Raw genomic sequence first — 63642 nt, forward strand, 5'->3', positions numbered from 1 at the left:
GAAGATCTATAGCTATAACAATGAGAAAACATAATTCTCGATCATTGTTATACAGTGTCATAGTATTATTACACATTGTCAAAGTTCAATTGTATTACAACTTCAACAATAATACTATGGTGATATGTATCATTCCCCCTTAGTCAATACTCCATCTCACATGGAAACCACTCCCCCTTACACAATGATTTGAAAACCAAATGTATTTGTAGTGTGAACTACATATTAATTCTCCCCTTTTTTGTCAATAAAATTGGCAAAGGTATAAGAACGGGATCATAATGAAATTTTCGTAAGAGGCATTTCATGACTAAAAGAAAAAAAATACATACCAATTAATTTAGATGCAATCATAAATCCGAAGTTCAATGCATTCATCAAGGAGTTTAAAGATACAAGATAACCCCTCTAAAATTCCACAGCCGCACACCCATCAAGATATGACCATTAAGCACAAGTGAACTCTCCCCCATTTGATGTCATTCCCGAAAAAACAACAAGAGCGACCTTAATTTCGAAAGAAAAGAAGGATTTCTTTGGACATAACAAATCACATACAAGTATGTATTTGAATCCAAAATATTCAATTAAACTAACCACAAGAGAAGCCATGATTAATTTAATCGACAAGTGTTCAACATAAGTGAACTTATGGAGACACAAAATTTACAATTAGATTAATCACAAGAGAACCCATAATTAATCTAATCGAAATACACAATCAAACTAATCACAAAAGTAATCAATTTACTTAGTCATGCTCGGCATAAGAAAACTTACGGAGCAACAACTAAATAACCAAACAAGATGATCAATTTAGTTGAATATGCTCGACATAAAGTACCTTACGGAACAACAACATAGCTAATCATGAAAATAATCAACTTGGACGTTCAATGCTCAACATAAGACACTTCACGGAGCCTCACAGTAATACATAAAATATGGACTAGGGAAGATCAATTACTGCGGAATACACAAGGATTCATTATATTTTCCATCACTATTCGCATAATCGACATTCAATAGACATAATCCTTGAAACAAAAGATTTTAACCTATCTTCCATCAAAAATTGACAATATAGGCTTAACTTTTGTATTTGTCAAAATTCCATTCATTCTTTTATCAACATATGAATATCGACATACGAAAGACTTTACTTTTGAAAAGGTAATTTGTACTTCTTGTGGATTCAACACAAATGGCGTTTTTGATTGAAAGACATAATCATCCTAACAATTGTGCCGTAAAGAGTTATTACATCACAAAGACATAAACTGTAAATCCAATAGGAGAAGTTTAAACAGATGATACCGAAACAGAAATAGAGATACTAGATATCAGTCACTCCATCCATAGTGATCTCTTTCAATCTCATAGAATTTATCCAGCAAAGTCTACTTGCTCTCTAAGAACCACATTTTCCTCCCGCAGTTCTGCAAGTTCCTCTCGAAGGCGAGTCAGTTCTTCAACGGCTGGAGTCCTAGGAGCTCTTGAGTCTACCCTGACTGTAGAGGGCCTCATTTTCTCAATGCTTGACATACATAACACAGCTAGTCCTCCAAGGTCGGAACCAAAAACAGGAACATTAAAGTTAGCACAAATTCTAGAAATGAGACAAGGGAAACTTGGTGTCTTTCCTGTGTTTTGTCTGACACTTATCATCTGATCAATGATGATTCCACAGAAGTCAATATTTCTCTCTTCAAAAATGTAGTAGATGAACTCAGTAAGTCCCCTGGCCACAATAAGTTTAGCTGCAACTTTGAGAAACAATCTGGCTCCTCCCACATAAACCTTACCATCATTCCGTGAGAGGTCATTATCAAACAACCTGTTTGACAAAACTTCTAGAGGAAGTCTACCAAACTCATGAGGGGGATATCTATCACCACCAGGAGGCACATTAAGCAGGTAGGAGATAACAACACGATTCACAGTAAAAATGGTGCCTCCTACCATGGTTTTGAAGGAGCAGAGAGCAGTGTCTTCATCATGAATATTAGCATAAAATTGAGAAACCATATCAACACGAATACTCCCTAAAGGCTTATGAATAATTCCCCAATTATGCTTATTGAAGAACCCATCCAAACCCGGAACATCTATTTTAGATGCATCATAGTACCTTTCACAAATGGGTGTTTTATTTTTTAACACTTGGTACAGTTCGCGAGCAGTAGGGTTAATGAAACCAGCACCGATACTCGGGTCAAAGAATCATTCATCTCTAGTTTGTTGGCTTGATCTTCCTACATGCCTAGTTCTTCTTCTACTCATGATTGCAAAAACTTACAGGATTGAGTTTAGGAAACTTACTTGGTTCGCGAACTGTTTTTAATGGTAAAGAAGCAAACTGTTGGCCACCATGAAAACCAATCGTAACCCAAGGTTCGCGAGCTTCTCCTGAGTTCAAAGACGCAAACCAACATCAATTTGGTTAAGGATTGAAGAATCGATGAAGTTTGGAAGTGAGAACAAGTTAGTTTCTTCTCCGTTTGCGAACTGAAGAGGAGAGGAAGAAGGGTGAAAGAATCGAAGTGATTTTTTTTCTATTTTATGTGTCGAGAGAGTAAATTTGACACGTTCACAAACAGAATTCGTTCGTGAGACGGATAAGGTCCAACGAGTGCGAACCGCTCGTGTGCAAGAAGAGCTCGTTTGTTACAACGGAGTAAAATCTCAACATATGTTAGGAATTGAGAGATTTTTGTAAAGATAAAAATTAATTTTGCACAGTATGACACCATGAGAGAGTCTCTTTCCAACAGCTCTTACATCTCAAAAGAGTGAGATCATTTTGGAACATGAAATTTATAGACTAACAAAGAGCATACTCAGAATCAAGGATTTTGAATTCTGATTTCTCTTTTTTCGTCTTTTATAGTTTGTTATGTTGCACAGGGAAACTCTCTTTGAAAAAGAAGACATCCTGGATTCGACAACACCATTACTATAATAAGAGATGTCAGGAATTAATTCATGAAACAATTCATGCAATGTGGTTGATTTCTCAATTACTTTAGATCTAGACTCTTCATGTAGCTGGTCAGTTGTATTATCACTAACGGAATACAGAAGAGGAGGATACGTCTTACTGACTTAAAAATCAATATCAACATGAACACTATTCATTATAACTTGATTTACCCTGTCAAAGGAAACTTGTTCTTTCTGGAGAAATAAATCAACATCAGAAGCTAAGTTTTCAAGTTCCTTTCCAATTCCTGAAAGAACTTCAGGGGAATTTAAACCTGGTGGAGGTTTAAACAGAATTTCTTCTACAAATTTAATTAAATCAGCCATAGAGGAGAATCCTAGAATCCCTGGATTTTGTGGTGCATTTATTGAGATAGCACTTATGTCCATAGAGTCAGATTGCTACAAACACAGACTTGTAAGGTCTTGAACGTGTTTGCCTGCTCTGATACCAAATGAAAAAGCGGGGGTCTAATAACACCACCCAATATTTCTCTTAGCAATCTGTATGGACTAACTCCGAAATACTTTCTAGAGAACCAACTAGCCAGTCAGACTCAATCTAGGTAAAAGTATCTCAATGAGTTAATATCTCTCTCTTGTTTTGATTTACTCAAGCTAATAGAAATCAGCGAGTCCTAATCAAATACAAGGAATAACTCGGATGGTACCAAAGACCAATATCTGAGGATCAATCAATGACAATCAACAACCAAAGGTTGGATTACTCTAATTGATGATCTAACACACAACCTGTATTATTTCAATTATGAAGATAAAACAATATATTGCGGAAACTGAAATAACACACATGCCAGAAATTTTGTTAACGAGGAAACCGCAAATGCAGAAAAACCTCGAGACCTAGTCTAGATTGAACACACACTGTATTAATCCGCTAAAGACACTAGCCTGCTCCAATCTAACTTTGGACTGGACTGTAGTTGAACCCCAATCAGTCTCCCACTGATTCAAGGTACATTTGTACTCCCTACTCCTATGATCCCAGCAGGATACTGCGCACTTGATTCCCTTAGCTGATCTCACCCACAACTAAGAGTTGCTACGATCCAAAGTCGAAGACTTGATGACAAACAAATCTGTCTCACACGGACAAGTCTATCGAAGGATTAATCTATCTCCCACAGAAAAACCCTAAAAGGTTTTGTTCCGTCTTTTGATCGTAATCAAGGTGAACATGAACCAATTGATAATCCGATCTTATATTCCCGACGAACAGCCTAGAGTTATCAATCACCTCACAACAATCTTAATCGTATGGTAGCGAAACAAGATGTTGCGGAATCACAAACGATGAGACGAAGATATTTGTGATTACTTTTTATATCTTTCCTATCAGAGATATCAATCTCAAGCCAATCAATATGATTGTACTCGTACGATAGAAGATGCAAGATCAGATCACACAACTACGATAAAGTAGTATCGGTCTGGCTTCAAAATAGCAATGAAGTCTTTAAGTAGTTGACCTGGTTTTAGAAGAAGAAAACCAAAGGTTAAAGGGAAAACGAATCTCGCACGCAAACTAGTATCACACGTAAGGTGTGGCTATTAGTTTTGCATTGATGCTAGATGTCCCCTTATATAGTCTTTCAAATCAGGGTTTGCCATTTAGTTACCTTGGTAACAAAGCAATCAATATCCACCGTTAGATGAAAACCTGACTTAGATTCAAGCTAATATTTCTCAACCGTTAGATCAAAAACTTAGCTTGTTACACACAATTGAAATGCACGCTTCTAGGTTTGTTAACCGTACACAAACGTATGCACTTGTTGGTTCAATAATAGTTAACCAAAAGGTTAGCCATATGAGCATTTCATATCAACCATGTTTTTCTTCACCATAACTAGTTCACATGACTCAAATGAACTAGTTAGAGAGTTGTTCAATTGTAACGAATTCTTATGTAACTACACAAGACACAATTGAAGCAAAGATGATTTGATTCACTCGAATCGGTTCATGAACTTTTATAGCCATGGTTTGCAATCTGAATTCCTTAGTATTTTTAAGTTTAAGTTCAGAAATTATCTTCAGATATATAACCTTCTTAAGTTCGCAGACTTGGTTCGCGGACTTAAGTTACCGGGCAGAGTTTACAAACTCCAGCAGAAATTCTCGAGATGAGAACTTCGCCGGTTCGCGGAATGGGTTCATGGACTTAGGTTCACGCACTAGTTTGTCAACTCTAGCAGAAATTCTCGGGTTTGAGAACTTCGGCAGTTCACGGACTTGGCTCACGCCATTCTTCCGGTTCTCTTGATCAACAAAGTTCGCAAACTTTGGTTCAAGGAATATGAGTTATACATAAATGTGTTTCCACAATAATCCTTTTGTCCACCATTGGTTATGTAATCTAAACTCTCATTCCAATCATTGAAACATTCTTCGTCAAAGGAATTTTCAAAGTGATTGAAACATATCATGACTTTCGTCACTAGGTAAAGATAAACTTGGTCGAAGCGAAAAGCTTACCAACACATATTTCGAGATATAGATAGGCTAGGTATACTCGGATCGAAATAACAACTATGTATAATCAAAGTCTATATATAGCATACGACTTTTTGTCTCAAGATGTAGGAGATAGAATAGATAGACTTTTGAGTGATAGATAAGTTCAAGTCTTCACATACCTTTTTGTCAAGAAATTCCACTGGTTCCTTGAGTAGTTCTTCTTCTTGTATGATGAATCGCCATGAAGTCCTTGAGCTCAACTACACTTTCTATCCTAGTCCGAGACTTAGCTATAATAGACTAGAAATCAAGACTTATAGTTTTGATCACTAACATTGACAAACGTGCTTGAGATAGCAACGCATGCGAGTTCGACCGAGCAATGATCTAACAAAAAAGATATGCAATGAATAACAATACCAATAAGCCTATCGATTTCCCTTTCGATTCACAAAACAAGTTCATGAATTTACTTCCTTTAAACGAATGTAAAACATTGTTTCCAAGGATGAAATCCTCACATCATACCCATACATAATCACGATAGCATTCAAATGATTATGTCGATGTCTTATATACGAATTTCAAAAGATAAGCGTTATACTTCGTATTGTATTCCTTAACACTACTTCTAACTAGAGTATAATCATTTATGCTTCGCAGTTATGTTTTCAATATGCACGACTTGAACGATACGTTAGGGAATGAAACAGTTCAAGTCAAATATCACTAACCTCAAGTGGAAGGATGATGTCGTCGTTGTAGCTCTTTACTTCTTCCCTTCTTCAAGTCTTCACGTAATACTTGTAATGTCTCATATCCTAATACTTTCAAGCTAACCTATACGAAGTTGACTCTAGTACATAATCAAGTGAATCTTTAAATGAGTTTTGGTTCACTAAAATATGACAACCAAACTTGACATACCAACGCTTGGTGGGTTCAACCGAGCTATGCTCTAACAAATACTTACTGTAATCATCAATGATATTGCAGTAGTATGTGAAACCATTACAAGAAGAGATGTTTTGTAAAAGGGTTGTAAGTTTATTATGTAATTAGGGTTTGGGTCGTAAAGATGCAGTTGATGCATTTGGGTCGTCGACTAACCGAAGACCGTTAGGAAAATGTTATTTGACTTTTTTATTTCCCCAAATACATTGTCTGTTAATTGACCGCATTGACTGGTTTAACATCATCAAAACATATACTTTTGTGGTCTTTTTCTATCTTCTTCCCTTCTGATTCTGTTTCATTTACTTTTTGTTCTAGCATCTATCGAATCTCTATTAATATTCTTGTTCTTCTTCCAATAAACTTCTGCTTCTCTATTTCTCATAAGGAGATCACGTAAATCCAAAATGGGTTAATTGTTGTTTTCTTATGGGTGCTATCATTGGAGTTGGAGATGAGGTATTCCAAAATTGGTTCAACTTCAAAACCATCTTTTTAACATTTCAAAGCAAGTTATATTCGTCACCCAATTCACCCAATTGTCACGGAGAAAGTCAGTGACGCAACAATATGATACAGAGAAGACAAAGAGGTTAATATTACTAAACCGAATTTCAGGGCAATATTACGGCTAACTCTATGTAAGTAACGGGATCAAAACTTGTTTTATTTGATCATTTTACTTCTTAAAATTCCATCAGGTCACTCAATCTAATTACTAATACGATAATGTTCAAACAGGATGTATCAAACAAAAGAAATTTTGAATTTATACTAACATGTCAATACATATGCAGAAATTTTGAATTCTTTTTTACAAGTACGTACAATATCCATAATGCCAATTTTGTGACCAATTTTGTATTTGGATATATGTAAATAACTTGTCGGGGATGTAGAAGGTGTAAAATTTTCACTTCTCTATTCCTTAAGATTCAGTAAAAAAAGAATTTGCATACGCTTTGAAGTTGTTCGATGAAATGCCTCTATAAGTTCTAAACTAGAGTTGGAAGAAATTGTCATTTTACTGTTTCATAAGGGTGTTTTGATAATAAAGTAAATGATCAAAGTTAGTCTTCGACCCTATCGCACCAACTGCATCTTCTACGACCCAAACCCTAATTAGGCACAAAACATACGACCCTTTTACAAAATATCTCTTACAAGAAGTAACAAAACCTTGTCCCCATAAGTCCATATGCAAAATTTGCAAATGTTTATTAGACACATGACTACAAATAGAAAATGGAAGCTTATGAGCTCTCCCCAACTGACATTCCCTACATGTAAAAGATTGATGTGAAGACATATTTTGAAATGACTCCAAATGATTTAATCTTTGGATTGATTGATAAGATGGATGACCAAGTCTTTTATGAAGGATAAGTGGAGTGATGTTTATGGATGATAAAGCAGTAGAATTGGATGATTGATCTCTGAAGTAGTTGTTGGTGAAGAGATGTAAAGGATATAAACCATGATCACTCTCCCCTTGGAAAATGTTCTTCCTAGATTTGAGATCCTTCACAAAGTAATTGTCACCCTCAAATTTTATACTGAGATTATTATATCTAGCAAACTTGTGAAACTGATAACAATTTATGAGAAACACTTGGAACATGTAAAATTTTAGGCAAACTAACAACATTAGGAAGCAAGAATTTAGAAGATGTACCTATGTCAGAGATTAGCATACCTTCACCATTAACTGTAGAAATCTGTTCAATGCATGTGTATGAATGAAAATCTTGAAGATCAGATCAGAAGGATCTGAAGTAATATGAGTTGTTGCTCCTGAGTCACAGTACCATGGATTCTCTCCAAGAACATCAGTTGAAGCCAACATAACATGAACATTGGCAGGTATTGGTCGGCCTTGATAAACAAAGTTCATGCGTTGATTACAGTCGATAGCTGAATGACCAAATTTGAAGAAGATTTGACAAGTTGGTCGGTTAGGCCTCATGTTAAAAGTACCACTAGCAGAGGTGTGTGAAGTTGAAATTGGTGGTTGAGTAAAAGGATTTGTGGCAAAAGATTTGGTGAGAAAAGTAGATTCATATGATGTAGAAGGAAAGTGAGGTTGGTAGTATGAACGAGTTTGTGGTCTTGAAGAGTAATGCGATTTAGCTCTAGGATTATTATTATGATAGAAAGATCTATTTGATCTAAATGCTGCAAAAGCTTTTGCTTCTTCGGAGTTTACAATGTGTTTAGCTCTTTTAGATAGAACAATATCTTCACTTAAAAAGAGATTGTGTAATTCTCTTAGAGTAACTGGTGGATTTCGAATCCTAATGGATGTAGAAAAAAAATTAAAAGCTAAGCCAAGACCATTGAGAACAGTCGCAATCATCTCAGATTTACATATAGGAGAACCAGCAGCAGATAAAGAATCATATATTTTCTTGATTTCATTGAGATAGTTAATCATAATAGAGTTACCTTGTTTGATTGAGAAAATTTTTGTTCTGAGTTGTATAACATGATTTGAAGAGATTGCTGCAAATCTTTTTTCAATAAGTCTCCACAATTCATAAGAAGTAGTCGGACCAGCAACATAAGAAATGACATTACTTGAAATAGTTGATCGAATCCACAAGATTAGAGTTTGATCTTCTTCATTCTATTTGATCCACTCAGTATTGATGGTTTCTTCAGGATCTGCACCTCTTTGTACATATAGATACTTGTGTGGACATCTCTTTGAACCATCTATGTAACCAAGAACATTATACCATTTGAAAAGTGGAAGAAGTAAAGATTTCCAAGTGAGATTGTTGTGATCGTGGAGTTTAGAAGGTACTATACTAGAAATTGTATGTAGAGGAACTTTTGTTATACTTGATTCCATATTGAATCAAAAGAAAAATCAGTAATCTGAAGCTTAGAGTTGCAGGTATAATTGAGGAAGCTTAGAAAGAAAAGAAAAAGGTGATCATGCCCTGATTGGTTCTGATACCATGGAAAAATTTAAAAATTAATGTTTCATATTTACCAAGAAAATTATAAAGATTTTTCTTTTGCTAATCTTAGAAATTTTGGTATTACTTTTGGCTGTCATACCTTAATTGTTGTACTCCATATTGTTCTTGACTAAAAGGTTAGGGAGAAAAACATCTCCCCTCTCAATTTCTTTCCAATTTTACAAAAGCATTATTTTAAAAACGTTCTTCTAGATCTTAAAATTTCCTAAATCAGGGTTATTTCATAGTTATAAATAGATGTGTAAATTGGACCAGGCCAGCACATTTATGACACAACACAACACGTTGAAATTAGAGAACATCACATGCACAACATATTAGCTTAGTGTGTTGTGTTGTGGAAGACAAATAGGCACATCAGCACGGCACAACATCCGAAACTTGTAAGCACACGTGGCACAACATGTGAAGAAAGCACACCAAATCATGCATAAAATACAAAGCAATACATCACATTTCATGCATATATATTTCACAAAAAAAGTTTTTATTTTAACCATTTTTTGACATTTTATTTTCTTTATGCTTATTAATTTCTATAATAATATATATACTAATTAAAATATCACAAAAATATTTACTTTGGAAAACATAAAATTAACGGGCTAGCACGTCACAGCACAAAACACACAATTATTTTCTGGCACAGCATCGCCCATCACGCCATTTAGCACGACACAACATAACATGTCTGAATCTCTGGCACGACACAACCCAGCCCGTAGCAAGACAAGCACGTGATTTCATGAGCTGGGATGTGCCGGGATGGCACATTTTACACCTCTAGTCATAAACTTATGAACACATTTAAAATTATTGGTTCATCACTCTTCACATGTAAAGCAAATACCTAATTGGGCCGATCGACCAAAAGACCCAAAAGACCTGAAGGGAGGGAGTCCCTTTTATGTCCATTTTTTTGTTAAATGGAACCTAACGAAAATTGCAAATTTGACAAAATGATTTTGAACTTTTCCATGTGCAATTTGGATATTGTTCGTTGGATCAAATGACATAAAAACATGGAACTCAATGTAAGCCGTTCATCTAATTAGGATTTCGAATATGTTTTATGTATGTAGATTCGATCTAGTTTGTTGGATAAGATGACTTAGTTTGTTGGATAAGATGAATTTAAGGATTTCCATCTAGTACCACCACCGACGACATCACCACCAACAACATAATCACTGCAACAACCACCTCCACCACCACCGCCATCATCAGATCCACAATAACACAATCACCCTAACCATCACAACCACAACATTACTACCTCCGCGTCATCACCGCACGACCACCATAGCACACAACGAAACCACCTCTACGGATAGCACCTCCACCACTACCTCTTTCAGCACCAGCCCCATCACCAATTTATACAGTACTTCTTGATCAGCTATTTCTGATTCTGTCACAACCAACACCCTCCACCACCACTATCATCACCACCAACACCAACAACCAATTTCGATTACAGTTTTCAGTTACACTAATTTTGAATTTCAATTCACACTCACTGCCACCATCATCCTCCTCCACCTCCTTTAGTTTCATACACAAAACACTTTAATTCAACACCAATTCTGATTTTTGAGATCAAATTAAAGTTAATTGAATAATCCAATTCAAATTCGATAAAACTAGCAGATAAAATAGACATTGTTTGTCTACAAAATCAAAGAATAATACAGTCAATTCTTATAAATCACGGTTGAAGACGACGGGAAACGGTCTGCTTATCAGACCCTTTATTTACACCCGACCCAAACCACATTCACAAGATGAAACCCTTTTTCTTAAGATGAAACCCTTCTCAGCAGTAGATTAACCCTTCTTGCCAACATGGAGAACCCTTTTGGAATGAATTTAAATCTGTAGATCAACTATGCAAACAATGGTATATCTTGCTATTTGAATTTCGATAATTAATTTCTTTGACCAAACCCTCTAATATTCCAACAATACTAGAACACCAAATGCTTAATTTTGGAGGTGAAAGTAGTGGTACTTGGGCTGGGGTTTTAGACTTTAGCAGAGACTCGGAGAGACAGAGGGAGAGCCGAAGACAAGAAATAGAAACAAAGAGAAGGAAGAAAAGAAAGAAAAAATAGGTTTGCACTTGTTGTACGCTTTGCACGGTATTTGATACATGCCTATCTTCCTCTATCCGGGAACTAGGGATCCTCAAAACGCATTGAGGATAATATTATAATTTATGAGGGATATCTGATTTTAAGGCAATATTCCTATATAAGGAAATATTCCTAGACAAGGTAATATTCCTAAATATTCCTAGACAAGGTAATTATAATTAGGAAATATACCTAGAAAAGGAATATTTCCTAGACATGGTATTATTCCTGGATAAGTAAATATACTTAGAAAAGGTATTATTCCTAGATAAGGAATATTTCTAGACAAGGTAATATTCCCGGATAAGAAAATCTACCTAGAAAAGAAATTACTCCTAGATAAGGAAATAGATTACTAGAAGGTTTGGGAAACCGTTAAAGCTATAAATAGAGATGTTTATCTCATAGCTAAGGCAATCTAGAGTGTGGTCTGTGATACAGTGTGATACAGACACGCCTAGATCAAGAAAGGAGGTTTGTGAGACAAATCACCTAGAGATAAGTTTGTGAGGCAATTGATTATTGCAAAAGAAAGCTTAGCAAACAGTTTAAGGTTGATCCACTGTTTAGAGAGATTGTGAGCGTAACAAAGAGAGAATTGTAATAGTTTTCTTGTTCATAATCTAGAGAAATATATTTCTTCGAATCTGGTTTTTAGTGTGTTCTGTTTTCTAGTTTTCGTCTATTATTATTCTGAATTCCGTCTCTATAATAATAGTCACCAAGGTACAGAGATCAATACGTATCAGTATTACTATATTACCCTTATTCAAAAATAGTAACACTTGTTTGTCATGCACATAGTTCAGTGACAGGTGAAAGTAGGGGAGATAGAGTAGCTAGAATATAATTTTTCTTTTATGGTTTACTTGTTTGGGGAAAAAACTACAGTATATTACATTGTTGATCGTTAATTGGCCACACCATTCATCCAATTTCTTTATTTATATACCCACTAACCATAGTTTATGGAAAATGCAATGCCCTTTAATATTGAAACGTTCCCCACGTCTTCCCTTCTCTTTAAGCAAGTTTAGTAATAGCATTAAAAGTTGGCATGGCACTTTTCCGATCAACAACCAAAAAAGATTAGCTTGGGTTTAAATCAATGTCTGCTGGACTTATTTTACACTCCCATCGCTGCGGTGTTTCATTTTTCTTCGGTCGGCTCTCCCAATCGTGGTAGAGGTGATCTAGTTTACACATTGTGATTTTATTTTTTAAATTTTTTTATGCAAATACAATATTTCTAAGAAAAAATTAATATCGGAATTCATTATCAGTAGTCTACTTTTCAACTGTTTTTTTTTCTCATCGAAGAGTTGGTCAATGTTATTTAATTTTTATCATGATTTTCTATTAATAATTTTGTATCTTGATTATTTGATAAGAATAATTTTGTATCTTGATTATTTGATAAAATTAACGATCATTTTTTTTCTTGTTGCGGCAGAGGCACGACGGGTAAGTATTCACGACCACGTGGTTATATTTTGATTCATTTTTTTATTATCATTCTTCTGATTTTGTTTAACACTTTTTAAATTCATTTTAATTAGGATTAGTTTGAAGTTGTAATTAGTATTAGTTTAATCATAAAAATTGTAATGTAATTGAACACCAAACATTATTTTTACTTTTTTTATTACGATTGATTTGGTATTGTGGCGAAATCATGATGGGGACAATTCATGTCATGATGTGATTTCATTTTTACTTATTTGTGAATTTTAGTGTTAGATTTAAATTAGAAATTAATTATATTTTACCGGATTTTATATTTTATTTTCCCAATTTTATACGATTCTCAAATATTTTAATCGTTTTTTGTAATATTTTTTCTTGAATAGTATTGCCCGGAAGATGTATTGTGGGATAAAAGATTCTCCTTGAACTTTATTGAAAGAAATTTTTAAATGATAGGGTCAGAATCAACCAAAAACTCCGATTAATGAGAACGTTAATATGTTTTTATATTGAGAATGGTCCCCTCCTTCTAGGACGTTGCCACCTACGGGCTGCCGATATTTTCCTTCTAGTAGCAGCCAGGTTACAGGCTTTATGCATTGCACGTCAGCAAACGCCAGTTTTGTCATCTGTATTTTCTAGTTTCGCAAAACTATGACACACCACACTAAAATGCATTGCACTTCAAATGGAAAAAATTCCTTGCAGAGTGACGAAACCCCATGTCAGGCAATGATGTTCTCCTCCTGCTGCCATCTTTATCCAAATGGCCTACAATACATGTATCTGACTTGTGTGATTGTCATTCTTGTAGAATCATGCAGTAAGAATTACAAAGAGTTGTGGAAATACATATGCTTAGCTGCTGAGTATCTAATAAATTCATGCCATATTTTCAATTCAGTCCTTTTAAATAAGGAATCCAATAGTCAGGTAATAACTAGAACAGAAACAATAAAAAATATGAGTCTCCAGTAAAATAGGCATTCTCAAACAAACATGATGTCACAACCATGTTTATGTGAGCGTTTTCTACCAATATTGCATCCTTACTGCTGTACATAGAGCATTTAACACCAATGACAACACAAATGGTCCATGTTGTTAAGTCATGGAAACCTAAATTTCACTGGCCTAATCCTTAGATCTTATACACAAATATCAGAAGTAGAAAATCGAGCAGAAAACATATCAGAAGCAGAAAAAAAAAAAAAGAATAAAACTTGTGCCAAATCAATTTTATGATGAACATTATACACATATATTAGACTCAAGAATTATATATCAAAAATCACTTGTGTTCCAATATCAAAACCTTCATGACATTTCACAATTTTTTAGATGCAAACAGGGACGGATTCAGGATGACGGATTTTTCATTTTAGATCCGGGCTAATACACATGATTAATCAAAAATTTGGTTAACATGGAAAAAATTAGGCTTATGGATCGGGAGGGCGACCGAGGCTAAAAGCCCCAATTAACCCTCTCATAGGTCCGTTCCTGAATGTAAACGACAAACTAAGTGATTCTTATGATTCAAGCCCAAGTGAGTATCATGAGTTGTATAGGTTGATTTAGTTTCCATGAGTCATACAAGTTGATTTAATTTCTGTAAATTTCAGCCATACCGAATAGATTTTACAATCCAACCATGCACATAAGAAAATACTAGATCACCGCTACAACATGGGAAGGGCCGACCGAAGAAAAATGAAACACCGTTGTAATGAGACTGTAAAATAAGTCCGGCAAACATTGATTTAAACGCAAGCTAATCTTTTGTTGGTTGTTGATCGGAAAAGTGCCATGCCAACTTTTAATGCTATTACTAAACTTGCTTAAAGAGAAGGGAAGACGTGGGGAACGTTTCAATATTAAAGGGCATTGCATTCTCCATAAACTATGGTTAGTGGGCATATAAATAAAGAAATGGGATGAATGGTGTGACCAATTAACGATCAACAATGTAATATACTGTAGTTGTTTTTTCCCCCAAACAAGTAAACCATAAAAGAAAAATTATATTCTAGCTATTCTATCTCCCCTACTTTCACCTGTCACTGAACTATGTGCATGACAAACAAGTGTTACTATTTTTGAATAAGGGTAATATAGTAATACCGTCCAAAGCGTACAACAAGTGCAAACCTATTTTTTCCTCCTTTTCTTTATTCTCTTTGTTTCTCGTCTCTGGCTATCCCTTTGTCTCTCTGAGTCTCTGCTAAAGTCTAAAACCCCAACCCAAGTACCACTACTTTCACCTCCAAAATTAAGCATTTGGTGTTCTAGTATTGTTGGAATATTAGAGGGTTTGGTCAAAGAAATTAATTATCGAAATTCAAATAGCAAGATATACCATTGTTTGCATAGTTGATCTACAGATTTAAATTCATTCCAAAAGGGTTCTCCATGTTGGCAAGAAGGGTTAATCTACTGCTGAGAAGGGTTTCATCTTGTGAATGTGGTTTGGGTCGGGTGCAAATAAAGGGTCTGATAAGCAGACCGTTTCCCGTCGTCTTCAACCGTGATTTATAAGAATCGACTGTATTTTTCTCTGATTTTGTAGGCAAACAATGTCAATTTCATCTGCTAGTTTTATCAAATTTCAATTGGATTATTCAACTTTAATTTGATCTCAAAAATCAGAATTGGTGTTGAATTAAAGTGTTTTGTGTATGAAACTAAAGGAGGTGGACGAGGAGGATGGTGGCAGTGAGTGTGAATTGAAATTCAAAATTGGTGTAACTGAAAACTGTAATCGAAATTGGTTGTTGGTGTTGGTGGTGATGATAGTGGTGGTGGAGGGTGTTGGTTGTGACAGAATCATAAATAGCTGATCAAGAAGTACTGTATAAATTGGTGATGGGGCTGGTGGTGAAAGGCCCCCTTGTACCACGGTTCCGGATTATTATAGTGAACACGTTAAACCAAGCACAACGCCCCCTTAGACTTCGGATCCAGGTCCCTAGTCAGTCCTTACTAGCCGCCGTAAGTGTTGGTGGGTAAACAATTGGCCTGTGACGGGCCAAGGATTCACATGCTCGCCAAGCCGCCCTTCTGGCAGGAATCGACGGACTGTGCCACGTCTGAACCGGTCGCACACGTGCCAGTCCACCACATGGGGATAGATTTCGCAAGCAAGGGCATTCAATCCCTTGTTGGCGGATCAGCTTGTCCCCAATAATGAAAACGACTAGCCGACAACTGATGATGACGGTCCCATCGAACAGTCCCCCTGGCCATGCCCGGGCCCGCTATTCTGGATTGGACATTATCGGTTAGGCGGAATGTATTTGGTAGGGGTGTCATCGGGAAAATGGAATAGACCTAACAATTGCAATCGGTCTTAAAAACGAGACGGATTATTGCTGATAACAGACGGACCTCACGATAAGCAGAGTAACGAGAATGGAAAGCCGGACTAATCAATCGGCATCGAGACAGGTTGAGTCGAAGAGTGTTCTCCTTGGTCCCACCAAGGACGCTGAGGCGGTCAGGCCATGCCGGCGGGTTATGATGGCCGCAGCACTCACGGTTGTTCCAGGTGGCATGCTCACCACCAGGGAGGATTAAAACCCCGCTCGAACATACCTTAAACCCAATGGCAATACGGGATCAAAAAGGTTTTATTCTTCGGGGCTGGTGGTGAAAGAGGTGGTGGTGGAGGTGTTATCCGTAGAGGAGGTGCCATTGTGTACTATGGTGACGGTGCGGTGATGGCGCGAAGGTAGTAATGTTGTGGTTGTGATGGTTAGGGTGATGGTGTTGTTGTGGATCTGATGATGATGGCGGTGGTGGTGGAGGTGGTTATTACAATGATTATGTTGCTGGTGGTGATGTCGTCGGTGGTGGTACTGGATGGAAATCCTTAAAGTCATCTTATCCAACAAACTAAGTCATCTTACCCAACAAACTAGATCGGATCTACACATGGAAAACATATTCGAAAACCTAATTAGATGAACGACTTACATTGAGCTCCGTGTTTTTATGTCATTTGATCCAACGAACAATATCCAAATTGCACACGGAAAAGTTCAAAATCTTTTTGTCAAATTTGCAATTTTAGTTAGGTTCCATATAACAAAAAAGTGGTCATAAAAGGGATTCCCTCCCTTCAGGCCCTACGGGCCTTTAGGTCAGTCGGCCCAGTTATACGCTATGAAGATCCAATGAGGTATGGCTAGAGGTGATTTGGGTACCAACCATGACTTGAACTGAGGCTCTCCTGACCAATAGGTGCAAGTGCAGTAGAAAGTTGTTCTCACGATATATCTGGTCACACATCACTGCTTGTACTACATATAGATTTTTTTTCCACCTCCACCCTCGCTGGAAAAAGTGTTTTCTCATCCTTTTGAAAAAGCGGGGGTACAACAACCACACCCAATATTTCGCTTAGCAATCTATATGGACAAACTCCAATATACTTTATAGAGAATCAACTAGACAGTCAGACTCAATCTAGAGAAAAGTATATTGAGGAGTTAATATCTCTCTCACTTGATTTGATCTTTACTCAAGAAAATAATTGCGAGTCTTTATCAAATACAAGGATAATAAACTTGGATGGTACCAAAGACAAAGATCCAAGGATCAATCAATTTCCAATCAACAACCAAGGTTGGATTTCACAATTGATTGATACAAACGCACAACCTGTGATATTTCAATTATATAACAAAATATAATGCGGAATAGAAATAACATAGACACCAGAAATTTTGTTAACGAGGAAACCGCAAATGCAGAAAAAACTCCGGGACCTAGTCCAGATTGAACACCACATTGTATTAAGCCGCTACAAACACTACCCTACTACAAACTAACTTCGGCATGGACTGTAGTTGAACCCCAATCAATCTCACACTGATTCAAGATACAGTTGCGCTCCTTACATCTCTGATCCCAGCAGGATACTACGCACTTGATTCCCTTAACTGATCTTACCCACAACTAAGAGTTGCTACGACCCAAAGTCGAAGACTTTAATAAACAAATATGTATCACACAGAAAAGTCTACATAATAGATAAATCTGTCTCCCACAGATAAACCTACAAGTTTTGTTCCGTATTTTGATAAATCAAGGTGAACAGGAACCAATTGATAACCGGACTTATATTCCCGAAGAACAGCCTAGTATTATCAATCACCTCACAATAATCTTAATCGACGCGGCGAAAGAAGATATTGTGGAATCACAAACGATGAGACGAAGATGATTGTGACTACTTTTCTATCTTTCCTATCGGAGATATAAATCTCAAGCCAATCGTTACGATTGTACTCAAAATGATAGAATCAGCAAGATCAGATTACACAACTATGAGAAAGTTGTATCGGTCTGGCTTCACAATCCCAATGAAGTCTTCAAGTCGTTAACCTGGTTTTTAAGAAGAAACCAAAGGTTAAAGGACAATCGACTCTAGCTAATACAACTAGTATCACACAGGAGGTGTGGGATTAGGTTTCCCAGTTGCTAGAGTTCTCCCTTATATAGTCTTTCAAATCAGGGTTTGCAATCAATCTTAGCTTGGTAACAAAGCATTCAATATTCTCCGTTAGATGAAAACCTTATTAGATTCAAGCTAATATCTTTCAACTGTTGGATTGAAAACTTAGCTTGTTACACACAATTGAAATGGAATATTTTGGGTTTATGTAACCGTACCCAAACATGAACATTTGTTGGTTCAACAATAGTTAACCAAATGGTTAGCCATATGAGCACTTTCATATCAACCATGTTCTTCTTCACCATAACTAGTTCAAATGACTCAAATGAACTAGTTAGAGAGTTGTTCAATTGCAAGGAAATCTTATGTAACTACGTAAGACACAATCGAAGCAAAAAAGATTTGATTCACTCGAATCGGTTCATGAACTATATAGCCATAATTTGCATTTAGCATTCCTTAGTTAATATAAATAAGTTCACAAACAATCGTCTATAGATATAACCAACTTGAGTTCGCAGACTTAGTTCGCGGACTTAAGTTCCCGGAAGGAGTTCTCAAACTCCAGCAGATTTTCTCGGGTTGAGAACTTCCGCCAGTTCGCGGACTGAGTTTGCAGACTGAGTTCACGACTCTTGTTCCGGTTATCTTGATCAACAAAGTTCGCAAACTTCGGTTCAAGGAAAAAGGACTTATACATATATGTGTTGCCACACAATGCTTATATCCATCATTGGTTATTTAATCTAAACTCTCAGTTCAATCATTGAAACATTCTTAGAGTACATTTCGTCAAAGTAAGCAATTTTCAAGGTGATTGAAACGTGTCATGACTTTCGTCACTAGGTAAAGATGAACTTGGACAAAGCATAAGCTTACCAACACATATTTCGAGAAATAAATAGGCGAGATAAACTCGGCTCGAAATAGCAAATGTGTATAATCAAAGTCTATATAGCAAAACGACTTTTGTCTCAAAATAGGAGATAGAGTAGATAGACTTTTGAGTGATAGATAAGTTCAAGTCTCCACGTACCTTTTAGTCGATGAAGATCCACTAGTTCCTTGAGTAGTCCTTCGTCTTGTATGATGATTGCATGGAGTTCTTGAGCTCAACTACACTTTTTATCTTAGTCCAAGACTTAGCTATAGTAGACTAGAAATCAAGACTTATAGTTTTGATCACTAACATTGACAAACATGCTTGAGATAGCAACGCATGCGAGTTCGACCGATCAATGCTCTAACAATCTCCCCCTTTGTCAATTTTAGTGACAAAACTATCAATACATATGGAATAGAAAAATAAATGAGTTAACTTTTGTAGATCCTATTCCACATGCCTAATCTTCAACATTACTCGAAATCTTCGTCACTTCCAAGTACTCCAATGATCCCAAAGGTTGTAAGTTCAGCATCATCGTTCTTGAAAATCCGTAGCTAACAATGAGAAAACATAATTCTCGATCATTGTTATACAGTGTCATAGTATCATTATACAAAGTCAAAGTTCAATTGTATCACAACTTCAACAACAATACTATGGTGATATGTATCACTCCCCCTTAGTCAATACTACATCTCACATGGAAACCACTCCCCCTTACATAATGATCCGAAAACCATATGTATTTGTAGTGTGAACTACATATCAATTCTCCCCATTTTTGTCAATAAAATTGGCAAAGGTACAAGAACGGGATCCTAATGAAATTTCCGAAAGAGATATTTCATGACCAAAAGAAAGCATATATCAACTTATTTAGATGAAATCATAAAGCCGAAGCTAAATGCATTCTTCAAGGAGTTTAAAGATACAAGATAACCCCTATAATATTCCACAACCGCACACCCACAAAGATTTGGCAATTAAGTACAAGTTCAACTAAGAACTCTCCCCCATTATATGTCATTCCCAAAGGAAAAACAAGAGCGACCTTAATTTCAAAAGAAAAGAAGGATTTATTTGGACATAACAAATCACATACAAGTATGAATTTGAATCCAAAATACTCAATTAAATTAACCACAAGATAACCCATGATTAATTTAATCGGAAATGCTCAACATAAGTGAACTTATGGAGACTCAAAAATACACAATTAGATTAATCACAAGAGTAATCAATTTAATTGGTCATGCTCGACATAAGAGAACTTACGGAGCAACAACTAAATAACCAAACGAAAATGATTAATTTAGTTGAACATGCTCGACATAAAGTACCTCACGGAGCAACAACTAAGCTAAGAATAACTCAGTCGATTGTGCTCAACATAAGACACCTTATGGAACAACACAGTATGTACCCAAAAATTGTGGATCGGAGGTCTACCTTATACCGTGGAATAAGCAAGAATTCATTCTATTTTTCATCACCATTTGCACAATCACATACAATAGACATAATCCTTGTAAACAAAAGATTTTAACCTATCTTCCGTCAATAATTGACATAATAGGCTTAACTCTTGTTTTTGTCAAAAGTTCATTCCTTCTTTTATCAACGCATGCATATCGACATATAAAGGACTTAACTTTCGACAAGGTACGGGACAATCACAGTTCAAGGACGAAAACACACATATCCCATAACACATTGCAATATATAAAACCATAAAGATTAATACTGCAAAAAATCATCTTTGGCCTTAGAAGGTAGAATCAATCTTTTTCGCACGGATTTACACCAAGAGTGGTTACCAAAGGCGTATAAAAAGATTTTCTCAACAAAGAAGAACATACAAAGTCATTAAAGACCATGCATCATAGTTCACATAAGATGATTGTGAACATTCAAGAATCTCATAGCAATGCGTACTACTGCCCATTCTTGAACTTACTTCTTTGCGATTCACCAACAACATTCTTTTAAAAGCTACAAATTAGCTTAGAAGAGTAGTACTCCAAGAATCCAAGTGCCCAAGTCCAAAAGAAGTGGAACAAGTGCGACGAAACGGAACAAAACACTCAAAAATAAGATACAGGACAAAGACCAATCTTAACTCATCCAAATTTAGGATTTATCATCACCATTTTGAAGAGAATTCAAAGAGAAAGAGAATGTAAAAAGAATTAGGTTATTCCGAGTTCGGACGAAGAAGTTACGGCCAAAACAAATTTACTGAATATCAACGTCAAGTATGCATACGGGTTTGCAAACGAATTTTCGTATCCTGGAGCAGTATGCAAACGGGTATGCGTACTTAAACCCCTGAATTTTGATTTTAAATGATGTTACGCATACCTGGTAAGTCTATCATGTAGTCCAAACATCCCGAACTATTATTTTCAAACCTAAACATTTAAGAACCTTAAACACAAATCAAGTTAGGTAGAAATGAACGATAAGAAAGGTACGTGAATCATTATAAGTTCTCTAAGAAAATAAAAGCACAAATCTTGCTCAAGTTTATAAACATACCTTTTTAGATGATCTAATTAAATTTCATAGCCTTACCAAACATAATATGTGCGCCCCAATTTTCGTGCTTCCCTCATTGTATACATAACAGGGCATTCCTTGGTGAGGATGCACTTAAAACACAATCAAGTTGTGTTGGGGTGAAAAATGTCTTGCTCACCACAAGTGACCTTTGGATTATCATGAAAGAGATCGCTTTTAGAACCTTTCACATCAAATTCCATTTTTTCAAAAAACTTGTTAAGTTCCAACATCATGGATACTGCCTTCTCCATAGTCATGGAATTTCCTGGAAGATCATTCCTTTTCACACTCAAAGCATCATTGGATTTCTTTGGTACCCACTTCTGAGTGCGTTTAGGAACAACCGGAACCTTCTTCCCATTACTCTCTTCAAGATTTCTCGGAAGATAATTGGATTGACTATTCTTTTGCAAGTTAGTCTTTCTCCAATTGGGAGCATCGGATCTTGTCTTAGTATTTACGAAGTTATCCTTTTGATAACCATTACGATTGTGAAAAGGATTCGTATGACGTTTATAGGAAAATTTAGGTTTATCACATCACTGATTCTTTTGCCTAAAGGTTGGACAGTTACAACCTGTAACGTTAAGGGGATTAGTCTTAACATATGATCTTGGCTTCACAACTTCTTGTGATTCCCAAACAAGAACATCATGAAGTTTTTCATTCTTTATACGGAAATGACATCTCCTTTCCAGGTGACCTTTATTTCCGCAATAGTGGCAAACATAAGGAATGTTCTTACCTCGATCCGTGTGTGCTGACTTTGGAGGTTGATATATTTTTCTCTTTCGAACCTTAACTTCCGATGAAGGTATTTCACTTTTTCCATCAGTGGACACATTTTGTTGAGAAGCATCACTAGCCTTGACAAATTTTACCTCTTTGCTAGTACTTGGAGCATCTATTCCCTTATAGCCCAATCCTCGTGTATCACGATGATTTTACTTTCTCCTAGCATAGTGGTTAATTTGCTTGAACTAGTATTGAACTTTTTCAAGTCATCTTCCAACATCTTAATTTTATCAAGAGCAGCAGCTAAATCAGCCTCAAGATGTTTTTCTCGAGCGAGACAAGCACTTTCTCTGTCATCAAAACTAATTTGTTGAGAGTGAAACCTTGCTTAAGATTCTGCAAGTTTCTCTTCCAACAAAACGTACTTTTCATAAATATTATCACATTCAAGTGACTTCATACGTAGGTTTTCCTCAGAATCCTTGAGGATCGATTCGTTATAACAATTCGAAAAATAAACACCTGCGTAACATCTTCTCAATTTCTTGTTTTCTCGACAGAAAAGAGTCAGAAGAGGTGAGACATGAGAAGTTGTAATCCTCTTCATATTACACGAATCCAAAAACTTAACATACTCTGAGACTTCCTCATCAACATCTCTATCAATATCTGAATCACCTTCATCAGAAAGTTCATCCAACTGTTCTTTTAGGAGAGTTTCTCAATCAACAATTTTTACATCAAGAGAATGTTTAGATATTGACTTAGATGTGGCAGTTCTCTCAGGTGAATCCAAGCTTTTAAAATCATCTGGTAATTTCTGAACTGGTACGTTATTAGAGATAGACTCGTCCATAATCATATCGCTACAAACACAGACTTATAAGGTCTTTAACGTGTTTGCCTGCTCTGATACCAATTGAAAAAGCGGGGGTACAACAACCACACCCAATATTTCGCTTAGCAATCTGTATGGACAAACTCCAATATACTTTCTAAAGAATCAACTAGACAGTCAGACTCAATCTAGAGAAAAGTATATTGAGGAGTTAATATCTCTCTCACTTGATTTGGTCTTTACTAAAGCAAATAATAATTTGCGAGTATTTATCAAATACAAGGATAATAAACTTGGATGGTGCCAAAGACCAATATCCAAAGATCAATCAATTTCCAATCAACAACCAAGGTTGGATTTCACAATTGATCGATACAAACGCACAAACTGTGATATTTCAATTATATAACAAAATATAATGTGGAATAGAAACAACACATACACAAGAAATTTTGTTAACGAGGAAACCGCAAATGCAGAAAACCCCGGGACCTAGTCTAGATTGAACACCACATTGTATTAAGCCGCTACAGATACTAGCCTACTACAAACTAACTTCGGTCTGGACTGTAGTTGAACCCCAATCAATCTCACACTGATTCAAGGTACGGTTGCGCTCCTTACGTCTATGATCCCAGCAGGATACTACGCCCTTGATTCCCGTAGCTTATCTAACCCACAACTAAGAGTTGCTATGACCCAAAGTCGAAGACTTTAATAAACAAATATGTATCACACAGAAAAGTCTACAGAATAGATAAATTTGTCTCCCACAGATAAACCTACAATTTTTGTTCCGTCTTTTGATAAATCAAGGTGAACATGAACCAATTGATAACCCAGACTTATATTCCCGAAGAACAACCTAGTATTATCAATCACCTCACAATAATCTTAATCGACGCGACGAAGGAAGATATTGTGCAATCACAAACGATGAGACGAAGATGTTTGTGATTACTTTTCTATCTTGCCTATCGGAGATATAAATCTCAAGAAAATCGTTACGATTGTACTCAAAACGATAGAATCAGCAAGATCAGATCACACAACTACGAGAAAGTAGTATCGGTATGGCTTCACAATCCCAATGAAGTCTTTAAGTCGTTAACCTGGTTTTTAAGAAGAAACCAAAGGTTAAAGGAGAATCGACTCTAGCTAATACAACTAGTATCAAACATGATGTGTGGGGATTAGGTTTCCCAGTTGCTAGAGTTCTCCCTTATATAGTCTTTCAAATCAGGGTTGCAATCAATGTTAGCTTGGTAACAAAGCATTCAATATTCACCGTTAGATGAAAACCTGATTAGATTCAAGCTAATATCTTTCAACCGTTGGATCGAAAACTTAGCTTGTTACCCACAAATGAAATGTAATATTTTGGGTTTATGTAACCGTACCCAAACATGAACATTTGTTGGTTCAACAATAGTTAACCAAATGGTTAGCCATATGAACACTTTCATATCAACCATGTTCTTCTTCACCATAACTAGTTCAAATGACTCAAATGAACTAGTTTGAGAGTTGTTCAATTGCAAGGAAATCTTATGTAACTACACAAGACACAATCGAAACAAAAACGATTTGATTCACTCGAATCGTTTCATGAACTATATAGCCACGGTTTGAATTTAGCATTCCTTAGTTAACATAAATAAGTTCAGAAACAATCGTCTATAGATATAACCAACTTAAGTTCACAGACTTAGTTCGCGGACTTAAGTTCCCGGAAGGAGTTCTCAAACTCCAACAGATTTTCTCGGGTCGAGAACTTCCGCAAGTTCGCGGACAAGGTTCGCGGACTGAGTTCACGTCTTATATCCATCATTGGTTATTTAATCTAAACTCTCATTTCAATCATTGATACATTCTTAGAGGACATTTCGTCAAAGTAAACAATTTTCAAGGTGATTGAAACGTGTCATGACTTTCGTCACTAGGTAAAGATGAACTTGGCCAAAGCAAAAGCTTACCAATACATATTTCGAGAAATAGATAGGCGAGATAAACTCGGCTCGAAATAGAAAATGTGTATAATCAAAGTCTATATAGAAAAATGACTTTTGTCTCAAAATAATAGATAGAGTAGATAGACTTTTGAGTGATAGATAAGTTCAAGTCTCCACATACCTTTTAGTCGATGAAGATCCACCAGTTCCTTGAGTAGCCCTTCGTCTTGTATGATGATTTCCATGGAGTTCTTGAGCTCAACTACACTTTCTATCCTAGTCCAAGACTTAGCTACAGTAGACTAGATATCAAGACTTATTGTTTTGATCACTAACATTGACAAACATGCTTGAGATAGCAACGCATGTCAGTTCGACCGAGCAATGCTCTAACACCTTTGTTCTGTACTCACCTACAACGAAACAATGACCAAAATTCTTACTTGTTGATTTTTCATAATTATAAGATAGAGTCGTACACTCTAGGTTAGTAGCCATTCTTCTCATAATTATATTCTTAGCAATATGGCAGTTAAGAGCTGGAGATTTATGGTTATACTGGAGAATTGAAAAATCACATATTCCCAATTAGGTAAAATTTCCAATGGGACACTTAAAATCTCAAGTTAAGTGTTTACACTTAGGGAGTTGAAAACTCATGTATCTTATATTAGACTCTTATGTTCCAGGCAATAACATTGAAAGCTCAATTGAGATGTGATGACATCCCAAGCACATAGACGACTACAACCTATTATTTTAAAGCATTGATCAACGTTGTTAACTGTTGGCTAAATTTTCTACCTTTGTAGATTAGCTTGTGTTGTCTCCACTACCTTCTTAGCAAATTCCTTATTTTCCAAGTTTACTAAACCAACCTATAGCAGACATACGAAAAAAAATATTAACTGATAACAATCTGTAGAACAATGATTTTCTCTAAAGCATTTAGACATACATGTAATCTTTTAACACACAAACTAAAACTAAAAATGTGAACTCATACCCAAAACTAAAATCAGAGAAGTTTCTAGGTTTAACTTAAATCGAAATTGGGGAAAAAGAATGCACCTGTTTCAAGAGGGGGAGATATGAATTGAATTATTTTTCATATGAAGTTGTTTCGTACATGTTTCATTCAAAATTGAATTGTATGAATTGAAATCCAAACCGGTAAAATGGAAATCTATAATCGAAATCAGGAGATGTTGGGGTATGTATATTTAAACACATAATTTTGTAATATTATACCAAACTTAGAGAGATAATGTGGTGGTATTATTTTGGGCTCCCACACTAATGACTTGGGTTCAAGTCTCACCCCATGCATTTGATATTTATTTAATAAAATCCGGGAGAGCAGGGCCTTGGGGGTCATGGGAGGTCTGTGATTCAAAAACTTATTTATTTTTGCACATCTGACTTTTGGTTTTGAAAAACGTTTATGGTAATTATTCTCTAATTAATTGTCTTTAATTTTGACGGTCTTTTCTGGCCGTTTTCTTACTGTTACGGAAAGTTAATTGAGGGGAGTTACTCAAAATTTATTTTCATTAAATTTGATTGATTCTCTTGAGCTATATTAGATTACTTTTGCAGAGGATGTAAAAACAGAGTTTTACATCTATTTTTGAGTTTTGAGCAAGTGTGGAAAGAGTATTGTGATTCGATTTCTCAAAGTGCAGAGAAATCGAACAAGAGAGTATCAGCTGTTTTATCCCATAGGTTTTTCGACAATTTTGACTGCTAGCACAATCAAAGAGGCAGATTCGCGAAATACCTTAAAGATAGCGACCTAGTCCGCGACTCAGCTGTTTGAGATTTATTTTGTGAATTTTCTATATTGTTTCCAACAATTTTAAGGTATTTTGATTTTGCTATGGAGGTTGAAAAGAATCGCGTTGATGATACCAACAAGCCATTCAAATTTGAAGGGTTGCATTTCAGAAGATGGAAGCTGAAGATGTTCTTTTATCTCAAACTCATGAAGCTGCATATGATTGTGTCGAGTGTTCATCCTGGAAACCTGGAACCTGCTGCTGATAAGGCTACTGCTGCCGATGCTGATGCTGGTGCTGCTGCTACTGATCCACCTCCTACCGGTGGTGCCAAAGACGTTGTTTCTCAAACTCCTGAGGAGAAACAGAAGGCCATTGAAAAATGGGTCGATGATGACTTTGATTGCAAAAACTACATTCTTAACGCATTATCTGATGATTTATATGAGTATTATTCAACTTTTGAAACTGCTAAAGATGTGTGGGATGCATTACAGAAAAAATATGACACTGAGGAAGCTGGCTCAAAGAAGTATGCTGTGAGCCGGTATTTGAGATACCAAATGGTGGATGATAGGTCAGTTGTTTCACAGGCTCATGAACTTCAAAAAATTTACCACGAAATTATGATTGAAGGTATGAAAATTGATGAACAATTTCAAGTTTCTGTAATGATTGAAAAGTTACCACCTAGCTGGAAAGATTTTCGTAATACTTTGCGTCACAAGACTAAAGAATTTTCTCTTGAAAGTTTGATTGTTAAGCTCAGGGTTGAGGAAGAAGCTCGGAAACAAGATAAGAAGGAAAAGATTCTCATTGTTTCTAACAATAAGACTCATCCTAGTTTGAAGCCTAAGAAGAAGGACCTGAAACCTAACCCGAACCAAAAGAAAAGAGGAAGGCCTAATCAAAACAAGAACCAACACCCATCAAGAAATGGACAGAATTCCAATTCTGAGTGTCTTTGTTATACTTGTAATAAACCAAACCACATGGTAAGGAATTGCAGGTTTAACAAGGAAAAGAATAACGCACAAGCTAATGTTGTGGGTGACGTTATAATTGCCATGGTATCTGATCCAGAATTCTACATGGTTGGTGGATCTGATGGGTGGTGGATAGACAGTGGTGCTTCGCGTCATTGTTGTTTTGGTAGTTCCATGTTTAAGACTTATGCTGAAACCAAAGATAAGAAAGTGTTGTTGGGAGACTCTCACAGCACTATGGTGAAAGGTTCTGGTACGGTAGAGTTGAAGTTTACTTCTGGGAAGACACTCATGCTGAAAGATGTCCTTCACACTCCAGAAATGAGAAAGAACCTTGTTTCCAGCTATCTTCTCAACAAGGCTGGTTTGTATCAAACTATTGGGTCTGATATGTACACTATAACTAAGAATAAGAGTTTTGTAGGAAAAGGTTATGCTACTGATGGAATGTTTAAGCTTAATGTTGATGCTATGAATAAAATTGAATCTTCTGCTTATATGGTTTGCAATTTTAATGTTTGGCATGGTAGGCTTTGTCATGTGGGTAAAAAGTTAGTAAATAACATGAGCAAGTTAGGTGTCCTCCCTGAATTTTCTGAAAATGAATTTGAAAAATGTGAATATTGCAGTCAAGCAAAAATAACCAAAACTTCACATAAATATGTTGTAAGAGAATCCAAACCACTAGACTTAATACATTCTTATTTGTGTGAATATGAAGGTATCCTAACTAGAAATGGAAAAAGGTATATCATGACGTTCATTGATGACTGTTCTAATTATACTTATGTTTATTTGTTGAGCCATAAAAATGAAGCTATTGAAAAGTTTAAGATCTTTATTGTTGAAATTGAAAATCAATTTGGTAGAAAAATTAAGAGGTTTCGTAGTGATAGAGGCACTGAATATGATTCTGCTCCCTTTACTGAAATTTATCAAACTAATGGCATAATACATGAAATAATTGCTCCATATAATCCTCAAATGAATGGGAAAGCTGAAAGAAAGAATCGTACTCTTACTGAATTGACTGTTGCTTGTTTGCTTAGTTCTGGTGCTGCTTCTCATTGGTGGGGTGAATGTTTGTTGACTGTTTGCCATGTTTTGAATCGCATTCCCAATAATAAAACCAAAATATCTCCTTATGAAATCCGGAGAGGTAGAAAACCTAATGTCTCTTATTTTAGAGTTTGGGGTTGTTTAGCTTTTGTTAGAAAACCTGATCCTAAAAGACATAAGTTAGAAAGTAGAGCTTATGAATGTGTTTTTATTGGTTATGCTCAAAACAGTAAAGCTTATAGGTTCTTTGATATTAATAATAAGGTTATTATTGAATCTATTGATGTTGATTTCTTTGAAGAGAGATTTCCTTTTGAATCTAGAAATAGTGGGGGTAATAGTGGGGGTTCAATACCAAGTGCTTTACCTAGTTCTGATTCTGAACCTAGATTAGAAGAACCTAGAAGTGAAGAAACTAGGATCACTGAATTTGAACCTAGATGCAGTAAAAGAGCTAGGACTGAGACAAAAGATAAAAATCCCGACTTTGAATTTTACGTTGTAGAGGAAGAACCTTCTAATTTACAAGAGGCGTTTAGTTCTGCAGAGTCTAGTTTCTGGCAAGAAGCTGTAGATAATGAATGGGATTCTCACATGTCTAATGGAACTTGGCATATAGTAGATTTACCTCCTGGTTGTAAGCCTATAGGTTGTAAATGGGTTTTGAAAAGGAAACTCAAACCTGATGGAACAGTAGATAAGTACAAATCTAGACTGGTTGCTAAAGGATTTAGGCAACGAGAGAACGTAGATTTTTTTGATACTTATTCTCCTGTTACTATATTAACATCTATACGTGTTTTGATTGTTGTTGCTGCTGCTCATAATCTTGTTATTCACCAAATGGACGTTAAAACTTCTTTTTTGAATGGTGAACTAGAAGAGGAAATTTACATGGAACAACCTGAAGGTTTTGTAATTCCTAGACAAGAACAAAAAGTATGTAAGGTAGAAAAATCTCTTTATGGTTTGAAACAAGCTCCTAAACAATGGCATGAGAAATTTGATAATTTAATGATTTCAAATAACTTCAGAATAAATGAGGGTGACAAATGCATCTATTATAAAATCTGAAAATCATGTGTGTGTGATTGTTTGCTTGTATGTGGATGATTTGTTAATATTTGGTTCCAATTTATCTGTTTTCAATGAAACTAAAAGCATGCTTAGTTCGAATTTTGACATGAAAGATTTGGGTGAAGCTAGTGTAATCTTGGGAATCAAAATAACTAGAACTGATAGTGGTATTTCTTTAGATCAATCTCACTATATTGAAAAAATTCTGAGGAAGTATGAATATTTTTATTGTAAACCTGTTTGTACTCCGTTTGATCCTAATGTGAAATTGTTTAAGAAGACTGGAGAAAGTGTTAGACAATCTGAATATGCTAGTATAATTGGCAGTCTGCGTTATGCAACTGATTGTACTAGACCAGACATTGCATATACAGTGGGAGTTTTGTGCAGGTTTACCAGTAATCCTAGTTTGGAACACTGGGATGCTATTGAGAGGGTTATGCGGTATCTGAAAAGAACCACAAACCTAGGATTACACTATCATAGGTATCCCGCAGTCCTTGAAGGATTTAGCGATGCTAATTGGAACATTCTTTCAGATGATTCCAAGGCCACCAGTGGATATGTTTTTACTATTGTTGGGGGCGCTGTATCTTGGAGATCAAAGAAACAGACAATTATATCCCAATCTACGATGGAGGCTGAATTGATGGCAGTAGCAGCAGCTAGTGAAGAGGCAGGATGGCTGAAGAGTCTGTTGTCAGACATTCCAGTATGGGAAAAACCGATACCAGCCACTTTGATCCACTGCGATAGTACCGCGTCTATCGGAGTAGTAGAGAATTGTTATAATAACAATAAGAATCGACAGATACGTCGAAAGCACGACACAGTTAGAGAATTTCTCACAACCGGTGTTATTAGAGTAGATCATGTAAGGTCTGAAGGAAATATAACTGATACATTGACGAAAGGATTAGCAAGAGAAAAGGTATGGAATATCTCTAAAAGTATGAGACTTTTTCCCGTGAGAAGTTGAGTCATTTGTAATGGATACCCAACCTATAAATAGGTTCAAAGGGACTAGACGAAGTTATAAATGATATGATAGAGTCATGCATTCCCATAGCATGATATCCTGAAGTGGGAAACAGGTTGAGTTTTTTTTTTAACTCTTAATGAAGTCTATAGCTCTTAAGTTAGAGTGGGATACACATGAGTATTCTTGATAGACTCACCTATACGAATGTGAAGGTGTGGCCGCCTTCTATGAGAAATTGGGCATTTCTCTAGATCATTTATTAAAAAAAGGGATAAGCACATAGCCTTAATGTGCGAACTTAAGGACTTTACTCTAGATATAGTTGTGTGTGTTAAATAATCTAATATTAGTTAGAGTTCAAGACTCAAGTCACCTGGTACTTAGAAAGTTTAACACTATGCAGAGGTTCAAGTCGAAGGCACCATTGCAGATGCACAACTATACAACACTTGCTCAATGTTTTGAAATATAAGTGGGGGATTGTTGGGGTATGTATATTTAAAAACATAATTTTGTAATATTATACCAAACTTAGAGAGATAGTGTGGTGGTATTATTTTGGGCTCCCACACTAAAGACTTGGGTTCAAGTCTCACCCCATGCATTTGACCAGGTATATTTATATATCTATATTTATTTAATAAAATCCGGGAGAGCGGGGCCTTGGGGATCTTGGGAGGTATGTGATTCAAAAACTTATTTATTTTTGCACATCTGACTTTTGGTTTTGAAAAACGTCTATGGTAATTATTCTCTAATTAATTGTCTTAAATTTTGACAGTCTTTTCTGCCCGTTTTCTTACTGTTACGGAAAGTTAATTGAGGGGAGTTACTCAAAATTTATTTTCATTAAATTTGATTGATTCTCTTGAGCTATATTAGATTAGTTTTGCAGAGGATGTAAAAACAGAGTTTTACATCTATTTTTGAGTTCTGAGCAAGTGTAGAAAGAGTATTGTGATTCGATTTCTCATAGTGCAGAGAAATCGAACAAGAGAGTATCAGCTGTTTTATCCCATAGGTTTTTCGAAAATTTTGACTGCTAGCACAATCAAAGAGGCAGAGTCGCAAAATACCTTAAAGATAGCGACCTAGTCCGCGACTCAGCTGTTTGAGATTTATTTTTTGAATTTTCTATATTGTTTCCAACAATTTTAAGGTATTTTGATTTTTCTATGGAGGTTGAAAAGAAGCGCGTTGATGATACCAACAAGCCATTCAAATTTGAAGGGTTGTATTTCAGAAGATGGAAGCTGAAGATGTTCTTTTATCTCAAACTCATGAAGCTGCATATGATTGTGTCGAGTGTTCATCCTGGAACCCTGGAACCTGCTGCTGATAAGACTGATGCTGCTGATAAGGCTGCTGCTGCCGATGCTGATGCTGGTGCTGCTGCTACTGATCCACCTCCTACCGGTGGTGCCAAAGACGTTGTTTCTCAAACTCCTGAGGAGAAACAGAAGGCCATTGACAAATGGGTCGATGATGACTTTGATTGCAAAAACTACATTCTTAACGCATTATCTGATGATTTATATTAGTATTATTCAACTTTTGAAACTGCTAAAGATGTGTGGGATGCATTACAGAAAAAATATGACACTGAGGAAGCTGGCTCAAAGAAGTATCAGCTGTAATCAACTACAAGGATTCATCGTTACTTGGTGTCGTGATCGGGTGACTATATTTGGGGGTTGGTTAAGGTATTTTGGTTGTTTTGCGACAATAAAAACATACAAGTCCTTCTACTGGAAAATCCACTTTGTTACCTCAATTGTGTGTTCCAACCTTACCCTTTAGGCTACCAGAGCCAACCACCACGACCCATACCCGCTCCACGGAAGGGATGACCTATAGGCTAGATTAAAGTGTTGGGGCACATATGTATGTATGGGCGTAATTGTCAACCGCATTGAATACTGGTAGTCGAGTGGAGCCGCCATAAGGAAATGGCTACCGCCGGGGCAGTGTCGATAGAATGGGCCAACGAGGACGTTGGGTCTGGAAGCGTGGTGCGATGTTGGGACTCTAGTCCCATATTGGTTGGATGTGACTTAATTGGGTAGTTTATAAGTCGATGGGATCCCTCATCTAGTCAACCGATTTTCGAGGTGAATTCTACCCATGACCTTATGACGAGTTGAGGTCGGTACACTAACATAGTTGGGGATGATAGTATTGTTGGCGATGATAACAGTGGTGGGGGTGATATTTGTTGGTGAAGATGTTAACGACAGGGTGGCAATGAAACGAGGTCGGTACACTAACATAGTGGGGGATCGAGCTTATGACGAGTCGAGGTCGGTACACCAACATAGTGGGGATGATAGTATTGTTGGCGATGATGACAGTGATGGGGGTGATATTTGCTGGTGACGATGGTAACGACGGGGTGGAAATGGAACGAGGTCGGTACACTAACATAATGGGGGATGATAGATTTGTCGGTGATGATGACTGTGGTGGGGGTGATATTTGCTGGTGACGATGGTAATGACGGGGAGGCAATGGAAATGAAGACGAATAGTGCAGGGAAAGGAAAAGAGTCGAGTTGCGCTTTGAACAGATAGAGGGCATTCTCGTCAAATAACTAAGAAAAATCACACGAAATTTTGTTGTTGTTATCCAACAGTTCAGTTTTAATGATAGGAGATACCAATTTGAGTTAACTTTTTGACTTTTCAATTCTTTTCCTGTCATTAAGGAGCATGATTTATAAAGGGGATACCACTGTTATTAACGAGGGTGATACCAATTCGCGATCCAATGGTCAGGATCTGGTTCGCGATCCAATGGTCAGGATCTGGTAAAACTTAAAGAGGGGGGAGATATTTAAATTTTATTCTTTCGAACATTCTATGTTAAGGTTATACTTCTCTCTCCCAGTACAACTCAACCAACTACCTCCTTCATCCAGCCATGTCCACCATTTGCTATCTCTCTGTCCAGAAATGAACAACCAGCCGTTTTCCGTGTCATAACCGTGTCTTCTTCGTGACTTGGCTCTCAACAAATCTCTCTCTTACATTGATACACACACCAATCCCGTGTCCATCATTGTTTTCATCAACTTGTTTTATAACTTCAAATGCTTCCGAGGAAATGTAGCGTTAAATTCATCTAAAATACCAGAAGTCTCCAGGAAATCAAGTAATGGAGATTCCAAGGATTGAACAATTGATGCTTCTCTGGTCAAGAACACGAATTACTCGTGCAGCTCTCATTGGCGGAAATCACACCTCTTCCCGTTTTTGTACCCGCTAAGAAATTCATCTGTCATTCCTCCTCTTTCGCCTTCTAAATTTCTTTATTATGCTTTCAAAGTCTTGCAAGTTGCAATTTTAATACCCAAAGGATTCAAATCAAAATCTTGGCATCTATAGGCGAAATAATGGAAATGGGTCATGCATACCAAGGGAAAATACAAAACAGGTTCGAGTTCTTGCATTTTGGACCAGATCATAATAAATTGGTCATCAAGTTCCCTCATTGTAGGATGTTAAGGGTGGTGTCTAGATCACTTCTTCTATCATTAGTCATTTTTACATTTCCTTGGATTTTTTTCATCTTCCTGAGATCATTCAGTTCTTATAATGTTGTTGCTTCTGATCCAATTAATGGCGCGGTACTGCCAATGCTTTTCAAGGATCTGGTTAACGAGGGAATACTTGAATCAAAAGGTAATAAAGGTCTCTTATATGGCACAGGAAGCCCTGGTGAGGCTTCTCTCGTTAATCTTGACATTTTCAATAAGAAATATGAAATGAGTATGGTTTCTGAATTTGATATTGAACGCCAAAACTCAATTCCGGATAATGCATTTGATTTCGTCGTGGTTTCTGGGTTCGAAACTGTTGCAATCATTGATCGAATGCTCAAAGCCGGGGGAGTTGCAATAGTCCAGCTCAGTAGCAACAATTCGGGTTCTTTCCGAAAACCCTTCAACTACAGAATTGAATATCTTCGGCGTTTCACACAAACTATTGTAGCTATGAGAAAAACTGGTTTAGGTGATTTATCTTTAAATACACCGATAACAAGGCGCCTTTTTGGATTGGATTCAGAAGCAAAAAGAGCTGCATTGAGTGCTGCAGAAGATGTTCTTTCTGAGCCACCAAGGAAAGTCTTGTTTAGTTCTAAGGAGTTCTTGAAGAGCACCAAGTTTGTCCCACATTTAACAGGTGATTTACCTTAAAGGATACCCACGCCGTCTTTTCATGACATTATCGATTTGGGTGTTCCTGTGATAGTAGTGTATGGTTCAAGGTCCAGAGACATTGGTATGTACAAGAGCGAGATGGTAACAGATTAGAACGTCTAAATGATTGGTGAATAAATGTTGATGCAGAAGTAGAAGTGGTGGAAAAGATTTTGAAGAACTATTTTCTTAGGTGGATGAAAATTGTTCTTAGAGCAGAACAGCTGACCGGGAATGTTTAGCTTTGTATGGGAGATTGGGAGATGATGGTGTTGCTATTCATCAGCGGTTGGGCTGATAACGAATTCAAATTTCCATTGTTAGACACCTAGAGAGAGACGTGTATGTGTATGCTTACTTCCAGGAAAACATTCATATGTACTTGTCATGGAAAGAACACTGCAATGGAAAGACCATTCAAATAGTACACTTTTTTCATTCACTTCTTAATTAGAACTTCATGCAATGATCTTCAGAACACACTAAAATGCTTACTTCAGAGCACACTAAAATGAAAATAAAAAGCGAAAACACAGGCAACCAGTTACATCAACACAGAAGTACACTCTCGAGCGAGAGGTCAGAGACTAGTTACAGATTTCACGAGAAATGCCTAAGCGAGAATTAGTAAGGTCGAAAAGAATCCTGAAATTCTGCTGTTGCAAATTAGCTATGACATTCAACACTGAATATGCATTACTTGAAGCTGCAGCCATAGCTAAACAAGCTAATGAGCCAGAACTACTATGAATCAGTGTGTTCTCAGTTGGCAACTTCAAATCCATGTCTGTAAAATGAAGTGTTATAAGTGGAAACTGATCTTCATTTGTAGCCAGAAAACAAGTATCAAAAGCACCCAAAGATGATATGTCTTTACCAACTTGTTTCCTGAACTCATCCCTAAGTGCAGTGTAAAGAGGTGCCTTAAACCGAGTAATAACTGTACCCGAGTCAATTATAGTTCCAGCACCGGTGGTAGTATCAAAATCTAAAAGACCTGGGGCAACGGGAACCAAAACCTTACCAACGGAAATACCAGTGAGGTTGACATAGTATAATGATGGTCTGTGAGGATTGCGAAGAAGCGGAGTGGTTCTCATGTTCTTTGGTTGACCTGGCGGTCCGAGTTTGAGTGAACCAGAGAAGTAGTAGGATTTGAAACTAGGTAGACAGTAGGAGAACACCCCTGACTGTGATTGTGAGATGAGCGACATGGAACCCCGACCTAGACCCAAGAGTCCCTGTGGGGGCACGGAGTGACCTGAGACAGAGTTGATGCAACCAAAAGATAAATTCGATAGAACACCAACCCCTCCAAGATTAAGAGAGTCTTGAGAGAGAGTAGCTGAGAATGATGAATCAACACTACCATAGGTTTGGTTGAATTGGCAGGGGCTGGATTCAGCAGTTGGGCATGAGAGACCTCGAACTTGGGTGCATTGGGTTGTCTTGCAGTCCAGTGATCCAAAGGAGGTGGACACAGAAGAGTTAAAAACCGTGGAAGAGCAACCTGTGCACCCAGAACAGGGTACCCAAACTGCATCATTGCTAGTATCCATGACCATGTACATGAGTTGACCAGGTGTGCCAAGTTTAGCTCGAACAATGTAGTTCCCTATGTTTAGAACTTGTCCGGATGCAATGGGAGCTGCTGTTACTGTTTTCTGAGTTAGCAAGTAATTGACTCGGTTTGGATCTTTTTCTGCCATTTTTAGGACAGTATCCAGCCATGACTCGTGTTTGGGTGGTGAGAATGGTGAACATTTGCCGTACATATGAAGGACTGAGAGTTCTAAGTCGTCAGATGACGACTCTGAAGTTTTGCATGATTCAAAAGCATGAGTGGCTGAGAGAAGAAAGGATATGAGAAGGAATGCAGTAATAGGTAAAGCCATGACTCAGTAGTGAACTGCTGAATGAATTGGGATAAGAACTTACAAATTCAGCAATGAAACGTGAAAGCTTTATAGAGAAGGGAGTTGGTGATTTGTTTTACCAATATGCCCTTTCTTGTTATAATTTGTCCATTGAGTGCATGTGACCCCTTGCTAGTCACGAGGTGTCCTAACTCCCAAGTTCTCTCACACATGATGGGTCCTAGCCCTGGAGATATTGACTCTCAGCTCAAAAGCCTCGTGTTAAGGGCTAACCCACTTGCAAAAGACAGTTATTGCCCTCAAAGCTGAAAAATACGAGTGATTTTCTTCATAGCTGTTGTCAATAGGTGTCATTTTATCTCAACTTTTCGATAACAAAGACGTGACCAACATCCCTCTCTCTAGATGTCAAGACAAGACTCTATCCTCCCTATCACGGGCCTGCTCATAGAGTTCAGGCCATTGATGTAACGTCCATTCAGCATGGTAAGACAAAGCATAATAATTGCATATATCATATCCCATTTCATCGCTCAAGTGGGTTGGGATTGATGAGAAATTTTTGTACCTAACAGGCAATTATTGTGCAGTCAGTACTACTCCCCCAGCCCATCCAGATCAGAGTTCAAAACCTGACAAAAACATATTCCATGTCCGTGAATGTACTTTGTTCTATTAGGCTATATGCAACACATGCACTGGTCAGCAGTACTGCTACAGCAAATGATTCAGACTCTTTGCTCATTAAATAATGGAAAATAACTACCCTCACAAAGAGATCTGTAAATAATAAATTTCTTTCGTAAACTTACTATGTTTCTGGGTCTGTTCTTCTTCCGCAATCTCACTCAGATTTATGAAGTTTCATCAAATTAAATAATTATAAAGGGTTTCACTCTTCATCCATGAACATGTTTATCCAAGAACTGCATGAAGTTTGTGTTTTCTTTATGATATCTGTCAAGGCCCTCAAGGGTTTAAAAACGTAGTAATTTATGTAGAGCATGGTTTTATTAGATTTTATAAAAACGAAGACTGAGAGCTGACCTCCAAGAACAAAGTCTCAATAAAGTATTTTATGTATCGAAGGAGATAGATTACATTGCACACCAAAGCAAGCAGGAGAAGTGCCAGGGATTATACATTTATCTTATTCATATGATTATACATTTATCTGGGAACACTTTTAAATGATACAACAAACAACATTCAAGGCATATACAACTAACCACAACAGGAGAAGTGCTTTGAGCAGTTCATAATAGGCCATACCAAGGAATGTGGCGTGGAACTTATGGTTATACTGACCGCTAAATAACCAATATTGCCAGGGATTGGAAACTGCTGATGCTCAGTTGCTCAGACTTCCCGAGAAACAATGCTGTTTTTAAAATCCATTAAAAAAATTCCGAATATAGATATAGAGGCCAACCATAACTTTAGTAAAAACATCTCCTAGGACTTGAGAAGTTTTCTAATGATTTAACATGCTATTCAATGTACTTCCTGTTTTTGCACACTATGCATACTAGTTGACATTACCACTCACTAACAATAAGAGAGAACTGTGTGCAAGAACTAAAAACAGGAATCATGTGAAAGCAACTACATGAATTGATGCAAAAACCATTACTAGAATTCTTTGCAGGAGTGTAAGATACATACCTAGAACATCATGGAAAGTTCTTGACAACAATGACAGGGCATTGTGCATTGTTTGTGCAGTAATTGCTTACACTTCCCAAAAACATCCTGTTGCATAAATTGATAATTGTTAAATTTGTACGTAGTATATTATTGAAACTCTAATGGATGCTAAGTATTCTAATACAGGTTAGTTCTTTCTACATACAAACTAGTTTTCTCAGCAATGCCTCCTCCATATTCATGCAGTGAATTTGTCAATCGAATCGAAAGAATCAGAAGCTTGAAAGCAAAAGCAGTTAAGTAAGACGCCAAAATATGGACTTCCACAGATTCTGGCAAACCGCAAAGCATGATAACTCAAAAGCCTATCCTATATGCACGATCATATCTGACAGCTCAGCATCTATTAGATTCAGCCCTTCTAGTTACACATAGTAACCCTCAACTAAAACAGTGAGATGAGCTGATACAAACTCTTTTAACTCAAAATGCGTAGTGATTGGTCTATACAAATGCTTAGAAATGGGAATAAGATATTTAATATGTGAATCAGTCAGCAATACATCTCTAAGCTAATACTGTAAGCAAGCTATTAGCAGTCATTTCCGGAAAGCTCCTCAATTCCAAAAATCATTCAAACTTAACTACTTTGGCCAGTCAACAAGGGAACCAACTCAAGCCGTTCTAGAAGAAATGATGACTTCGTTAAGAACAAACTGTTGTGGTAGTTTATCGTACATCATGAAAGCCTCCGTTTATATTAAATCAAGAGGAATTTCTTGTTTTTCTTGTTTATCCGGCAAATTAGTACTAAAAGAAAGAAAAATATCAACGAAGGCGTCGAAGGGCTTATTTAAGAACCAATTCATAATGGTGCTGCCAACTCTAAACACACTCAACCGTGCAATTTATACCTCATCTGGATTAATCCTAGAACCAACCTAATTTAAGTGATATATAAACTCTCAAGCAAGCAGAGCTTGTGAGGCAAGTGAACTAGCACTGCACAGTATCATCCCTTGTAGCCTTAACTGGCCAGCACTGGTTGAAACACTCTTCCAAACATGTTGCAGATAGAAATTTTGAAACTCGTTTAAGCTATGAATGTTGCCATGTTTTTGACATTGATATAAGCCGATGATGCTAACTAAGAAGAACATTTACCTTTTAATAGGGCCAAAAGGGCGACAACCCATCACAAGCAAATCCACATGTTGATTTTCAGCAACATCACAAATCACCTGCTTTGGATCACCCACAACTACTTGTGTTTTATGCTTAACCTAGGTTTTCAACACACAGACTTATAATCAATGAATTAGGCAATCAAATACAGCAACAACAAAAACAGTAGCTCCCAAAATCAAATTTCAACACTGATCATACCCCCTTCTCAGTACAAATTTCTATAGCGTGAGATATAATTGCATCACTAATTCTTCTCTGATGTGCTTCAACAGCTTGAGCAAAAGCAGGAACTTCATAATTACCTAAAATTTTGATTATTTTAAACAGACAACAGAAAATTATTAGTAAAAGATAACCAAAAAGGGATTAAATCAAGAAATTGGATTGTGCTACTGATGATGATATACTAACCAGGTCCACCGAAAGGGATTGAACCAGGATTAAGACCAGTGATGATATTAGGCGGAGACTGAACGTGAAGGATCAAGAAAAAACCTTCTTCTTGTACTTGTGATTCAGAAGAAGTAGAAGAAGGACGTAATTTGAGATTAGTAATTGCCCATTTTAATGCATTCATACTTTCTTCACTTCCATCTACTGTTACCAAAACACAACCCAGATTTCCAGTAGCCATGGATAGTGATTTATCAGCAAAGACTTACCGGATCAGAAGATTATATTTTGATTCTCCAGAGGTAGATCTTTCTGTAGATTTTAAGGTTTGGAGTTTGACTTTGGAGTTCGGACTGAGACTAATGTTTTACTGCGCGACATTTTTACGTGGAACTTTTATGGTGGCAGTTTGTATTCTGTGGACAGTTATGGAAGGCCCAGTAGAGAGCAAGTCAACTGGACAATAGCATCATTTCTAAGTTGGGCCACGAAATACCAAAATCTCAATTGTGAAAACTAGAACATTAATGGGAGAGCAAAAGAACTATGATTTTAGGCATACCAAAAACTTTCAAGGCATACAAAATAGTTTTCCATCCTAGGTGACCTTATAAGGGGTGTTTATTGAGTAGTTCAATTACCTATATACCCTTGAACCTAAAATCAAAAAATAAACTATCCTAAACATCTCTTCTTCTTCCTCCAGCTAAACCACCTTCCTTTTCTCTCGGATTATTTTTTTTCATCACTGTAATTAATTATCGATTCGTGAAATTTCGATCATCGGTTAAATTGAACTATATAATAGATCGTACAAAGAAAAAAGGAAACGTCAGGTGTTCTAAATCCTCTTCCAATCCATGAATTAAAGAAGAAGAATCAATTGAAGATGAAGGTATAAAAACTATAATTGAACCAAAAATTGAATCGGAAATTCAACCATTTGAAACTACAAATACTGAAATGAGGATAAGAAGGTATTCCCTACAAACCCAATCTTTTATTTGTTGTTTTTCATGGATTGAATGGGTTAAATTGCTAAAAACTTAGGGTTTTTGACGATTACAGTAGCGGGTTCGGCTGATAATTGAGTTGAGTTTTGAGCCGAACTGTTCTTGAAATTTTACCCTGAAAGTGTCTATGAACAGTTCGGCTAAACCGTAAATGTCAATTTTTAGCCGAACCCCAAAATGTGTATTGAATACGTCCCAGAACAGTGTCAGGTTCGGCTAATACCTTGCAAACCTTCCCGGCCGAACCTGAGAAGTGAAATTTACCCCAGGTAGTTATCAGGTTCGGCTGACTCGATTAGATCACTTTCAAGCCGAACCTCTCTCTGTAAACACTTCGAAGATATTGATTTGCAGGCTCTAGGTTCGGCTAGCTCGTGTTGTTGAGTTATCAGCCGAACCTTCTCTTTGCACACTCAAGTTTTTCGATCTTGTTTTGGCCATAACTTTTTCGTCCGATGTCGGAATGACCTCATTCTTTTTGCGTTGTGTTTTTATTTTCATTCTCTTGAAGTTGAAGATAAGATCTAATTGATTTTAATGAGTTTAATATGGACTTTGGTATCCAATATTCTTATCCAACGTTGAAGATAAGATTTAATTCATTATCCAATATTGATCTTCTTTGTTCATGGACTTATTCTTGAGGTTGAAAACGATCTTGAAAGGGCAATTTCTTTTCTTCGTCTTCGTCCTATTCTTTCTCCCGGTCTTCCCAACGTATACAGTACCCTTTTTAACCTTGCTAGCGCCGGTTCCACTACGCTCACAAATCATTTCAAACCGATCCCATCGGCTTTGTTGTCCTTTAACTAGTACACAATTTATCTTCATCGCGTGTTCCTCAAGCCAATCCAGAACTTCTGGTTTAGTTTTCCATATCTACGTTCATTCCAAAACAAGTAATTTGTAAGAAAAACTTTGGAATATTCCGACAACATTAAGGTAAACAAAAGGTTCTTACATACCAAATCATTTTGGAAGTGATCCTTTGGTATCCTCGTGAATTATGTCTACTGGATCAGGTTGATTTTCCATGGGTCCAAGCACGATCTACAAAGAATATCACAAGGTTAAACACTAGAAAGGGAATATAATAACAAGGTTCGGCGCATTCGATAATCACATTATGTGCCGAACTATAAACATTTACAGGTTTCGGCTTATACGATATCCTCAATATGTGCCGAACCACGAACAATATTTTAACCCAAAAATTAACAAATTCATATTCGGCTCAGACGATAATCATATTATGTGTCGAACCTTGAACATAAGAGGTTTCGGCTGATACGATATTCTCCATATGTGTCGAACTAGTAACAGTATTTCAACCCAGAAATTAAAAAATTATGTTCGGCACAATGATTCTATTCTGGGCTATTCAGGATGTTGTTCGGCTTACTATTAAACTTTCATATAAGCCGAACTAGTGTCTAGCAAAAGGGTTGGAATCGGAAATTATAGGTTCGGCGCATGCAGTAAACAGATTCAGTAAGACGAACCGTTCATCAATTGGTAGATTCGGCTCATAGATGTGAGCCGAACCTCAACCTGTTTCGCCGAACCATGATTCAAAAAACCAAACTTTTGATAATTGAGAGCTATAGAAGTGAGATTAAGTATAGGATATAAGTGTACCTGTGTATTACAAGCATTGGGTTCCTTATCAATGTCTTCATCATCATGATTTGGCTCATAAAAATCATCATCTTGAGTTTGTGTTTGAGTTTGAGCTTGAGTTTGAGTGGGTGTAAAATCATTCTCATAATCTAAGAAATCAGCCATTTCTGGATCATTGTTGTAGTTGATATGATTTTTCCTAGGTTTTTTAGATGAATGATGACCCTCCTCATCCTCCATTGAATCAAGAATTAGAATTTTCTCACTTTCTCCTTCTCTTTCTCTCCTTCTTAACCAAACCAAAACTTTGATTTTTTTTTCCTCAAATTTTTCACCTAAACAACTCTTATAATTCTGAAAATTATTTTAATCACTAAACAAAATATTTAATCACTAATCAAGATTATTAACACTAATACATAAAGGGCAGATTTGTCATTAAAAAAATTTGGGTTAAGGGGTTATCTGATTTTGCTATTTCACAACCTTTTTTGTCTTCATTCAGTATGCCTTGGAAGATTTTGGTATGCCCAATATTATGGTTCGAGCAAAAATCACAACTATTTAAAGGCGGGTACCAATTAAAAGATTTTAATCGGAGTGGGAGAACAAAAATCACACGATTATTTTAGGCGGTACTAGGATTGCTAGGACGAATACCAATTCAGAGATCCCATGTATGGAGAGTTTTGTTTTATATGAGTTGGTTCCCTCCCTAGCAATCCTGGTAACCGCCTTTAATAATTATGAGAAATCACTCGATATATATGACCTTTTTTTTTATATTCAGAAATAGAATCAGCAAAACGGAAACAAAAATCGAAAAAACTAAGTGGAAATAAAACTAGCTCTCAGCTAGTTGATCAAAGAAGGAAGGAGGTGTTGCAGAACTCCACCAAAGATGAGTATTTTGGCGTATAGAATACTTTGCGAGATTATGTGCTAAATTATTAGCATCTCGTTCAAAGTGGGAGAATGAAGATGAACTGAACTGCTGCAAGCGAGCTAGAATTTCCTCGATTAGACGTCGAATCCTCTAAGGAATAACTGATGTTTCATGGATCAAAATGTTTATCAGTTGAAGGCAATCCCCCTCGACTACAGTCCTCTCAAACTGCATTCTCTCCGCCAGTTTAAGAGCCAGGAGAGCGCTTTGGGTTTCAGCCATGAGAGGATCAAATCTTGCCTCCTATTTTTTTGCAACTAGAGAAGCACATGACTTGGATTCCTTAACAGCAGCGTCGAAGTTTAATTTCACTATTTCTGGAGGAGAAGGAGACCATTGAGGAATTAGAGAAGTTGTCACCGCCATCTCAACCTGTGTTTGGTGTTCAAGATAGTATTAGTCCCTAAATAACATGTTGGATTCGAACAACACTTGTTGAATAGGTACAGTCTTATTCTCAAATACTTTCATATACGCGACTTCCAAATCCCCCGTAAAACATTCGCTCCCAAGCAGAAAGTCATAAGTCTGTCCTTCATTAGTAGCCATCCAGCGATAATATCCTTGATAGACAAATTGGTCAAATATTTAGATCTAATTCCCAAAGGCGAAGCAAAAAGCATAGCCTGGTCTGTGACAAATTGGTCAAATATTTAGATCTAATTCCCAAAGGCGAAGCAAAAAGCATAGCCTGGTCTGTGACACTGAAGTAGTAAGTGATCTAAACTTTCTTCTTCTCCTAGGCAAAACCAACAATTTGGGTCCACTTGCCCAATGAATCTATTGATGTGTTTTCTGCATGCAATACCTTTGTGCAGTATATGCCATATGAAGGCGTGGACTCTAGGAGCTATACATTTCACCTTCCAAAAATATTTCCAGGGAAAACTACTCGATATTACTCGTAGAAGCCTGACCTTGCTCATCATCTATCAATTTTTGAAATGACTTCAGAGAAAACTTACCAATTGGATCTAGTCTCCAAACCAATTTATCCAACTGGGAGTAACATGTTATATGAATAGCAAGAATTGCATAAGTAGTGGTGGCACAAAATAACGATGAAAAAAGGTCATAATCCCAGCTTAAGGCTCCACTACTACTAGGGTTGTTCATGGTCGGTTTTGGTTCGGTTTCTAGCCAAACCAAAACCGAAACCAATACTATTGGTTTCTAAAAATCTAAACCAAACCAATCCATTAACCATTGATTCGGTTTCTAAATGGTTTCGGTTTGTCCCAGTGATTTTTGGTTAACCAATAATTATGTCAAACAAAAAAAAAATACACAAATTTACAGATAAAAAAATCGTAGTTGCCGATAGTATTGGTTTACCCAAATTTACAGACAAAAAAAAAAAACAAGAATAGTTAAAACTTACTCTAATTCTAGAGATCAAAAGAAGATATATAATATATCTTAATTTAGTTATTGACAAATAAAAAAGAAGGAAGACGGGAAGAAAAAAGTCGAGTAGCAGCAGCTGTAGTTGTGGGTGGAGAAGGGAGGCGACTGAGAGAAGGAGAAAGAGGGAGAGTATCATAATGAAATATTATATTTAGGGTTTCTATTTATCTTCTAAATCAATGGGTAGAATCTAATACTTGTAAATCGGCGGTAGAAACTAAGTTTAAAAATTAATCGGTTTTCCAATGGTTTTTGGTTCGGTTTTAGAGGTCAAACCAAACCAAAACCAACAATATCGGTTTCCCATTTTCTACACCATAACCAATCCATTAGTAAATGGTTCGGTTTGGTTTCTTCCTAATTGGTCTGGTTTGGTCCGGTTCAGCGGAAAACCGAAACCATGTTCAGCCCTAACTACTACTTACTTGCATTAGTTCATTCATTGTCGTGACTTACTATATGTTCATGTTATCCAACTCAGGCCTAAAAGAAGGATGGTAGGATCCATGGGTCTCTCCACATATTAACCCCTTTTCCATCACCAACTAGCCACAACATCCTTTATATAAATCATCTCTAACTGATAATATAGCTTGCCAAGTACTCGATCCACCTGGAGATTTATTCACATCCCAAAGACTTCTGTTACGCATGTATTTGGATTGAAGCAGTTGTACTCAAGGAGCGTCAGTCTCAGTAAGTAATCTCTAACTCAGCTTCGCAACCATGGATCTATGTATGTGCTCGAGGGATCTTAACCCGAGACCACCGTATTCTTTGCTCCTTAGAAACCAATTCCGGTTAATCACACAAAACTTACCTTGTTTTCCAAACATCTCCTCCACGACGACTCAATAAATGTTATTAACATTTATCGTCGTTGTTTCCATCCAAATCAAGAAACACAATCAGAATATATCAAAGGAAATTAGAATTAAAAACTCAAGACTTATCATACATAAAACAAATCCAATTTAAACTTGAAGATTTCCCTTTTTTTTATAAGTTTTGTCTATAAATTTCAGTCTGATATTTTCTTATGCAAACTAATGATTAAAACTTTGTTTACTATTTTTAGATTTTTATTTAGTCTGCAGGAAGATTATTAGGTCAAACTTTGGTATAAAAGTCTCTAAACTTCGTGGTAGTGATAGACCTAATCACCTAAATCAAAAAAGATTTATCGTGAAAACAAGTGATTATATGAATATAAATGAACACACCATGTAATTAACTTTTGTGGAATCAGGAAAAAAAAAATTAATTTTTTTGGTTGATCTAGATCACAAAATCTCCCCGAAAGACGAACAATCTTAAACAAAGAATTAGATTATTTTTCAAAAAAAATATTTTATAATGATCATCCGATCAAAAGGTATGTGGAGACTTGAACTCATCTGTCACTTAAAAGTCTATCTACTCTATCTCCTACTTTTGAGACAAAAGTCGTATAAGTATGATAGTTTTCATACATACACATTTATTATTTCGAGCCGAGTTTACTCGCCTAAATTTTTCTCGAAATATGTGTTGGTAAGATTTTGCTTTAACCATTTTCATCTTTACCCGTGACGAAAGTCATGATGACGTTTCAATCTTGAAAATAGTTTTGATTACGATAGTCGATTCTTTTTGTCTAACGACTATTATAACATTATAGAAGAATGTTTCAATGATTGAAATGTAGAGTTGAGATAACCAACTATGGATATAAGCATATATAGTGTGTTCTCACATTAGTGTATAAATCCGTGTGACGGAAACCAAGTGCGTGCATATGTGTGCATGCGGTATTGGTGAAGGAGACAGGTTAGGTACGCGTACTGACGGAAGTTTTCATACCGAAAATTTTTGTTGTAGTTTGTGAAGTTTGCAAACTGAAAACCAGTCACCATAGGTACGCATACCCGTACGCGTATCCACGGAAGTTTTCGAACCGAAAATTTCTGTTGAGTTTGTAAACTCAAATCCGGTAGCTAAGGTACGCATACCCGTACGCGTACCCGAGCTGGTTAATTCTCAAAACGGTAGTTTCATGAACTTAAACAATAAATTATAAGGAATGAAATCTTTGCAAACCGTGGCTATATTGTTCATGAATTGATTCAAATGAATCAAACCGATTTTGTTTCAATTGTGTCTATGTATAAAGATCTAAGCAATTGAACAACTCTTGAACTAGTTCTTATGAGTCATTTGAACTAGTTATGAGAAAGATGAATACGGTTAATATGAAAGTGCTCATATGGATAACCATTGATTAACTATTTGTGAACCAACCCAATGTACACGTTTATGTACGGTTACTCAAACCTAAATGAATACATTTCATTTGTGTGTGAGACAAGCTAAGTTTCAATCTAACGGTTGAAACATATTAGCTTGGATAAGTCAGGTTTTTCATCTAACGGTGAATATTGAATGCTTTGTTACCAAGCTGACTAAGTTTGCAAACCATGATTTAAAAATTATATAAGGGAGACTTCTAGCAACTGGAAAAACTAATTCCCACATCTCCTGTGTGATACTAGTTGGTTTTGCTAGAGTCGATTCTCCTTTAACCGTAGGTTTCTTCTTGGAAACCTGTCGGTTAACGACTTAAAGACTTCATTGGGATTGTGAAGCCAGACGAAACTACTTCTCATGTAGTTGAGAGATCTGATCTTGCCATTTTCTATCGTATGAGTTCAATTGAAATAATTGACTTGAGATTATATCTCTGATAGGCCAAGATAAAAACAAATCACAAACATCTTCGTCTCATCGTTTGTGATTCCACAATATCTAGTTTCGCTACCATAATATTTAGATTATTGTGAGGTGATTCATAATACTAGTTTGTTCTTCGGGAATATAAGTCTGGTTTATCAATTGGTTCATGTTCACCTTGATTTATCAAAAGATGGAACAAAACTCATAGGTTTATCTGTGGGATACAGATTTATCTATCATCGTAGACTTTTCTGTGTGATACAGATTTGTTTATAGAAGTCTTCGATTTTGGTTCGTAGCAACTCTTGGTTGTGGGTGAGATCAGCTAAGGGAATCAAGTGCGTAGTATCCTGCTGGGATCATAGACGTAAGAAGCGCAACTATACCTTGAATCAGTGTGATATTGATTAGGGTTCAACTACAGTCCAGACCAAAGTTAGTTTGTAGTAAGCTAGTGTCTGTAGCGGCTTAATACAGTGTGGTGTTCAATCTGGACTAGGTTCAGGGGGTTATCTGCATCTGCGATTTTCTCGTTAACAAAATTTCTGGTGTCTGTGTTATTTTTGTTCCGCGTTATATTTTGTTATATAATTGAAATATCACAGGTTGTGCGTTGTATCGATCAATTGTGAAATCCAACCTTTGGTTGTTGATTGGAAATTGATTGATCCTTGGATATTGTTCTTTGGTACCATCCAAGTTTATTATCTTTGTATTTGATAAAGACTCGCAAATTCTTATTTGCTTGAGTAAAGATCAAATCAAGTAAGAGAGTATTAGAGCATTGCTCGGTCGAACTCGCATGCATTGCTATCTCAAGCATGTTTGTCAATGTTAGTGATCAAAACTATAAGTCTTGATTTCTAGCCTACATAGCTAAAGGTCTCGAACTAGGATATAAAGTGTAGTTGAGATCAATAACTCCATGGCAATCATCATATAAGACGAAGGGCTACTCAAGGAACTGGTGGATCTTCATCGACTAAAAGGTATGTGGAGACTTGAACTTATCTGTCACTCAAAAGTCTATCTATTCTATCTTCTACTCTTGAGACAAAAGTCGTTTCGATATATAGACTTTGATTATACACATTTTCTATTTCGAGCCGAGTTTATCTCGCCTATCTATTTCTCGAAATGTGTGTTGGTAAGCTTTTGCTTTAGCCGAATTCATCTTTACCAAGTGACGAAAGTCATGTTATGTTTCAATCACTTTGAAAATTGCCCTGACGAAAAATGGACTGTGAATAACGGCTGTATAACATTCTCTGAGAATGTTTCAATGATTGAAATGAGAGTTTAGATTACATAACCATTGGTGGATATAAGTATTTTTGTGGAAACACATATATGCATAAGTCCTATTCCTTGAACCAAAGTTTGTTAACTTTGTTGATCAAGTGAAGTTGGAAGTGGCGTGAGCCAAGTCCGCGAACTCAGTTCGCGAACTTGCGGAACTTCTCGTCCCGAGATTTTCTGCTGGAGTTTGTGTACTCCTTCCATGAGCTTAAGTCCGCGAACTTGAGCAGGTTATATCTAAAGTCGGTTGTTCTTGAACTAATGTTTAAATAAACTAAGGAATGCTTTTGCAAACCGTGGGTATAAAGTTCATGAACCGATTCGAGTGAATCAAACCGATTTTGCTTCAATTATGTCTTGTTTAGTTACATAATATTTCCTTCCAATTGTCAACTCTCTAACTAGTTCATTTGAGTTATTTGAACTAGTTATGGTGAAGAAGAATAAGGTTGATATGAGAGTAATCATACGGCTAACCTTTTGGTTGACTTGTTGAACCAACAAATGTTAATGTTTGGGTACGGTTCTTAAACCCAAAATTGGACATTTCATTTGTGTGTGACAAGCTAAGTTTTCGATCTAACGGTTGAGAAATATTAACTTGAATCTAATCAGGTTTTCATCTAACGGTGAATATTGAATGCTTTGTTACTAAGCTAACATTGATTGCAAACCCTGATTTGAAAGTGTACATAAGGGAGAACTCTAGCAACTGGGAAACCTAATCCCCACACATTCTGTGTAATACTAGTTGTGCTAATCTAGAGTCGATTCTCCTTTAACCTTTGGTTTCTTCTTCTAAACTAGGTTAACGACTTAAAGACTTCATTGGGATTGTGAAGCCAGATCGATACTACTTTTATCGCAGTTGTGTGATCTGATCTTGATGTTTCTATCGTACGAGTACAATTTTAATAATTGGCTTGAGATTGATATCTCTGATAGGCAAGATAAAAAGTAATCACAAACAAACTTCGTCTCATCGTTTGTGATTCCGCAATATTTTTTTCGCTGCGTCAATTAAGATTATTGTGAGGTAATTGATAATACTGAGTTGTTATTCGGGAATATAAGTCTGGTATTATTAATTGGTTCCTGTTCACCTTGATTTATCGAAAGACGGAACAAAACTCGTAGGTACATTCGTGGGAGACGGATTTATCTATTATCGTAGACTTTTCTGTGTGATACGGATTTGTTTATTAAAGTCTTAGACTTTGGGTCGTAGCAACTCTTAGTTGTGGGTGAGATCAGCTAAGGGAATCAAGTGTGCAGTACCCTGCTGGGATCAGAGGCGTATGAGCATAATTGTACCTTGGATCAGTATGAGATTGATTGGGGTTCAACTACAGTCCAGACCGAAGTTAGTTTGGAGTAGGCTAGTGTCTGTAGCGACTTAATATAGTGTGTGTTCAATTTGTACTAGGTCCCGGGATTTTTCTGCATTTGCGGTTTCCTCGTTAAAAATATTCTGGTGTCTGTGTTATTTCAATTCCGCATTATATTTGTTTATATAATTGAAATAATACAGGTTGTGCATTGTTCAATCAATTAGAATATTTGACCTTTAGGTTGTTGATTTAAATTGATTGACACTTGGATATTGGTCTTTGGTACCATCTAAGTTATCTCTCTAGTATTTGATAAAGACTCGCAGATTTCTATTTGCTTGAGTATATATCAAATCGAGAGATTGAGATATAAACTCTTTGATATACTTTTTATCTAGATTGAGTCTGACTGTCTAGTTAATTCTCTAGAAAGTATATTGGAGTTTGTCCATACAGATTGCTAAGCGAAATATTGTGTGTGGTTGTTAGACCCCCGCTTTTTTCAATTGGTATCATAGCAGGCAAACACGTTTAAGACCTTACAAGTCTGTGTTTGTGGCAATCTGAGTCTGTGGACAGAATCTCTTACACGCATACCAAGATGCCTTCTCAAAGCTTTTAACTATGCCAAATGTCTTGGAAATACCTCAAAGGATCACTCCTTAGCAGATTCTTCCAAATCCCAAGGTAAGAAGGTTGTCCCATATGGTGCTGACATCTCTCTCTGATGAGACATTGGGCACTATGGCAAAAGCTGAAAAGGAGCTCACCAAAATCTCAAAAAACACTGCTGAGATTATTGATTTTCAGGATCATGATCATCTTATTGATGAATTTGAAAAGTTTCTTGATCGAGAACATGAACTCTACAGCATCATTGAGTCTTTCTCTAAGAATATTGAAAAACTTCTCCAAGAAACTACTCAACAGCGTGAAAAGATTAGTGTTCTTGAAGATATTGTTAAGGAAGACTCAATTAGAGATAAACGTTTGATCGAGACTCATTCATCAGATCTTAACAGACTTCGTATTGAAAAAGAGAAACTAGAAGCATCTCTAACTCTAGCTCATGAACAATGTAAATCCTTGGAAAAGGAAAACTCTGTCTTAAAGAGAAATTTTTCTGTACATACTATCTCTCATGAGTTACACTACATGACGAAATGTTCTCCAGAAGAAGATTGTGTCAAGAAAATTTTGCATAACTTACAATCTTCTCACATGGCTATGAAGTTAAAACAGGTGCCAATTGTTGCTTCTCCCCCACGAACCTGTACTTTCTATGGAAAAAGAATCACTATGCTATCCATTGTTTTGCCAGAAAGAAACAAATTTCTAAACTTCATAATTTGCTTCTTTACACTGTCAATGGGATAAATAGTCCGTCGACTACTGCAGTGAATCGCATGCCCACAGAAAACCAGATACCTTATAGATGTGATCTCTTTCTTAGAAATCATCACAGGAATCATATGCTTTCTAGTAGTATAAATTCTTGTACTGCTGACAAAAGCATTCCCTGTGTTTATAAGAATGTTTCTGGTAAATCTAAGTCTAGAAAATGGATTCCTCTCTATTCTGATTCTCTTGAACCAATTGCAAGAGGTCCTAGATTTAGTTCTCAGAGAAACCCTTCTAATGGATATGTTAACCACGCTGTGTCTTACTCTACTGGGATGAAGGTTAACCAAAGAAAGGTGAAGAACACAAAGATCAAACTACCAGATGATATGTACAACTCCTTTCTCAATGATCATAGTGGGATTAACTTCCACTCTACCACCTGATTCCAGGTATTCTTTTCCTTGTTTCTAACTTGAGAGGTACAAGGAAAATTATTGAGAAATACTCAAGTATGTTGTATATTATTTTCTTTCTGTTTTAAGTTTTCTTTGTGTTGACGATCCATAAACGTCCGCGTCCTCCTCATGTGATTTCTTAGGATTTCCAACCTGTGTTTACAAACACACAGATATTACTTTGTTGGGTTTTCCTTCCCTTAAAAAAAATAATTTGGAGAACTCTGCAAAATCTCAAGAGATTGTGCATCTTGATATGGAGAAAGACACTCAAGGACGTGAGTCAATTCAAGAGATGGTTCTAAAGAAGATGCTTGAAAGAATGGATCACAACTCCTGGATTGATGATTCTGTCAAGGATTTAAATCGTTTTCAAAACGATTCAAAGGTCGAGTTTGCAAATCTGCAACTGCAAATAAACCAACTCCTAGATGGCCAAGCCAGAATCCTTGCAAATCAGAATATTCTGATACAGAATCAAAAGAAGCTCATCATGGACTGCGTCAAAGCTAGACAACTTGCCCGGGTTGTTGATCGCAAAGTTAGTGTTCTAACTCACGAACATGGTGTGTCTACAGTCAAGAGAATAAAGGAAATCATTGATACCTTCTTTGATGGATTCATTGAAAGATACGAGGTCCTCAATGAACTCTGATTTTTCCTTTAGTTCGCCTAGTAAATCTTCTATTTTTCGGTTTTTGTTTAGAAGAATAACTAGAGGTTGGAATAGCCATTATTGTGTTTACACATAGCTATGTCCAACGTTTTCATCTTCATGTTTTTAGATTTATTGGTTTAAATTCTAAATTGTTTGGAGATGGTTTTTGCAGTATTAATCTTTATGGTTTTATATATTGCAATATTGTTATGGGACATGTGTGTTTGCATCTGTGAACTTGATTTTCTCATATCTTGTCAAAAGTAAAGTCGCTCATGAATTGATATGAGGAGATTCTGGTGTGATTTAGAAGTCGAGAAGAAGTAGGTGACTGGGTCCTTACCCAGTACGCTTTGCAGGAAGTACTTGAGCTATAAAAAGAAAACCTAAGTCTACGACAAAATATCATCTCATACCCCCCTTACCACTGTTGTTCACAGCCAAAAGTGATGAGCTTTTGCTCCTCTTCAAACCCTTCCAACATCACTAGCATACCACCAAGTTCTCAACCATCACCACCTGCATATCATCCACAACATCAACAATAGCAGCTGCAGTCCATATATCCACTAGTCCACCTGCACCAGCACAACACCGCCATAATCCATCGCCATCTCATTCACGCCGAAACAGAATACCAGGCAGCCATATCAACAACAAGTGAACCCTACCAGTCGCAACTCCATCCATAATTCTCACTTCCAGGCAATCACCACTACATCACTTCACGAGCTGGATACTTTGTGTCATTGGTTTGAACTGTCTTTTAGTTTTGTTTGCAGTTTGCTGTTTTGCTTGTTATTCACCATGAACTCCAGTAGCTAGGCAACTTGATTAGGGACAATTTTGACGTCCGAACATGATTCATAATTGATATTTAAAAATCTTGTTTTCTTGCAATTTTCTTATTATTGTTCATTCTCTACGGTACCAATAATGTTTATGAGTTGTTTCTCAATCATTTAAATTGCAAATTCAATGGTTGTTTGATGATTCTATTGCTAGTTTTGGTTTCTCTTCGACCCGTAATTGTCTAGAGAATACAAGAATAAGTAGCAATATATGGGTATTGATGATGGGATTTTGTTAAATATTCATGTGTAGAGATTGACACTAGTAGATGAGTCGAGCCTATGTATTTGTCACTAGGAATAGCCTATCTCAAAGAACTTAAAGCATTTGTTTAAGTCACACCTAGAGAGCGTAATTTTAGGAAACTTGGCAAGTTGAATCCGGTAGTCGAGCGCTTCCATGTCCGGTGAATTCATGAGATTGCAGAATATTTGAGTGTACTAAGTATTCTAGGGTTATTAGTAATTAGTGATTATGGAAACATAGCTATATTGATAAGATTCATGTTTTGTGACCGAGAAAGAGTCCTTGATCATTCTCATCCTCAATTTGCATTAATATTCAGAAATTGAATTGACAACTTTAACTCAACTCTCCCTTAGGAAGGAACCTGCTTGTCATTGTACTACTAGTAGTGTAAGAGAAGTAAGGAATTTTCTGCGAGTTCGACACCTCGTCAAAATTAGCGCCGCTGCCGGGGAGCAGTCGGTAGTTTGGGTATTTATTTAATTTTCTGTTTTTGCATTTAGTTTCATTCTTTGCATTTACTAATTTATCTTTTTAGAATTTTATTTTCAGGTGATATAATCATTCGTTTTGCGTGTGCACAATTGGGAACAAGAAGTAAGCCTCTAAATGAGTTGTGTGCATAATTTTCAAGATGTATCCTTTTGGGAACAACATATATGGTTCACAAGACCAAGCATACTATGGTAATAACTCTGATTTTCAATTTCACTCTTACAATAGCTTCCAACCATATGTGGGATACAATCAAAACCAATATTTTGGTTATGATGACTATTCTACAAGACCTTGTGATTTTTCTCATACATCGCAACAACCTTTTAGTGGTTATGTAAGTGGACAATCACAAGGATGGGGGGATAGTTATACTTCTCATACGTTCCAATCTAGTTTCTTGCAGATGCCTAATGAATTCATGGATTTGAGACGTACATGGAACCAGATTAACTCAACTTCCAACGTGCCGAGTTTCATACCAAGTGAAACCCATGATAGTGTATTTAGACATGTTCTGGATCGTACTTATGATCTTTCACCCATTCAAAGGGAAGATACATGGTCTAGAGAACCTATTGTGAATAGTAGCAGAAAACGTGTTAACATAAAGAAACTCTTTAGACAATATGAGCAGTTGGAAGAAGAGGGAGCAACGGAAGAGACTCTTCAAGCAATTTCTAGGGACATACATATGGAAATTAACCGCCGTGTTGATAATGGAGAAGAGCCCGAAGAAGAAGATTCCGAGGATGATGAACCTATGGAAAATGTTGATAATGATGGTGATACTAGCTCAACTCATGATCATAATGATCATTCTCCTATTCAAAAGGAAAAAGTTGAGTCTAGAAACACTACAATTATTGATGGTAAGACTTATGTTGTGTATGAGAGCGATGATGATTATGACTTCTTTGTGCACCGTACCCCAAATTCAGAGATAGTCGATACTTTGAATGAGAAGTCAACTTGTGATGAAGAACATAAGGATTACGATAATTTGCTTATGGAAGATTCCGATCTCTTTTCCGATGAGGAGGACTTGGTTATAGAAGAAACCAATGAATGTCTTAACAAGAGTTCGAGTGAGAAGATGATACTTGTGATGTGAGAATGGAAGTGTCCAGCAGTGCCGAGGATCCCGTAATACAAGAGGTTTTGAAGGTTTGTCTAACTCTTTGCATGACTCTCTATCTAATGATGATCCTCCCAAACTTGAAGTAGTTTCTTACAGAGTTGTTAACCCGACTTTTAGGAAAATACCTCATTTGGGGCAGGAATTATGTGCTTCTAAAGTTCTTTCAGAATTCCTTGCATCTAAGTATCCACCATATGTGTTTGAGTCTAACACCATGCAGGTTTGCCAAGAGGAACGAATAGAAGTGCCTTCCACTTACATTTTATATACACTTCCGAGCGTAGAAAGAACTAAGTGTGAGGGTGACTCTCGTGGGATGATAATTTCATTTTTCCCACCATTTTCTAATATTCTTGTGAGGCTTTTGCTATATATGCAGATTGTTTTGTGGGTGGATCCTCAAATTTTCAGATTGTTGATATATGGGGAGTCTATTTTGAATGCCTTTAGTTAAAAATAAAAAAAAATAGAAAAATAGAAAAGTTAACAAAAAATTGCATGATAAACTTTGAAAAGGCGAGGGTACCCAAATATACCTCAAGCTAAAACTTTCCCTACTTATAAGTCCTTTCTCCGGAAGTGTTTGTCTATGGACTGAGTCGAGACAATGCAACTAATCGGTTCACGCTTCGTGTGATCGTCTATGGATACGAGATCGAGACAATACAACAACGAAGTATGTTTACTTGATAAAAAGGTTCGGACTTAACCAAACACAATAGGATAGCTTATCAAGTAAATATATCTTTCACGAGGGGTAGCCCCCGAGTGAGGTGCGACGTATATAAAGTTGCAGCAATATATAAGTGGAGTACATTTCCGATATCATGTCAACTTTGGTTGTTGATTTCATTCATTGGGAATCAACTTCCATTGTTGACACAAACAAATTGGGGCACATCTCAGTTATTGTGTAAACTGGGGTACATCTCAGTTACTGTGTATCAACTTCTATTGTTGATACACAAAATCTATAATACATTTCAGATGTTGTGCCAACTTTTGGTTGTTGATTCCATTCATTGGGGATCAACTTTCACTGTTGATACACAAAATCTATAATACATTTCAGATGGCAACTCAGTATCATTTATTTGAATCTATCATCTATAACTCTATCACTAATTTAAATACACAGATACAAAAAAAATGTGAATACTCAATCTTTTCTCTAGTTGATTTCAGTTATTTTGTGTCAACAATGGAAGTTGATCCATTTTATGGGATCAACTTCCATTGTTTACACACAAAAAATCAGTATTCTGTACTAGGAAACTTAAAGAGAGTAAGAAAAAAATTATCTTATGCTCAAACCAAGTCATGTCTATTTCCTGTTTAGCTTTCCCCCAAATTCATTGCGAAGTTTCTTGAACAATGTGTGTTGGTTCCATCTTAGGAATCTCGAAGTCTGGTTTCAAATCCCTGCCTCTTCTCGATGTAGTTCCCTGTGTGTTCACATAACCAATACTGGAGGCAGAGAAATGAAAGAGGATAGTTTTTACATAATGCATGTAACATTGTACTATATACAAATCAGTAAACATTTTACTTTTATATAAATGTCTTTTACTTACCGGTAGCATTGTAGTGCATCCGATAACAATCCTTTTTTTTCCTTTTGGTTTTGAGATGTTTGAAACCAAATAATCTACAATGTGATCTGTCCATGACACTTTATCCATTTGTAGAACATGAGGTAACAATTTCCTCGCAAAGCTTGTAGTTCCAGAATCTAGGAAGAAAAGCACCACACACAACCACATGGCAAAAATTCTGACAAAATACTCCGGGTCGGACTCATCTTCAGCTGCAAGTCTTAGTTTGTTTTCAACCTCAGTCTTAGTTATTTTATCCTTACAATATCTCACAAGAACTTGGTATTCAAGAATTCCATGCAATCATTTCTTTGCTTTGCTTTGAGATTCCTGCTGAAGTCTTCACTCTCTGCAATTCTTCTAATTTTGAAGATCAACACAAATTCCCTTGCATCCAGAGAGCACTCTGTATAATTCTTCCCCCTTTTTGGATTTCCAATTTCGATCTTCTTCGTTTCTTCATTAAATCCACTAATCAACAGACGTATTGCAATATTGATTCTTTCTAACCATTTAGGAGTCATTATGTTGTTGTTGTCTGCTGTGTATAATGGGTTGAAGAAGTCCCAGAAAGGCATGGCCTTCAGTGCGTTTGCAAGTATTCGTTTCTTCTTATTTCCTTCTTATTCTAATTCAAACATCTTGTATAGAAAACTCCCCATTTCAACCAATGGAATGGGACCTCCTTTGAATATAACTTCCTTCGCCTTTGGCCTACCTGCATACATGCAACTCAACATTGACTTATTTCTTTTTAATAGCTAAACAACTTGATGATATGGCAGCATAAAACACAACTCAACATTGTTACCTTTCAGTTCCCTTTCCGGCTTCCCGTCTTCGGGTACTTTCTCATCATCTGATTCTTCTTCATCTAAATATTCTTCCTTCTCTTCTTCTGATTCTTCAAATTTTTTTCTTTTACCTGATGGTTCCTCTTCATTTTTCTTCTTCTTCTTCACATCTGCTTTCTTGTTCTCTCTCTTTCGCTTTGATGCTGTAACTTTCTCAATGTGTTGTGAATCTTCTTCTTCTGAATATTCTTCTTCTGGTTTATCATGTTTCTGCTTTGTTCTTCTTTCTTCCAATAATTTCTTGTTTACCCTGTTCCTTTTGGTTGGTACATCATCCTGAATTTGTTGTGGTTCATCTTCTTGTGGTTCAACCTGTGGTTGTTCTTCAACCAATAACTTCTTGTTCACCCTCTTCCTTTTGGGGGCTACATTTTCTTGAATCGGTTGTGAATCATCTTCTTCTCTATTTTTCGCATTTATCCTTGGTGATCTTCTCATTCCTTGCATCTATTTTCAAACAGCAGTAATATAGTCAGCAATCTGATTCATTCAATAATACAACAATAACAGTTGAACAGTTAGTAAAATGGGATAAACATCTGTTGTTGATCCTATCTAATGGGATCAACTCCTGTTGTTGACAACAATTTACTGATATAACTTCTGTTGTTGATCCCATCAAATGGTATCAACTCCTATTGTTGATTCCATTTTATGTGATCAACTACTGTTGTTGATCTCATTTTACTTGTATAATTGTAGTTGGTTTTCATCTTTATGGCATCAACTCCTGTTGTTGATCCCTTTAATTTGATCAACTTCTGTTCTTGAACCATGTTACTGGAATAATATGGCATCAACTACTGTTGTTACAATTATAACTGAAAAAGCGGGGGTCTAACAACAACACCCAATATTTTGATTAGCAATCTGTATGGACTAACTCCAATATACTTTTAAGAGAATCAACTAGATAGTAAGACTCAATCTTAATGAAAGTATATCAAAGAGTTATATCTCTCTTTCTTGATTCAATGCTTACTCAAGCAAATAGAAATCTGCGAGTCTAATTAAATACAAGAGAAATCACTTAAACGGTACCAAAGACCAATGTTCAAGTATCAATCAATTTCAATCAACAACCAAAGGTTGGATTTCCCAATTGATTGATTCAAACGCACAACCTATGATATTTCAATTATATAATAAAATATAATGCGGAAAAGAAATAACACAGACACGAGAAGTTTTGTTAACGAGGAAACTGCAAATGCAGAAAACCCCGGGACCTAGTCCAAATTGAACACACACTGTATTGCCGCTACAGACACTAGCCGACTACAAATTAACTTCGGTTTGGACTGTAGTTGAACCCCAATCAATCTCACACTGATCCAAGGTACAGTTGCGCTCCTACGTCTCTGATCCCAGCAGGATATTACACACTTGATTCCCTTAGCTGATCTCACCCACAACTAAGAGTTGCTACGACCCAAAGTCGAAGACTTTAATAAACAAATATGTATCACACAGAAAAGTCTACGGTAATAGATAAATCTGTCTCCCACAGAAATACCTACGAGTTTTTGTTCCGTCTTTTGATAAATCAAAGTGAACAGGAACCAACTGATAAACCAAACTTATATTCCCAAAGAACAGCTTAGTATTATCAATCACCTCACAATAATCAAATAGTATGATGGAGAAACTAGAAATTGTGGAATCAAAAACGATGAGACGAAGATGTTTGTGACTACTTTTATATCTTACCTATCAGAGAAATCAATCTCAAGTCAATCCTTACGATTGTACTTAGTACGATAGAAACATTAAGATCAGACCACACAACTACGAGAAAATAGTATCGGTCTGGCTTCACAGTCCCAATGAAGTCTTCAAGTCGTTAACCTACAGGGTCTCGATAGAAACCTAAGGTTAAAGGAGAATCGACTCTAGCTAATACAACTAGTATCACACAGGAGGTGTGGGGATTAGGTTTCCCATTTGCTAGAGTTCTCCCTTATATAGTCTTTCAAATCAGGGTTTGCAATCAATGTTAGATTATAACAAAGCATTCAATATTCACCGTTAGACGAAAACCTGATTAGATTCAAGCTAATATCTTTCAACCGTTAGATCGAAACTTAGCTTGTTACACACAAATGAAATGCACGTTTGTGTAACCGTACCCAAACTTGTACATCTAGTTGGTTCAACAGTAGTTAACCAAATGGTTAGCCATATGAGCACTTTCATATCAACCATATTCTTCTTTCACACAACTAGTTCAAATGACTCAAATGAACTAGTTAGAGGTTGTTCAATTGCTTAGATCTTTATAATAGACACAATTGAAACAAAAATGATTTGATTCACTCGAATCGATTCATGAACTTTATATCCACGGTTTGCAAACTTGTATTCCTTAGTTTATATAAGTTTAAGTTCACGAATAAATTGTTTTTAGAAAATAACCAACTTAAGTACGTGGACTGGTACGAGGACTTAAGTACCCGGAATAAGTTTGTATATAGTTCACAAACTCCAGCAGATTTTCTCAGGAAGAGAACCTCCGACAGTACGCGGATTGGGTTCGCGGACTCTGTTCCGGTTTTCCTGATCAACAAAGTATGCATACATTGGTTCAAGGAATAAGGACTTATACATGTATGAGTTATCACAGAATGCTTATATCCAACAATGGTTATATAATCTAAACTCTCATTTCAATCATTGAAACATTATTAGAGGACGTTATATAGTTGTTGTTCACAAACCATTTTTCGTCAAAGACATTTTCAAGTGATTGAAACTTAACATGACTTTCGTCACTAGTAAAGATGAACTTGGCCAAAGAGAAAGCTTGCCAACACATATTTCGAGAAATAATAAGCGAGATAAACTCGGCTCGAAATAGCAAATGTGTATAATCAAAGTCTATATAGCAAAACGACTTTTGTCTCAAGATAGGAGATAGAGTAGATATACTTTTGAGTGATAGATAAGTTCAAGTTTCCACATACCTTTTAGTCGATGAAGTTCCACCAGTTCCTTGAGTAGTTCTTCGTATTTGTACGATGATCGCCGTGGAGTCTTGAGCTCAACTACACTTTTTATCCCAGTCCGAGACTTAGATAATAGTAGACTAGAAATAAAGACTTATAGTTTTGATCACTAACATTGACAAACATGCTTGAGATAGCAATGCATGCGAGTTCGACCGGGCAGTGCTCTAACAATCTCCTCCTTTGTCAATTTTAGTGACAAAACTATCAATACATATGGAATACAAAAATAGATAAACAAACTTTGTATCTCCTCTTCCACATGCCTGATCTTCTTGGTTCTTCAACATTACTCGAAATCTTCGTCACTTCCAAGTACTCCAATGATCCCAAAGGTTGTAAGTTTAGTATCACCGTTGTTGAAAATCCGTAGTCATAACAATGAGAAAACAAGAATTCTGAATCATTGTTATACAGTGTCATAGTATAATTATACAGCAGCAAAGTTCAATTGTATCACAACTTCGACAACAATACTATGGTGATATGTATCACTCCCCCTTAGTCAATACTCCATCTCACATGGAAGCCACTCCCCCTTACATAATAATCCGAAAACCATATGTATTTGTAGTGTGAAGTACACATTAATTCTCCCCCTTCTTGTCAATAAAATTGGCAAAGGTACGAAAACTAGTGGGATCCTAATGAAATTTCCATAGAGACATTTCATGACCAAAAGAAAGCACATATCAACTTTTTAGATGCCATCATATAGCCGAAGCTAAATGCATTCATCAAAGAGTTTATAAAGATACAAGATAACCCCTATAATATTCCACAGCCACACTCCCCACAAAGATTTGGCAATTAAGAACTCTCCCTCATAAAATGTCATTCTCGAAAGAACAACAAGAGCGACCTTACTTTCACAAGAAAATAATGATTGTTTTGGACATAACAAATCACATACGAATATGAATTTGAATCCAAAAATACTCAATTAAATTAACCACAAGAAAACCCATGATTAATTCAATTGGAATACACAACTAAATTACCACAAGAGTGTGATCAATTCAATTGGTCATGCTCGACATAAGAGAACTTACGGAGCCGCACAGTATATACATAAAATATGAATTAGGAAAGATCAATACTGCGGAATAGACAAGGGTTCATTCTATTTTCCATCACTATTTGCATAATGACATACAATAGACATAATCCTCGTAAACAAAAGTTCATCCTATCTTCCATCAATACTTGCATAATGACATAATAGGCTTAAAACTTTTGTGATGTCAAAAGCTCATTCATTCTTTTATCAATACATGCATATCGACATATGAAAGACTTAACTTTTGACAAGGTATGGGATAATCATAGTTCACGGACGCAAACACACATATCCCATAACAAGTTTGCAATATATAAACCCATAAAGATTAATAATGCAAAAATCATCTTCCAGACAACTTTTTAGAATTTAAACAAATAAACCTAAAAACAATGAAGATGAAAACGTTGAACATAGCTATGTGTAATCACAATAATGACTATTACAAACTCTAGTTATTCTTCCTAAAAACACAAGAATAAAATTCTCATAAGAAGATTTTCTAGACAAATAACTCCTATAAAGCATTTCACTTACTTTGAATACTCTTCTCATATTCCTTGTATTCATCAAGCTCATCTTCAATCAGATCAATTCTAGATTCCAAATTCTCCATATTTTCTTCAAGTCTCTTGGAAGAGCTTCAAGTTCACTTTTCAGAGCACGGACTTGTTCTAAGACGAGATTCATGGTTAAGGAGAGCTTATCAAAATGAGAAACAGAGAAGTTCCCATCAAGAGAGGAACTGTGATTATCAGGGCTCATCACAGCTTCTGAGGAATCAAACTGAATCTTCTTTGAAGGAAAAAAAACAGTCCAAACATCATTTTCTTTACTTGAAAGACTTGAAGAGGACATGATAGAAGAGATAGATGAAATGTGTATGCTAAGGAGAAAAATTTTAACTTAAAAAGAAGTGAGGATAGGTGATAAATATCCAAAATGACCCTTGACCAAAAACCCTAACTAAATTTGGTTATCCTC

At 36.4% G+C, this 63642-nt stretch overlaps 3 protein-coding genes across 4 annotated transcripts; all 3 read right to left on the reverse strand.

The window, feature by feature from the left end:
* Positions 1-35927: 35927 nt before the first annotated feature.
* LOC113356318 (aspartyl protease AED3-like) lies at positions 35928-37466 on the reverse strand. The gene has a single exon (XM_026599432.1). It carries the CDS (start codon positions 37413-37415, stop codon positions 36108-36110), a length of 1308 nt encoding a protein of 435 aa, XP_026455217.1. The 5' UTR covers positions 37416-37466; the 3' UTR covers positions 35928-36107.
* Positions 37467-37703: 237 nt separating this feature from the next.
* Positions 37704-40988, reverse strand: LOC113356319 (universal stress protein PHOS34-like). 2 transcript variants are annotated; one of them, XM_026599434.1, is made up of 5 exons: positions 40644-40988; positions 40431-40534; positions 40209-40327; positions 39063-39149; positions 37704-38029 (listed from the first exon to the last, which is right to left on the reverse strand). In XM_026599434.1, the coding sequence occupies exons 1-4, from the start codon at positions 40864-40866 to the stop codon at positions 39071-39073; spliced, it is 525 nt and encodes a 174-aa protein (XP_026455219.1). In that variant the 5' UTR covers positions 40867-40988; the 3' UTR covers positions 37704-38029; positions 39063-39070. The 2 variants fall into 2 exon arrangements, with proteins under 2 accessions (XP_026455219.1, XP_026455218.1); XM_026599433.1 differs by lacking the exon at positions 37704-38029 and adding an exon at positions 38441-38778.
* A 17374-nt stretch (positions 40989-58362) lies between these two features.
* On the reverse strand, positions 58363-59040 carry LOC113359511 (UPF0329 protein ECU05_1680/ECU11_0050-like). Its single transcript, XM_026603127.1, has 2 exons — positions 58551-59040; positions 58363-58457 (listed from the first exon to the last, which is right to left on the reverse strand). Exons 1-2 carry the CDS (start codon positions 59038-59040, stop codon positions 58363-58365), a joined length of 585 nt encoding a protein of 194 aa, XP_026458912.1.
* Between the last annotated feature and the right edge of the window lie 4602 nt (positions 59041-63642).

This window comes from Papaver somniferum, chromosome 3 (assembly GCF_003573695.1).
Source record: "Papaver somniferum cultivar HN1 chromosome 3, ASM357369v1, whole genome shotgun sequence".
Lineage (NCBI taxonomy): Eukaryota > Viridiplantae > Streptophyta > Magnoliopsida > Ranunculales > Papaveraceae > Papaver > Papaver somniferum.

What these genes read in the sequence shown, in the direction of transcription:
- LOC113356318 (XM_026599432.1), bottom strand. Translation starts at nt 37,415, where the DNA reads ATGGCTTTACCTATTACTGCATTCCTTCTCATATCCTTTCTTCTCTCA.
- LOC113356319 (XM_026599434.1), bottom strand. Translation starts at nt 40,866, where the DNA reads ATGGCTACTGGAAATCTGGGTTGTGTTTTGGTAACAGTAGATGGAAGT. An exon ending in AAATTTGTACTGAGAAGGGG is followed by an intron (nt 40,328 to 40,430) that starts GTATGATCAGTG and finishes TTGAAAACCTAG; the next exon opens with GTTAAGCATAAAACACAAGT. An exon ending in CCTTTTGGCCCTATTAAAAG is followed by an intron (nt 39,150 to 40,208) that starts GTAAATGTTCTT and finishes TTTATGCAACAG; the next exon opens with GATGTTTTTGGGAAGTGTAA.
- LOC113359511 (XM_026603127.1), bottom strand. Translation starts at nt 59,040, where the DNA reads ATGCAAGGAATGAGAAGATCACCAAGGATAAATGCGAAAAATAGAGAA. An exon ending in GCCGGAAAGGGAACTGAAAG is followed by an intron (nt 58,458 to 58,550) that starts GTAACAATGTTG and finishes GCATGTATGCAG; the next exon opens with GTAGGCCAAAGGCGAAGGAA.